This window comes from Oryzias latipes, chromosome 24 (assembly GCF_053564925.1).
Source record: "Oryzias latipes strain Hd-rR chromosome 24, Olatipes_Hd-rR_3.1".
Taxonomy (NCBI): Eukaryota; Metazoa; Chordata; class Actinopteri; order Beloniformes; family Adrianichthyidae; genus Oryzias; species Oryzias latipes.
Genome location: NC_136260.1, coordinates 3,402,337 through 3,474,425, shown reverse-complemented (window position 1 = coordinate 3,474,425; position 72,089 = coordinate 3,402,337). Strand labels below are relative to the sequence as shown.

The window sequence follows — 72,089 nt, the reverse complement described above, 5'->3', positions numbered from 1 at the left end:
AGTGGCTCTTGATTTTGATTTCACTCAGACAATGCAGTAGAGAATTATTTCTTTTCCATATTTTCTTTTAGTTTGGCATAAGGCTCCGTTCAGATACAATGAATCTCTATAAAACCTTTGGGTATTAAACTACCCCTAACAGAGCTCACAGGTGGAAGCCGGGGAGGAGGGTGGGGCCACAAACGCAGCGCTCGTGGAAATGGATGAAGAGGGCGAAGAGCGCATACCTGGTTCTTAAGTAGGACGCTGAACAGGTGAGTTAATACGGCTGAACCGCCCGCAGGGAGGAGTAAACGCACTGCTGAGCTGCCTGCCTGAAATGCTCCCAGGGTCGTTCATTTATTTTCATGTGTTGCAGCATTTTTTCCCCAAATAATTCACAGCAAGCAGATGTTAATTATCCAGCTGTAAATTATACTATATCTGAAACAAACAGTGTAATTCACCAACCTGCCACACTCACATTGACTACAACATCGATGGCTTTCATTAGCCAGCAATATTACATGTGCTTAGAATACACTGCTGAGGAGTCAATCCTGACATTTCAACTGGTTGAACTAAAAAACATGTATCAAAATATTGCAAAGCCCTTAATGTACTGTAGAGCCAGTAAAGAACAGTTCGATGGGGATTCTTGTAAAATCAGTGAAGCCCTCCTTAAGATAGAGACAAGGTGGGACAGTGAGCGTGTCCAAAACTGAATTGGAGGTTTACTCAGAAGAAACAGAGAGAGAGAAAACAAAATTTACCAGTGGATCTGGTCCCTATGGAAATGAAAGACCATCCAATGATGCCAAACCACCAACTCTCCACTCAAGAGGTGGAGGTGGCAGTTAAACCCACCAGATCAGCAGATAATTTCAGTGGCCATATGGTGCTCCTGACAAGGTTTACAAGAATGCACCAGATGTGTTGAGGTTTTTGTGGAAACACGGTAGTTATGGAGGAATCAGACCGTACCTAAGTCCCAGAGAAGAGTTTTAGTCTCAACAGTGAGATTCTGTTGTCTTCTTTTTCATTTTGAAAGTTACATTTTCTGTCCTCTGGCTGTCTGGGAATTTGTTTTATTGATACATTCATTCAAAAGCTGGAATTACTGCCTTTTCAGAATGTTATGAACTCATAAGCATGATCATCTGAAATCTGCATGTAGTTTTCAAATTTTCAGAGAATTTCATGCCATAATTATTTCATACAGATTTCTTTATTTTTTTGCTGTCTCGTTTATTTTTGTGTTTTGTTTTTGTGTGGATCATGGCCTTTATATTGCTTTCAGTTCTGTTTTCTTAGGTTATGTTCTGTTTTCAGCTTCTGGGTTTCCCCTCTGTTCCAGCAGGTTTAAGTTGCTATTTTATCCACATGAGTTCAGCCAATCATCCTCGGTGGATCTAGGTATCTAGTTTGTTTTCTCCTGCTGTTTATCACTAGTTTCCCCTTGTTTCAAAGTTTGTTCAGTTTCGTTTGTTTATGTAAGTTTTAAAGCTGGTCTCCTGAAATTTTCAATCAGTTTCTCACAGTTTTTTCCAACTGACAAAGCAGTGTTTAGGGGCTGTTTCCTTAACACTTGTAAGTTTACTTAGTAAAGGGATTTGCATTGTGGGAATACTCTAATTGATATGACTTATACATGTAACTAAATGTAATGAAAAATGAATGTAACTACTCCTTAGTGTTAAATAACTCAATTTATTTACTATGACTTTTTAAAGTGACAATTGCAGTTGCAACATATGTTTGCTTGTTACTTTAGCATAAATCCTTTAACATTTTGTCCACTTATTAAAACCCACATAACTCCATTAATGAAAGATCAAACTGTCCAAATGAATAAAGGAAAATAAAATAAAACTGAGCTGCAAAGGACATTTATCACATGTGTAATTTACAAAGAAAGGCTGCACACAGCCTTGCATCCAACTGATGGTTTGATGACAACAATTTGTCTGCATACACACATAAGACCTGAAACATTAAAGACTCACAGCAGCTACACATAAATAATATGTAATCAACTCAAAATAATTTTATTCCAAGAAATTAAATACCTTTATGTTCTTGCGGGCCACATAAAATGACATGGCGGGCCACATTTGGCCAGAGTGGCCAGTGGCCAGAGCCGTTACAATAATAAAAAACATTATCTGCGTCTCTTTATCATGTCAACAAGATACTTAAAATGAAATAAACGTTTTTAAAATGGGTTATTAAAGTGAGTAAAAATTTCAAATGTATAGCTGGAAATTGTGAAATTTGAGTAGGTGAACCCTTGTTGATGTTTAACTTGATGCCACACTGTAGTGGATTGCACGCACAGAAACCATGCATCCACGTCCATGTATACGAAGAATCCCACATAATGTAATTGAGTGCTCACCACAGTCTCTGCAGGCCTAAGTCATGGATCTTCAGCCTCAACAGATTCATTAAAAAATCCAACTGGAACTTTAAGGGTATTTTTGCGTGAGAAATAGAGATGTGCCGTGAGAGCGTGAGAAATCAATCAACTGTGTGAGAGCTGGCAGCCCTGAAGTCTGAGGAATTTCATAAATGTAAATCAATCTGGCTCACTCAAGATAGGTTCACAGTGCCCTTGGCAACGCGTGTTCAAGCGGCCTCTTCCAATGAAAAGTCCATGTAACTGCTAATAATCGCCCATATTAGGCTTCCACATTCAAACCACGCACTTTGTCTTGCTGCAAATGCCGCTTTCCGCTGCTACTTCCGTGTCTCTGTGACCCACTTTTATTCAAGAGGAGAAAAATAAAAACAAGAATCAAACTAGGGGAGCTATTTATTTATATTTATTTGTCTCAATCAAAATAAGAAAAATATCATAATATTTAGGAGGCCATTGCTTGCTGCCTCCCCGTACCGCAGCGGCCCGGAGGCGGGCAAAGCCAGCAAATGAGCTCTGCTGCCCGGCACAGTGTGCTCCGCCGCCAGAGCTCGGCTATAGTCAATGAAAACATCAATGATGCAGTGGAAAAATGTATTTTATTATTGCTTTAAACCAGTTATTTTATTTGCAATAAATATGTAACTAGATGTTTATTTCCAGTTGAAAATACAAGGTGTGTCAAAGGTCACAATTATTTAGTAGGAACGAACTATTATTGTTATTATTTTTTACCCACATCAGGTCACGGGTTTCGTAAATTTAATCTTTTATTTTATTTTAAAAAAAAACATCAAAGGAAAAATATCGGTGTCCCAGATTCTAGTGGCAGCAGGGATCTGATAACAGAGAGCAAGTCCAAATTCCTGCTTTGGTGTTGAACCTTTGTCATTAAAGACATGGCTGCAATCTATTAGCTCATCCTCTGGTTAACCCTTGTGCTATCTTAGATGACCCCACCCTTGCATTGACATGTTCTCCCTACCATGACAAAGGTGGATAAAGGTGGAAAGATTTCATGTAATCCATGGACACCAGTGAAGATCACAAATCATTGAAGAAAAAAGGTTCAGAGCACTGTCTAGTGGGTCTAGATGACCCAACTCCCAATGGTAAAGTGCCTAGAATAACACAAGGGTTAAACAGCAGCCCATTTTGACTTAGCATTTGTCTTGAGGGGCTATCATGTAAACAACAGACCACAGTGGGATCCTTACAAACCTCCATGCTAGCCTAAGGAACTGAGGCCTCTGAAGCGTTGGTTAAAAGCAGGCAGAAGCACCACTAAACTTACACATGCCACAGCCATTGCACCTTTTTATAGCTATAAAATATTGTTCCATTTTCCTGGATGTGAGTGAAAGCAAGCCTGGCAGCAGGCAGGGACAAGCAGCGTCTGTCCTGCTCAGTGCGGCGGCTGTGACTTCATGCTGGTCTGCCCGTGGCGATAAGACTTGTTTGTCACATTGCTGTCTCAGCACTGACTGCTGCAAGAGAGATGCCACTGGCTGACAGACACAACAAGAGCTGCACGTGTTCGACAAATGAGACCCTTATGACAAGTCTGTATTCTGCCAGTTATCTAAAACCTTTAACAGATGTATGCTGATGTGAGAACCAGGTTATGACAGTCATCATGGCAGTACTCTTTGCCCCACAGTCCCAGTGAATTGAAAGGCAAGGCCAAAAGCTAGAATGAATTGTTAAAATTAACCTTAAAAAGTGTGCTGAGCGTGTGAGGCTGGTTTGGAATGTCCACAACCACATTTTCTGTTCCAGCTGTCAAACTAAAGGGGAGAATTTTGGGCAGGCTTTTCCTGTAGCTGTAGCTGATGCAGCATGCAGAGAAGCAGATGCTGCTGGGAATGAGCTTTCTTGATATGACTGATATGCAGGAACTTTGGTTCAGTGTTAAACATTTAGAAATGAGAAATCTAAATGTTTATGCAGCCATCCATCCAAAACCGCAGGTTCATTTTCAGGGTCACAGACTTGCTGGAGCTGACGCAGCTACTATTGGGTGAAGGCGGGGTCAGTTTGAAAAGATCAACAGTCTGTTGTAGGGCTGCAAAATCACACATCTAGAGTCACCAATTATTCTATGAAGCATAGGTTTTTGGACTGTGGGAGGAAGCAGGAGTGCCTGGAGAAAACCCACTCATGTACGAGCAGAATTCCACACTGATAGGACCCAACTTGGATTTGCCACTGTGAAGCAAAAACGCTAACCGCTGTGCCACCATGCAACACCACCATGCAACACCACCATGCAACACCACCATGCAGCGCCACCACGCAACGCCACCATGCAGCACCAACATGCAACACCACCATGCAGCACCACCATGCAACACCACCATACAGCACCAACATGCAGCACCACCATACAGCACCACCATGCAACACCACCATGCAGCACCAACATGCAGCACCACCACGCAGCGCCACCACGCAGCGCCACCACGCAGCGCCACCACGCAACGCCACCACGCAACGCCACCACGCAGCGCCACCACGCAACGCCACCACGCAGCGCCACCACGCAGCGCCACCATACAGCACCACCATGCAACACCACCATGCAGCACCACCATGCAACACCACCATGCAGCACCAACATGCAGCGCCACCACGCAACGCCACCATGCAGCACCACCATACAGCACCACCATGCAACACCACCATGCAGCACCACCATGCAGCACCACCATGCAGCACCACCATGCAACACCACCATGCAGCACCAACATGCAGCACCACCATGCAGCACCAACATGCAGCACCACCACACAGCACCACCACGCAGCGCCACCACGCAGCGCCACCACGCAGCGCCACCACGCAGCGCCACCACGCAGCGCCACCACGCAGCGCCACCACGCAGCGCCACCACGCAGCGCCACCACGCAACGCCACCACGCAGCGCCACCACGCAGCGCCACCACGCAGCGCCACCACGCAACGCCACCACGCAGCGCCACCACGCAGCGCCACCACGCAGCGCCACCACGCAGCGCCACCACGCAGCGCACCACGCAGCGCCACCACGCAGCGCCACCACGCAGCGCCACCACGCAACGCCACCACGCAGCGCCACCATGCAGCGCCACCATGCAGCACCACATTAAATTCAAATACATTCTAATGTATTTGGATCGTAGTCTTTCTTACATGATTTCCAATGTTGTTAACTTGATTTACGGATGAGAAAAGATTTGCATTTGCATGTACAGTACAAGAAATTATGAGAAAGTGCTACAAAATTGTTTTTAAAATTGTTAAGAATACATTTGTGCAGAACACAGACAACATTGTACACCTGTTGAAGTTGTGTGAATATTTCTGAAAGAGACAAAACCTTCACTCTGAGACTGCCACAAAGGACGAATGGTTTCCATGATTTAAGTTCTCAGTTTTTTCAGGTGTAATAAAAAGTTTTTAAGACTGTCGGTGAATGTTCAAACTTGTGCAAAGCTCCACTTTGGAAAGGTATGATAAAGCAATAGAAGTTCATTTCAACAGCTGTCAAAATGACAGATGTTTAAACGTTTGTCAAGTTTAAAAATCTGTCAAAGTTAACCCTGAGATTTCTAACAGCAGTAGAGTCAGCTGTGGAGGTGTCACCAAAAAACAATCCTGTCTGCTTCTCTTGGTTCAGATAAAGACAATTCAACCACTGCTTGACACCATCAACACACTCAGAACATTTTGATCTCCTTTTTTTTCCAAACTACAAGTTCGATAAATCTGCAGGTCATCTGCATAACAAAAGAAAGAGTCGTTGTTTTGTGCAATAACAAAATAAGAAAAAAACAACAAAAAAAAAACATTTTTCCAGAGTCTATAATTAGATTTATAAAAAAAAAAAACAACCAATGTTGTAGAGTTTTTTGTTGGTTGTAAAAACAAAGAAAACTTTGTAGGCCAACGTGATTACATCAGAAGAGCAGGAGACCAAACAAAGACTAAAAATCAAGCCCACATCTGAAATCTGGAGTAAAAAAGATAGCAGTTCCTCAAATGACCACTGCAGGCTGGTTTACAAAAGGGAGCAATTTTTCAGTCATCTCCTGTTACAAAGTCAAATAAAAAATAATTTAAAAAAACACATGAATCGAGCTTTTATACAGCCTAGTTTTAAAATACCTTTAAAGTCTATTGCTTTATTTACTATTTTTGATATTTATGTTTTCTGATAAAGATCATACTTGTGTATTTTTATTTGTGTGCATATTGGCAGTGGGTGCATTCATTGGTGGACTTAAATTCAGACTTTACTGAGTTTCATAAGGACATACCCACTTGGGGATGCGATGTAGCCAAGAAAAGAAGCCAGAGGCGTCAAAGAGGTGTACAAGCGGATGCATGGAGCGGAGCAGGGAGCCTAAAGGGCCTATGTGATGCTTTTCTTAAGCCTTTCAGAGTTATTATATATCTGATAATATGTTTCCTTTGCCACACTAAAGGACACTTTTTTTTCGAAGCTCATTGCCCTGCCTGACAGAAAAACGACTCAATCTCTGAAGCCTTTCGCACTGTGTGGGTGCCGCCCATTTCATAACGTCATCCTAGAGCCGGCCCCATTGCGTGTCTGTGTTTCACCCATGAAAACAAACAACGTCACAACTTTTGCAAAGATGGATGTCCATAATGTGCATATAAAAGGAAAGCGTTTTGCCAATCACCGCTAGCTCCATGGAGAAAGTGTGTGTCAGCCTGGGGGCGGGGCTTGCTGCACAGACTCTTCCAGTGCTGCCAGATTGGGTCGTTTCCCACCCAAGTGAGCAGAGTTGGTTCTGAATTTGTGAGCAAAAATTGCTTTGGGTGGGTGGACATCATTTGGGTGGGTTTGGGGTTGGTTCGGTGGTTGTTATTCGGCATTAAAATACATTTCAACCTAACCGTCTATTTGCCTGTCAGTCAGTCTGTCTGTGGGGAAAGTGTGATTTTAGTTCTGCTTATTTTGGTTCATTTCGTTACTTCCTGTTGTTCACTTGTCCTCGCATATCAGATGTCCTCCCGAGTGTAAATTCTCCCTCATTGTGATCTCCTGCCTTCCCTGATCTGTGTACCTGGGTGTAATTGTCTAATCAACCCTTAAGAGCTACTAGCCATTTTACCTGTGTTTCCAGTGCCCCCCCCCCCCCATTAAAAACGACCTTTTTTTTTTATCCTTCTGCGTCCTGCATGTTGTGTCCACACCGAACTTGTCTGTCTGTCTGTCTGTCTGTTTCAGCAGGTAACTGAGATTTTGTTCATTTGTACCAAAAGTGAATAGAATATTTCCGCTGTTTATAAAAGACCTGTAAAAACTCCAAACTAAGGCTTTCATACTTTTCACCCACAGCCTTGTCATTATCACATGCTTTTCTTTACTATGTCTTTTACAGTATAAACAAGTTGCATCAGTTAGTGGAGAAGACAGCATCACATTAATGGGTGTGGTAGCATGATTATCAGTTCTATCTATCTATCTATCTATCTATCTATCTATCTATCTATCTATCTATCTATCTATCTATCTATCTATCTATCTATCTATCTATCTATCTATCTATCTATCTATCTATCTATCTATCTATCTATCTATCTATCTATCTATCTATCTATCTATCTATCTATCTATCTATCTATCTATCTATCTATCTATCTATCTATCTATCTATCTATCTATCTATCTATCTATCTATCTATCTATCTATCTATCTATCTATCTAAAAAATTAAACATTTAGCACCAGTCTAGCAGAAATAAATGTCTACAATTAAAATAGAATAAAAACGAATAAACAAAATCTATCACCGATTCTTGAGAAAAGGGACAAAACATATCCCACCTAGAAAAGTCGTATTTATGTAACAAAATTATTCATTTAACCCTTGTGCTATCTTAGATGACCCCCCCCCTTACATTGTCGTGTTCTCCCTAACATGACAAAGGTGGATAAAGGTGGAAAGATTTCATGTAATCCATGGACACCAGTGAAGATCACAAATCATTGAAGAAAAAAAGGTTCAGCGCACTGTCTAGTGGGTCTAGATGACCCAACTCCCAACGTTAAAGTGTCTAGGATAGCACCAGGGTTACTAGTGATTGACATGCTAGCTATGTTAGACCTAAGGGGATTGTGAATACCGGTGTTATGTTTAAGCATAGATAATTACTTTTTTTAGATATATTTGCTCAAATGTATGACTAGTTGTGATGCACTGGATGTACATTATATATAATGTTGATACCATCTTTATAATTGTCATATTTAGAAATGATTGCCTACAGATATTTAATACATTGAAATTGTCAAAAAGTTATTACTTTTTTGCATCAATTACGATTTTAACTGTAATGGATGACTTGTTTTCTTTCAACTGTTAATTCTACTGTCACACTGGGTCTAGGTGATGTAGCAGAACATCTGACCTGCAGAACAGGTTCTGTTCCCCCCTCAAGTCCTCACCTTTCCCATCTACCCTGTGGACACATCCTGTTGATGTGTCTCTCATGTAATGCCACAAACTTCATCTCCTCATTGACCGTTACCAGATGACTCTTATTGTTGCTGCCACATGCTCACACAATTCCCTGCCTTTTGCTGTTTTTTTCAGCCAAAGGTGCTGAGCTGTTTAGTCACTGCTTCTGCCCTTTTCTAGCTTGATTTACCACCCTTCAAGCTCAAGATGCTTTCAGACTATCTTGCTTTCAAGCATCTTGAACAGATGTGTGCATCTAACAGGAGAGGCGGGGTAGAAGTCACCCCGGGGTTGCCGATCATTGGACAGATCTAGGTTGTTTGGATTCAGCTTACACTGCAAATCAGCTCTGGTCATATGGAGTGATATTTATGCCACTGCGTTGCACACAAAACCTTCTAAGTTGCAAATGAAAATATAACACCCATTACAACCAAACAAACTCCTTGATCCTACCAGGAAATCACTTTACATTTAGTGGGTGGGGGTGAAACTAAGACTCCCAACTGCCAGAAGCAGGCTCGGGTAACAGCATTGACAATCAGCGTCCTTTCAGTCTGCTGCTGTAGGTTGCTTTGGGTCTGAGGGGCGGAGCCAGCACAAGGCATCCTCTGACACATTTTCTAAACCAATAACACTGAACCCTTTGGCTTCAAACTTTTCAATTCTCCGAAAAATAAGTGCAGTGAGACGAAAAATTGAAACTCATTCAGAATTCAGAGGAATTTCCAGCAGTTAAAAGTCCCAAAATAATGACTTCAAACTAAATGTGATTTCAAGGAACTCAATCTCTGCATCTCTTGATAGAATCAAGGTTCTTTAGAACAGTCCAAATGTCATCTACAAAATGCTGCTTCAGAGCTTTTGAGTGGATTCAACAGTAGCAGCTGCCTGTTTCTGTCAGAGGATGACTTTTCATACTTTTAACAGCCGGGTTGTTCCTGCTCTAGCTTTGACTTTTGTTTGATTTCATTCAAAATGGAGAACTTTGAGAGAGGCCATGTGAACCTCCATCACCACTCCACCTTTGCCTGGAGGACATTCATCTGATATGTTTTTGAAATCTCTGTTTCTGATCCAAACAAGCCTTTTTCTCCAAACCACTGTGGTAACCAAAGAAAACAGACTTCAGTAAACATAAAGAGGGCCAGAAATGCTGTGAAAACACATCCGAGGAGGGAATGCAGCAGAAACAAAGATTTAAAATGTTTTCCCAACAGTTTTTTTAAGGGGTTCAGATTATTTTAAGCCAAAAAAAATGTGGGATTTCATCACATTTAGTTCATTTTAAAGTTATTATTTACAGCAGTGTGCAGCTGCTCATCACATCCTGAAGATTGTTGTAGGAATGGAGACAGTTGGAGTTCACTTTGAGCAAATCTTAGTTAAACTGCAGAATAGTTGGTTTTGCACTTCATAAAACATGTTCAACTGTAACATGGCTCTGTTTGGAAAGAAGAGGCCTGACTGGCTGATGTTTTTTCCTGCAGTAGGTCAGGTATCATAAAAAACTGACATCTATCCACACATTGTTGACACCAGCTTCTCGCCGAGTGCAGTGACAGGGTTGCTTACAGCTGAGTTGGGGTGAAAGCAGGGTACACCCTGGACAGGTCACCAGTTCATTAGAAAGCCATGTATTTTCTGTCCCTCACTCACAAACCAATGAAAAGAAACTGCAGAGTTCAGTGAAAGAAAGTGAACATGGATTGGGCAACATGTTGTCTCATCCCCAGTTCTCAGTCCAACCCCAATCCTGTTTTGTTTTTTTGTCCGAGCCCAGCTGTTGTGCTGATGCGAGCACAGGCAAAGAGCCAAAAACATCACAATTTCCACCAAAAACCTTCCAAGGATCTACTCAGATGTCTAATCCTTTCTCATCTGTCACTGAGACTTAACTCAATTTTGATTTTTTTTAAACTATTCAACTGTCTTTCCTATAAAAGAGAGTTTTACAGATCATGCAAATTTGTTCTGCATCTTTCAAGCTTGTGTTGTTTTCCCAAAGGTGAGCTCATTGTTTGAGCTGTGATTTACTGAAACAGTGTTCTACTGCCTGATGGTACGTTTCATAAACTCTGACTTACCTCAGTGTCCCTGCTACCAAACAGCAAATGTGAGCAGCTTTTCTTGAAAAGTTCACCTTAAATGTTTACCAAACCACAATAGAGTGCTTTTTTTTTTTAGAAAAAATACTTCTTTTCACAGGCTAGGTATTTTCAGACAAGAGTATTTTGGATTGATTCTCTACCAAAAACCCCAGAAACAACCGTTTTTGGAGAATATCATAAGAAGTATTGGATGCCAAGAAAGAGAAAAGCATGGGTTATGGTACAATAATCTATAATCTTATCACCTTAATCTATTCTAGATAATTGCTGCTGTAAAGGAAAGAAGCAGAAAGCTGAAGGCCTGGATGTTAATTCAAAAGGTTCAAGGGGGCTGAATTCTTCCGTAAGGCACTGTACACAGCCTGTGTCAGATCCCATCGTAAAACAACAGTTCTCATCCAGGAGGAATACTGAGTGTTTCAACGCTGAGTTGCTGCCCTCAGAGGTTTGTTAGGAAGCCCCAGTTCAAAAACGAAAGACTGGAGTTAAAGCAAACGACAACAACACACTTTCTACACAAGGAAGAGTTAGATAGAATAAGTCATGTCATGAATGTCAAAGCAGAAAGAGGGAATGTGTCAGGTGGTGGTGGTGGTGGAGGATAATATTAATAAGGGTCTTTTTTCTTGAAATTTTTAGTCTTGCTTTTATTTTTCTCCTCTTTATTTTTCTGCCACCATTTGATAAAAATATTAAACTAAAGAATTGTTTGTTATGGAGGTCTGGCTGTTTAAGGAGGGTCTCCAGCAGTGACGTACGGTGAGGTTCATGGCTGGTGAGACACTGACGTCATCAGTCAGATTTTCAGATAAATGAACCCCACAGTGTAGATTATTCACTATTTGATTGGCAACAGTAAAGTGTGTTGTTTAAAATTTCATTTGAACATTTTTCTTCTGTTTACAAACTGTGGCATAGAAATTATTTTTTTACCAAAAAATGATTAACTTTTACTTATAAATGGACTCCGGTTTTTCTTTCTGAAGAAACAGGTGGATATCCTGTTTGTAGAAGTCTTCCTTTTCGTTCTTCAGTATAAAAGTCTCTCTGTCTCAATTGGAGATCACTGCCAGAGAAGTTTCTAAACAAATTCTTGAGTTTAGTCACAAAATCCTCAGTTTAAAAAATGACGCTAAACAATATAAAAAAAAATAACTGGAGGGCTCCACTGTATTTCTAATGCGCATTTTTAGCGGATAAAAAATACTAAATGGGGCTCTGTCAGAAGTCAGAGCTCTGTCTCCCTCTCTGGTAACTGGCGGGAGCCATCCCAAGAATTCTAGCCACACTACATCTCCCAGCAACCCCAGTGCACACTTCCTGAATGCTGCACACCTGACTCATTCACTCAATCAACCACAGCAAACGTAAGCTCTGCACTGACTTTAGCTGAGTGTGAAGTATTGTTTGTGCCACACTGCCTGCATTACCGAGCGTTGTATTAGGACCTGAGCGTCCGTCTCCTGACCCTGTTTTGTCTCTGACTCTGTTTGCCTGCCCCGACTCTCGCCTGGATCCTGACAACTCCTGTTTCTTCTCTCATGCTTGTTATTGACCCCTGCCTGCCTGACCCTGATTTAGCTTTGTGGACTTTAAGCTGAGCTGATAAACCTGCTGCATTTGGATCCAGCCGTCTGCTTGTTTTTGTGACAGTCACAAACTGGCACCAATGATTGTCACCAATCAGACAGTTGGCGAGAAATAAGCAAATGAAGTAATTAAAAATGAAGCATCTTTTATGATGATAGACCGAAACAGCAGAGCACATGTGTCAGCTGCAGCTCACTCAGTGTGTGTGGTGCAGGGGAGGCACAGGCGGCTGGTGCCTCACCTGCTGCTTTCTCTTGTATTTGAAAAGGAAATGTGTAAAATCACTTCCCTTTTTATTTCTTTTACCAAAGAATGTTGAAAACCCACATAGACAAAAGTAATCATGGAATAGACATGTCTAAAAAATATTTGATTTTGATTTTTAATTTTCAAAAAGTAAATTTATCTCATTTCATTTATGTATTTTTAAGTTTTATTTTGCCTCCCCTGACTGCCGATCACTGGTCTCCAGGATGATTTTTTTTGTCTGCCTGCACAATGAAGAGCTCTGCAGGACATTCCTCAACTGACTGCAGTTGTCTGGAATGTTTGTATTACTTTATTTGTTTCCATGTTTGTTTTTGACACCCAGAGAGTGGAGACTCATCCTAAAGCCTTGGTGACATGCACCCATATGAGTGCTGTGGGTGTTTGGGTTGTTTGGGTCTGTAGATCACAGAGAGGAGCAGCCACATCCTTACAGCAGCGTAAGTGTGTCTTGTAGCTCTCTTAAGGCTTCTGCATGCACCTTCAGGGACGTCATGAAAATGGAATTTCGGATCCGCATTGTGTCTTTGGTAAATGCCTTGAAAAGTATTTGTAAGTCTAATGTAAGTTACACACACCTATGACGTACAGGTGATGCTGTTGTACAGTCCTATGCAGCACTCTAGTCATTAGTAAGGAGTGCAGAATGCTGCACACACGGGATATGCATGTGATACGGGATTGCCTGTTGGACGCCCACACAAACTTTGCTCTGATTGTCTAATTTCCTCATTAATAACAGTCAGGCTGCAAGCGAAGGAGCATGCACGTAACTCATGAACAGCACTAACTGTGCAGTTTGCAGGATTTGGGGAGATTAAAACAATAAAAAATCTGTACGGCCTACCTGTGTCCAACTTACTTCACCCTTAGTTACCCTTGCACGTTGTATGAGTGTTCACTACGACCTGTTGCCTGCAACATGCCCGTAGAAAGAATGTGCATAAAGATTTGAGCTCTATGGGCCCACCAACTATGTTATTTTGTGTGGGATACCTGCATGCACTGAACAAGTTTGAATGTTTTATGCCTACACACAGCCCGTATCCACCCATAAGGTAATCGTGACTAAGGCTTATGATGAACATTTCCAGACTTTTGAAGTTCAAACAATATAGAGGAAGCTTCTAGTGACTAAAACAGTCTTTCACTTCTTATTGGCTCTAGTATTGCTTCATTCAGCATACCACAAAGTTTTATTTCCTTTTTGACTTGCTTGTTTTTCTCTACAGGTCATGGTAGGATAGATAAAATTGCTTCAATCAAGTCAGACTGACTGCAGATGAGGCTAATTATGTTTATCAAGAAAACATTTCAAAGCAGATTACTTCAAAAGCCTTGAGGGTGGAAACCTCCCGCCTCCTATCAGCCTGCTCGGTTGGGTTCAGTGTGGAGGCTCAGCTGAGTTATGGCATCTCTGACTGCTGCTCCAGGTTGAGAAAACAGCAGATGTCTGTAGAAGACATTGATGCTTCTCTGATGTTTCTTCACAGAGTTGAAAATCATCTCCTCCGTGCCGTGTCTCCTGTACAGAATGCTTTCAGTTTGTCGAATTTAGATATATCTTACTTACTTATGAAGAGTTTAACTTTAAGAGTTTATATAAGAGACAAATTGTGAAATGTTTGTCTGAGAAAAGTGTTCAAAGTGTGTAGTGAGGAGTTTACAGTCTACTACATCGTGCGCTATCCTAGGCACTTTAACATTGGGAGTTGGGTCATCTAGACCCACTAGACCAGAGGTGGGCACTGAGGGCCGCATTCCTGCATGTTTTCCAGCATACCCTGCTCTGGCATGTTCTAATTGGCTGGACACACCTGTACCAGGTAATCAGTCATGAGTAGGGCAAGATTATTGGCTGCACACACCTGAACCAGGTAATCAGCCATGAGTAGGGAAAGGCTATCTTGAAATCATGCAGACACACCGGCCCTCGAGGCCTGGAATTGCCCACCCCTGCACTAGACAGTGCTCTGAACCTTTTTTCTTCAATGATTTGTGATCTTCACTGGTGTCCATGGATTAGATGAAATCCTCTCCACCTTTATCCACCTTTGTCATGGTAGGAATGACACGTCAATGGTCATCTTGACCCCATAGGAAAGCACAAGGGATCCTTATTGTAGACAATAAAGCTAACTACTTTGTGTATTTAGGCTGTCCCAACCAATTTTTAAAATGCAACTCCAAGGAACGAATGTATCTCATTGTTAAAATTGTGATCAATACACTCTGAATCACTTGTGTGAACACAGCAAACACACAGTTTGTGTTTCTGCAGTTCTCAGTAAAAGTCTAATTTTAGACCTTACAGTGACATCCTGGGCTAAATAAGAAATATTAAGAGAAAACTAATGAATCTTGTTGACAAATCCCAAACCTCAGTCTCAAGTGGGTCAAGGCCTTGTCACACAGCCACTACATACATTTTGCGCATATTGCACAGACACAAATATGTGTGAAAAAGTGAGAAAAGTTGTGGTTTTTACGTAAGATCTTCGCAAATATATCAGAAATTAGCCAAGTTAAAACCACAGAAGAAGGAGGAATAAACCATGCAAAGAACAAGTAAATCTATGTGGAACATGAACCGTGCGTGATTATTGAGCTGGTTATATGCAATTCATTAGTGAATCATGCGTCAATTACGTAATTTGAACGTGAATTTGGTGCTGTATATAAGATACAAAAGTTAAAAAATTGGTGGCACATGCATGTAAAGTCCATAAGACATACAAGGAACGGTCGTGGAAAGCCACAAATATGCATATGAATTTCGCAAAATCCACGCACAGTTGTGTAAGATTTACATAACATTTGTATATAAACAATGTAAAATATGCATAAACTGAAAAAATCTCAACCAACACAAAATTTTGAACATCTCAACCAAATTCAGGTAAAGACCTGTCAGCCTAAACCCGACGGACATCTACACACATAGACAAATGAAAAACGCAAGAAACACTTAAGAATTACATATGTCACACATTTATCACAGAAGACCGAAATTTCATTTGTGGAAAATGTGCAAAATGTATATAGTGGATGTGTTACATGGCCTTAAAATCTGAGTCTGAACTCCAAATCCCCTTATCTGATACCTGCTGATGACTTCAAAACCAGCCACGTCTCATTTCATGTCAAAATATTAAAGAGCCACTTTAAGTAAAGGGATACAAATGTTCAGGGCAAAAAAAGTTATCTTACAGTTTTTTCAAATTAAGGCAACTCCCTTAATATTTGATGCATTTTTCAGAATTTTCAAACAAGTCTGTAATTTATGCTGAAACATAATTGTTGAATGTGAATAATACATATGCACATGCTCTGCCCCACGACCATTTGGGCCCCACGACGCCCAAATGGTGCCACAGGACACTGATTGCGTCTGTACATTGACTCAACATTGAAAATGGAGGCCTCTAGACATTAATTGCATTTGGTGTGAACGCAGCTTAAGAGATGGGGTGTTTCTGACAATAAAGCAGCACCCACACCACCAGTCCTCCCATTGCCGTCTATACATCAGGTCCCACATGCATAACTCTGCTCTGTTAGAATGGTTTGTTGTACTACCAAAGGGAAATACCTTGACTTTGTTGAGGCAGGGATAACAGAAATGCAGATAAAGGGACTGCAGGGGCCTGATGTTCATTTGTTAAGCTTGGTAACTGAATCTCCCAGGGTTACTCACCACAACATTGAGTACAAACCAAGTGAACTCTATGTTTACTCCAGAACTGCAGAGTCCATCAAATGGAGACAGAGAAAGCAGAAATGAGTGAGCTGTTAGGCGGAACAACAGTGCAATTTTGCTGTCCACACCAGGCCTTGGTGTCTTGAACAGGCATGAAACAGGAACTGCAAGGGAACTTCCTCTGAAGGCTGCTCTGCACTTTCACAATCTATTTCAGACCCTTTTAAATTTAGTTTCACTGTAAATGTGAGACAAACACATTTTAAACACTCAGTTTTAAAGGAAAACGCTTCTCTTTCCAACTCACCAACACTTCATTCTTTTTTATGTAGTTTTTACTTTTGAATGAATGAATGAAACTTTATTTATATGGCACTTTACAACTCCTTTAGTGCTTTACGTAAAAGAAGGACAGACGAAAGTTTAAAATTAGACAAATTAAGAGCAAAAATCAAAAACAGACCTAGAGGCAGTGATTGCTTAGTGACACCAAATCACATAGAGTTGCAATAATCTATCCAAGAGGTAATCATGACTTGGATGGCTGTTTCAAGATCACTGTAGCTCAAGGAGTGTTTCGTTTTTGCCTCAAGATACAAGTGATAAAAACTCATATTGACAACATTGTGATCTGTTTAAAAAATAATAATAATGATAATAATGGATTGGATTTATCTGCGCTTTTCCAGACGCTCAAAGCAGCATCTGGAAAATATACATAGCAATGAAAAGAGACCTCATGTCGTGAAATGACAGAACCAAGTGGCAGCAGATATAAAGAAAATGGAGCAGGACCAAGTATAGAACCTTGTGGCACCCCAAGGACAGAGGACCCACAGATGACGAGGCCTTAAACCAGTCAAGTACAGGGCCACAACTGCCGACATTATGTTCTAGACGAGACAGGAGGACTGTATGGTCCACCATATTAAAGGCTGCTGTCAGGTCCAATAACACCAGAGGAACATGCTGTTTGGCATCAACAGACAAGGCAATGTCATTGTAGACCTTTAACAGGGCAGACTCTGTGCTGTGCCAAGATCCAAAATGTGACTTAACTTCTAAAAAATTAAATTGGGAAAATAGGGAACAGGTCTAAAATTAGATAAAACAGAGGTGTCAAGTTGAGTTTTTTTTTTTTTAAAAGATGCTTCACCACAACAGGTTTAAAAGCAAATGGAACTATTCCAGAGTTTAAAGAAGTGTTCATAAAATTCAAAAGTCCAGGCCCTGCTATAGCAAAAGTTTCCTTTAAATTTTTAGCAGGAATCACATCAAGACATCAGTTTGTGGGTTTTAGTGATTTGAAAATTTGAGAAAGAGTTGGAAGAGAACTCAACTCAAAGTAATTGGAAAATGTGGCAGACAGGTTGGCTGGTTAGTCATCATTCTGGTACAGATGCAAAAATGAGTCCTTTCTTTATGTGAAATAAGATATGTGTATGCCGTTCTCAGGTTCGTCTGCATGGAAAAGTCAGTGTTTGTGCTTGAAAGACCAGTGTGTACGTGGGTGGCAGTTCTTTAGCAGAGTTTTTTCCCATCCCTTTAGGATGCTGAACAGTAGGATTAGGAGAAACTCTACAAGTGTTAAGCTGTAATTAGCCCTACATGCCCCGCCAGCTGGGGCTCTAGGTTCATTTTGGAAATATTAACAGAATTCTCCTGCATCATATTCTGCTTAATTCAGTTCAAGTCAAATCTGTACTATACTGTTGGGAAACTAGAAGTTGGAGGGCCTAAATTTGGTTTTGGAGAATCATTCGTCAATTGGATTAAAATTTTATATCAAAACCCCAATGCATCAGTCAGCCTCTAGCTGCAGCAATAAGACAGAATGAGAGCATTAGAGGAATTAAAACCAAACACAGCCATCATAAAATTAGTCTTTATGCAGATGACATATTACTGTTTTTAAATAATTCACGTTCTGTAAACGAAACAGCAACAATTATTAATTAATTCTCCCCCATATCAGACCACTCAATTAATTGGAAAAAAATCTGTTTTATTATCACTGAACAGTAATGCAGAGCACAGATTCACTATACCAGTCAGATTAGGCAATATCAAATATCTAGGTATTTATTTTTCCCCAAAATTATCAGAACTGGTGCAGTTAAACCACACCCCATTACTGAAAAACATACAGGACGATCTAACACGCTGGACCAACCTGCCTCTGTCCCTCATGGGCAAGGTAGCCACGGTTAAAATGAAAATCTTACCCAAGGTTAATTATCTATTCTCAATGATTCCCACACAACCGCCTTTAAAATGGTTCAAAACATTAGACTCATCCATATCAAGCTTTTTATGGAACAATAAACCTGCAAGAATTAGTCTAAAAACTTTAAAATCTGCAAAAAGCTGTGGAGGATTAGAATTACCTAACTTCCACAATTACTTTCTTGCAAATAGATTACAATACATCTTAAAATGGTTCAAAAATAATCCAGAAACTAACTCATGGTTAGACTTGGAACAGGCGTTATGTGGAAAGATCAACCTGTCAGATCTACCATTTATTAGCCAAACAGTTAAAAAACCTGTTGCCAGAGAACCTGTCCAGTCATATCAGCTTGGAAAAAATGTCAGCCCAAAGTTCAAGTAACTTTGAAAGAATTCAGTCTCTCTGGTCTCCCATAGCTAACTCCATGAATAAGGGGGTAGGGGCCTGGTCTTTGCTACTCCTTGTCTTTCTGCCGTGGCTTGGGGGTGGGGGTCGGGGCCTTCTGGTGTACGGTGGGGGGCGGTAGGGACTCCGTTTGTCCGGGGGTCAGGTCCGGTGACTGGGTGGGGCTGGCTGGGGTGCTGCGTGGTCTTCCGGGCTCGGGTATGGGGGTGGGGGGGTGGGGGGTGGTTTGGGGTAGAGGGTGGTCTGGGTTGACTTGGGGGCATGGTCTTTCTGCCAGTGCTGGGGAGGGTTGGCGGGGGGCCCTGCTCAGGGGGCAGTCCAGCGGCGCTAGATGGGCAACCCATCTGCACCTGGGGCTGGGATCACTCCTTCCCTGGCTCTGGGACAGGCGCGGCAACCCTCTTGGGGCCCGCGGTCGAGAGGTTGAGGGCCCACTATCGGTACTGGACCTTGGAGGTTTGACGGGTCGGGTCTTCGCTGAGGCAATCGGCGGTCGTCCCAGCTTGTTGGCCTCCTCGGTCCCTCACCAGAGCTCTCCCATGGCCGGTGCCTGGGGGCAGAGGCCATGGGGCCTAGGCTTCCACCGGGGGGGGGGCTTTCTGGGTCCTCTCTCTCTGTGTGGGGTGGGTGGTGTGGGGCCCGTGGGGTCAGCATTTCGGGAGATGGGACCCTCAGGTCCCCTCAGCCCTATGCCTGGGGGGGGGGGCTGCGGGACAGCTGTTTGACCACCGAGGGACAGTCTACCAGGTGTCCCCGACTTACCCTCTACCTCCTTTAATCTCTTTCTAGGTTGATGGGTGGGGGATCAGCCTGCGATGCACCTCTCAGTGCCTCTCAGTTTTAAATGCATCTTAGACATGTAGGACCATTAGGGGGGGTGCTTGGACATCACTGCCAGCAAGAAGCAGATGTCCTCTGGGTGCTGGCTTCCTTGGCCCGGCAGCCCTCTCTCCGTGCAGGGAGAGGGATCCCTGAGTTCTCTGGCAAGAAAAAGAGCCAGGGATCACACTACACCTGAGCCGGGGGGTTCAGTGGGGGTAAGTTAAACTTTTTAAGATTTGTATCTGAACTTTTGTTTTATTTTAATTAATAATTGTTGAAATATTAAGAGAAAATTACTGAGCCCGTGTCCTGACATTGAGATATAAAAATATATCTTGTTCCCACAGATTAATATCTTGTTCCCACAGGTTATTATGTCGTTCGCACGAAATACTATTCCGTTCCCACAAGATACTATACCGTTCCCACAAGATACTATTGCGTTCCCTCAAAATACTATTCCGTTCCCTCGACATGATTAACTCGTGCGAACGCAATAATTAATCCGTTCGAAACGCCGGCAAAACTAAGCCGCTTTCAGCGGTAACTTCAGTGTCCTTGTGACCCATATTCGTTCAAAAAAGGAACATGAAAAACAAAAATGATCACTTTATTACTGTCTCAATGAATATAAGAAAAATATCAAAAGATTTATTATAACTAGGCTGCTTTGTCATACGATAGCTCCTGCTAGGCTACTACTAGCGCCGCCGCAGAGCTCTCTGATGTATGCCGGCATTTGGGAAACTGGCTGGTCTGTTGTCAGACAGCTGATATTGTAGTTTAGGGTCGAATAGGAATAATAATATTCAGGACTTGTCTTTTATTAACTTTAGCAGTAAGTTGCTTTACATTCGAAGGCTATAAGGATACATGCTAACTGACTAGCCGATCATATCCTGTTATTAATTTACGTCATAGATTTACAGCAGATACCTTCACATTTCTGTCTGTGTGTGTCTCATTCCATTGCATTGAAGACACGTAGGATGTTTAGAGAACAGATTTATTTATTTCAAAAAGCACAAAAGCATCCATCGTATTAACCTGTGGGAACAAGATATTAATCTGTGGGAACAAGATGTATTTTTATATCTTAATGTCAGGACACGGGCTCCGTAGAAAATAGCATTTTTGATGACTAATATTTTAGAATTTTGGACAAACGCTCACAAGTTCTAAAACATGAGACACTGGTGAAAATTTACATAAAAGTTAAAAATGCCTCTTCTGATAAATGCATTGAGTCTCCTGTGGTGAGCCATCATTCTTTTGCTTATTACTGCTGTTCATCTGATCCCAAACACGTGTGCAGCATAAAATAATATGTGCTTTAAATTTTTTATTGTTTTGTTTTAACAAACAGACCTTAAAGAAAATCACACTTTTCACTAATAATTTGCTCTGCAGGATTCACAGATCAAAAAGACCTGTTGATGTAATGTCAGCAGATAAACTTTACAGTTTCAGGAGATCCTCAGCCATAAATTCACAAATCTGACTTCATAAAAATGAACGAATGCTAAAAAAAAAAAAAAAGTATGAATTATTATGAATTATTTAAAAAATGAAAACGTCTTCATCCAAAAATGAGCGTAAAATGAGCTGGTTCAGCCTCTGAGCCTCGGCAGCAGACACCATGTTGGATTCATATGGCGATTTGATTGGTTAAAATCTGGACCAATCAGCAGCTGTTTGATGGCAGCTTGTCAAGTCTAACCGAAACTTAACTTAGCAAAGATAGGAAAAAAGTGAGATGACACACAACGCATGCAAATTTCTTTTTGGCGATGCCAGTGGCAGTCATATCACGCTAAATCGCGCTCAAAGTAGTCAGCAAAATCAAAGATAAGACAAAAGCGAGACTTGACACAACGCACGTAAAAAAAAATGTGTTTTGCAAACGCAAAATACGTTTTTGAAAGCAGAAAAAAATTTGAGCAAAAAAAAAATTTTTGAGCAAAAAACTTAGAAAGTTTTTTTGTTCAACTTAGAAAGTTTTGTGTGCAACATGGTGGCAGAAATATCACTCCATAGTAGGCCTGAGCGAAAAATCGATTTAATGACTTAATTCGAATCTTTTGTTCAGGCGATTTCAAAAATAACTAAATGGAGTTTTGGTATAATGGTGCATTTTTGGCTCCCCAGAGCTTCCGTTGCACCAGTAGTACACACAGTAGTAACAAACAACAACATCATAGCACACACGAAACAGCAAGCGATAAAATGGCTACCGGTGAGAGGGGGAAGTTTGTTTCCAAGAAAGGAATAAAATCCTTTGTTGTTTGGAACTGGTATGGGTTTACTGCCAAAGATGTGGAGGAAGAGACCCCCCCCCCCCCCCCCCCCCCCACGCTGCAACATTTGACTAAAGCCCATCGCAGTCAAAGGCTCTCACTGGCGCTAGCGTGGCACACGTTCAGTCCTCTTACACACGCAGCGCCCCGACACACACACAGACATACTCAGTCTACAAAGCCTATATTGTTAGATCATTGGTTAGATACTTAGTTGGTACTGTTATTTGTTAATAAAGAATACTGCGTTGTAATTATTACTTGTACCGTTATTCATTTGCGACGCGGGCGGCGGAGGATATTTTGTTTGGTGGCGGGGCGGTGGGGGAGTGTTGCCCGCGACTCCTGCTGCTTCATCATCTTCTCCGTGGAGAAGACCGGGTTTCTTAATTTAATTAAAACGTTATTTATTATTCATCCAGAAATGGGGGTTATATTTTTCTTGCGTTAAAGAAAAGCAAAATTTGCTTCAAGTTGTCTGCCATTTTTACATATTGCTTTCCTTAAGTGGGGGGGAGGGGGAATCGGGAAAAAATCAGAAATCGAATTAAAATACTAAAATTGGAGATTTTATTTTTGGGCCATATCGCCCAGCCCTACCAACAAGTGCGTTTGTGACATTTGAGTGTGTGTGTGGACAGGCCCCGCCCTTACAGATTTGTATTAAACTTGTTGCTTTTTGCTGCTTCATGGTCCCCCCCCCCCTCCCCCTTCAATAATCACCCTCCTACCCCCCCCTCTAACATCCCTCTCTCTTCTTCCCTCCTTTCCTTTTCCGTCCGGCCCAACACCAAAGATTTTCCAATATGATTGAAATGAAGAAAGTTTGGCCTCAATTACAAAAGGGGTTTATTCAGACATACCTCTGGTTTGTCTGAAGACTAATAACCCCTGTTGTTAAAGTAAAATACGTCCAACACAAGAGGCCCTCAGCTCTCATCTGTCTGCCCAGCTGTTGGACAGGACAAGTAAGAAGAAAAGGAAAAAAAAGAAGTTGGAGGGCCTCAAGTTCACACATAAGTCATGAAGGTGGTGCAACAAAACACTGAGCTGTCACTTGGTCATGTGTGGCACAGACTGGCTTGAGAACTGACTCCTTGCAAAACCACAGACATGCAGATGAGGCTTTAAATTGGCTGACATAAGAATGCAGACCAGTGGTTCCTCGTGCTGTTGCAGGGAAGGTCACAGGATGCTCTTTGTTCTTTGAAATATTTCACTCTAAAATTTGACAAATGTGATGTGACGTTTGTGCAGACACAAAAAAAGCTTTCATTTAACAAAGACTGGTGAAACTTTGAAAGTTCTTCAATGAATAGAAATACTTTCCTTCGGTCCCGTGTTTAAATAAATTACCCCAGCTGTGATTAAAACTTATGCACAATGTCATATTTTAAATATTCTCAAATATATAGGGATTTTTCTACATTTTCATTTGACAGATGGTTAAAGGGTCACAGATCTCTTTGTTTAAGAACAAAAATCATAATCATCACTCAGAATTGGATAAACAAATCTAACTAAATAAATAAATATTTTCCCTTAACATTTTACCTTAACAGTCCATAACGGGACTATTTTATTCATTTATTGAGATTTTTACTATAAATAAAAACACTAAATTAATATTAACTCTTAAGTTTGAAGCTTGAAACTAATTTTTCCAAATTTTTCAAAACTACGTTTATTTTTGATAAAGATGCAATGAGGCAAAGAAGTACTTGAACACGCTGTGATTTAGCATGTTCTGCCACTTAGAAATCATGGAGAGGACTGACATTTTCCTCTTAGCTGCATGTCCACTGTGAGAGACATCATCTAACAAAAATTCAGGAAATCACATAGCATGAAGTTTTAAATAATTTTTGTGTATGCTACCGCTGCAAATTCATATTTAAACACCTGGGAAAACCAATGTTGATAGTTGATACAGTAGCCTTTGTTTCAAAGGTTTACTGAAGTTTTTGGCCATGTTAGTAGGTGGAGTGGTACTGATTGTATGGGGTGGACAGGTGTCTTAATCCACCTCAAACAAGTGCTTCTAATGTAGGATAAGAAGTGGAGTGGAGGTGGACTATTCAACAGTGGACTAACACGTCTTTGAGGGTCAGAATTCTAGCTGATTAGAAGTGTTCAAATACTTATATAAAGCAGTAGCATACAAGTAAATTGTTTTAAAATCCTGCAATGTGATTTCCAGATTTTTTTAGATGATGTCTCTCACAATGGACAAGCATCTAAGACGAAAATGTCAGACCCCTCCATAATTTGTTAAGTGGGAAAGCTTGCAAATGCACAGGGTGTTTAAATACTTATTTACCTCACTTTAAAGTTTAAAAATGTGTCTTTCACCATGAGGTTTCCTTTTCTCTTTCACTCAAATGGTTTGTGCATAGTTATGGTTTCTTCTGATAAAAGTCTAAAAAAAAGGTGGACAAAGATACGGAAACACTCCCATTTGAATGAAATGAAACGCTCAGAAGCCTCTCAGTTTTTGGCTCACTGAGGTGATAACAGCAGATACAACATTCCCAACACTCACGTGACAGGATTCTAAAGCTTTAATGAGAGTTCACTAAGACGGATCAGCGAAGCATGAAAACGGGTCTGCAGTCTAATGCCTAAGACGAGCAGCAACATGCAAACAGTTTGAGACATTACAGGTAAAAGAATTATGACAAGTTATGTCCATTTGGTATTGACACTAAAAATGATTACTTCTGAGTCTGTTTTCAGATGATCAATGTGATTTCAAGCTTGCCTTTAAAGAGGAAATTATTATCAGTAGCTTTTACTCCATTGTTGAAACTTTCCCACGGTCTTAAATAAGTGTGAAACGTTAGTTTTAACCAATTTCGTACATGTCTGGAAATGGGAAAAAGTGTTTTCTTGAATTTTAAGCAGATCATATGTGACTGCAGTCACTCCCCTCATCACCTTGACTATCTGAGAACACTATTTTGGCTCATTATATGATGTGCAGTGCTCAGCGCCGCCTACCTCCTGGTTGGCAGCACTCTTGGGTAAGTTTAGCGACACTTTCCCTGAGAGTGGTCTGGGACTCAGAGTCAGTTTATTTTCATAGCCATTAAACAGAGCACTCTGGTATCTGGAGTCATCCCTGTTTGGCGAGAACACTGCTGGGATTTCTGTCCTCCAGCCATTCAGGAGATATCGGAGCACTTATGTGCTTATGGCCTTTCATTGGCCTATTTGATAGAATAAATTGTTTTTTATTTGGCTGACAACCCCACTTGCCCTGTTTTGTTTCTCTCCCTCCCATTTAGGGCCGCGTGCTGGGGGCGGAGCATGTCAGGCGATGAACGTGGAAGCCTGTTTGTGTTCCCTAGTGTGGACTCCATTACCTTCACGTGTGTGCTTGTCACTAAGTGGGCTGTGCTTTGTTTTCTTTCTTATTTTTTTTCCTCCACTTGTGACCACCCAGTGCTCTGTCCGTAAGCCTCAGCCCAGCCAGGCCTTTTCCACTATTTTCCACCCCCCCTGTCTGGTTTTTACTTTTATTTTTTCATCTGAAATTAAAAAAATAATTTCAAAACGGAGCCATGTTTTGGCCTGCTGGGTAATATCTGTATGTCCTGGATAAAAAAAGACTGCCTCTGGCTTTCCCCGGCCCTCTTTCAAGAGTGTTCTCTTACTACTATCACTTGCCACTCATGTTTCCCTCATTTTATGTCTGCATTCTTACTCAGCCTGAACTTTAGTTCATCAAGCAAGGTTACTGAAAAGGAAGAAAGCTGCTGCAAAGTTAAGAAATTTCCAGTAAGAGGAAGCATCAGATAAACAACCCAATTTCAGTGACATGAAGGTCCATGTCAGTACAACGCAGTCACTTGGAGAAGAATTTTCATTCCTTAGTCAGCATGAATGAAATTACTCTAAGCTGCTCTGGGAACTCCTTTTTCCTTTGTAGTCTTGAATGAATGGCAGAGAACTTCCTCCAACCCAAAGCAAAAGCTGTAATTATTCAACCTGAGGCTGAGAGAGAGTCAAAATGAACTTTGTTTGCTGCAATAAATACATGTAGCTGTGCATGAAATCTCAGAGTAAATTTTGATGCAATGTTAGTCTATATCTTACATAACAGCAAAGACAGCTAAAAAGGCAGAATAAAAAACTTTCTCTCCATAGCACCTGCCGCAAATGTCAGAAAGCGCTTCCTTTCATTATGGTTTTGAAATCACTACTATTTGGTTTATGCTTGATTTTTTTTTTCATTTTTTTCATTTTTGCATCACTCATTTCTCGTGTCTTCCAAACCAAGATATATATCAAAAAAAATAAAAACGCCCCTCTCACCCTCTGCGGGTGGTTTCTCCTCCAAGTTCGGGTCCTCTACCAGAGGCCTGGGAGCTTGAGGGTCCTGCAGTATCTTACTGTTCCTAGCACTGTGCTTTTCTGGACTGAGAGGTCTGAGGTCTTTCCAGGTATTTGTTGTAGCCACTCCTCCAGCTTGGGGGTTACTGCCCTGAGTGGCGCTCCATGTATGCTTTCCCTGCCAGCATCTTACATCCTGCAGTTATGTGCTGGATTGTTTCAGGCGCCTCTTTGCACAGCCTACACCTTGGGTCTTGTCTGGTGTGGTAGATCTACACCTTGGGTCTTGTCTGGTGTAGTAGATCTGAGCCTGTTTGGCTCTGGTGCTCAGGGCTTGTTCCTGAGCATCTGGAGAAGATGGAGGGGGAAGACAAAGTTTATTCTTATGTTGGACTATAGTTTGTATTTTGTGGATATTTTAAACTTGTTTTGAAGTATAAATTCAGTTTCTTGGTTACAGCGTTAAATTACTAGTAATTTACTACTTTAGTTAATATTTAGGCTTTGAATTTTTTGTATTTGTGATTCCGTCCCTATTGTGTCATTGGTCTGATCAGCCAGTATAAAATCTCCCTAATGTCTCCTGTTGGTGGGTCAGTTTTGGTTCAGTTGGTTTGAGCTTTTGCTATTGATTCTCTCAGTTACATTTTTGTTAAGTTGACCTCCATTTTAATTTGGGCCCATGTTGTTTTGTGTTGGGTAAAATAAAAACCCCTGATTTAAAGATCTTTTTTGTCCTGTGGCTCAATCTCTGCCGAGCGGACACTGACATTAGTTTCAGTTAAGGGTGACAAAGCTGCCATCAAACAGCCTGCTGATTGGTCAAGGATCTAACCAATGAAATCGCCGTATTTACCTAGCATGGTGTCTGCTATCGAGGCTCAGAAACCGAACCAGTTCTTTTTATTCTCAATTTTGTCTCTCTTGGATGAAGACATTTGCTTTTTTTATCATTTTAATAATAATTCATACTTTCTTTCTTTCTTTTTTTAGCATTAATACATTTTTATTAAGTCAGATTTGTAAATTTATGGCAGAGGATCTCCAGAAACTGTAAAATGAACTGTAAAGTTTATCTGCTGACATTAATTCAACAGCACAGACTCTTCCTGGAAGGGGCTGTTCTTCACTCATCTATGTCACAATGTGAAAATCTACTGCTTTGGGGTTGTTTTTTTGTGAGGAATGAACATTATAAGTTAAAATTTAAAAAAAGTTGATTTTGCATGATATGGGGCTTTATAAATGTTCCCATAATGTAAATGTTTAATGCATGTGCTATTTGAATTTTCTTGATTTTGTCTAAGCTTGGAGCATTTAGCATATGTTAGCACATGTTAGCTAAGGTGCTATAATATTCAATCACCAGATAAATGTCATTCATTCCTTCATCAATTTTAATTGTCTGTTAAAGAGGAGACTTTTATCACACCTCTCATAAGACGTTTTATGTTTACAATAACACTGTGTGAACATACAAAGACACACAGAAAGGACAAAATGTGCTGTTGTGGTTGTGTTGGCTCTTTATAATAAAACTGCATTGTGATGCAAACTGGTGTTCCTATGATTATAAAATGAAAAATATTATTCTAATGGAAAGCCTTAACACTGAATTTCAGAATAAGAATAATCAGTATTTGTCTGTTTAAGCCCGTCACTTCTTCAGCCTTGTTATGATTGTTTGAACTGTGTAACACCAGCACTATTAGAACATTTTTATTAAAAATGTACAAAAATCCTTCAATGTTTGTTGACTTTTGTCTGAAATTTTGAGAACTATCATGTTGTCAGTGTTTTTATAATGCAATTCTTCAATTAAGTTATTATTTTCATGACAATGACAAGCAAGTTTTCACCGATTTGTTACATTTTAGTATTTAAGTCAGGAAAAATATTTTATTTAATGTCAATTTTTAGCTTGTTATGATTTAAGTAGGACAGAGGGAATCTGATTAATATCAAAGTAATGTGGTTTTTTTAGTTTAAAAATGATCATTATATTCAGAGCGCTTCCATAGTGTACATAAATACATTGAAAAAATTACTATACCATATTTAGATATAATGATTAATAATAAAAGAAACTAATGTCTAGGATGGACAATATTTTTTTTTGTTCTGATAGTGAAATACATCCCTAATGATAGCAGGAGTTCATAGAAATGGACCTCTGAGTTATGGGCGGAACTGTTGGCACAGAAGTAAGCCTCTGCTGATATCCCATCATCCCTTTGGTTACACTCTCCCGCTAGCTTACAGCCTCTCACAACCCAAAGCTAACATTATCAGTGTGACCAAAATAGGGAACAATATTGGAGCTATGCAGCCGTACAATTTTGAGCCAGATGCTTTTGGTTACCAGTGTATGCAGTGTTTACAGCAGCTTTATTTGTCTTGTCGACTTCATTCGGTTCTGAAAATGACGATGACGATGTGGTACGAAGAGCAGAACTCATTGTCTTAAGGTCATGAACCAGGAATACTTATTCTGAGTGTTCAATAAATCTGGGTAATCTATGTGTTTGTCTTTCATACATGCACAATCTACTGAAGCACTTGTAACATAATCAGATAATTAATTAAGTTAAAATGAAACATTAAATACAGAAGGTGTTTATGCAACAAAACACCCGAGGTGGCCTAAACCCCGGTCATGGAACTTGGCATATCTGTTTCCTTAGCACCCAAACAACCAAAAAACTGATGTAAAAAGAGAAAAAAGGACCAGACTTCCTGCTTCCACTTCTGCTCTTGTTCTTACGTAAAGTTTGGTTCAGCAGCTTTTCTACAAGAAAGAGGAAGCAGCGTCAGCTGATCATCAAAATGATCATTGACTCACCACTTCCTCATCTAGGTAAGATCTACCCACCGTCTTCAACAGACCAGAGAGATGATAGATGGTCTTTCACTGTTTGACAGCCTTTCTTTCAGAAAAGACACAGTCTTCAAAGCCTAAGCAAAGCAAATTGGCGCTTCCCAATTCTAACATGCTAATGTAGCACATACATGAGTAGGAAAGATTTGTTTACCATTTGCGAGAACCATGTAGTTATGACTCATTATTGCTTGAGAGTATAGACCAGGGAGATGTTAGAGCAGACTTCTACTACGTTAACACCAGGCATGTGATGCACATTCAAGAACGTGCCAAACTGTCCTTCTTGAACGTGCTTTCAGTATGGTCTTCCCACTGGAAAAACAGGGAGCTAGCATCTTCTTTTTTTTTTTTTTGCTGTTGTTTACTGGCGTACGTCTGCCACCTACAGTTGGAAGACGCTCGGTGCAAATTGTCGAAACGAGGCAAATCTCGTGAATTTTGCTCCAGGCTTTTTCTTTCACAGCTCTGTTCCAATATTTGAAAGACTTGGTGTGATACACTGTAATTTCAACCAGGCACAAACCACAATTGTTAATTCCTCCTCCGCGATCAATTTTAAAACGGTTGGCACTTCCTTGAATTAAAAGGGGTACCATCACTATCTAGACTTAGTCCCTGATTGGTCAAAGTTCAACTAGTTTAACTTTTAGCGCACGCAGCAGTTTCTACTGTCATTTGTGATGTGTACACTTCCTTCAGGTGCTGCCCCCAAAGGCTCATATGACAAATGCGAAGACATTTTTTAATGTGTCCCCTCCAGGTTACGATCGTTCACAGGTAAAACTATGGTGACCAGGGATCAAAACCCCCTTAAAGTGCTTGTTTGCATAGATCTAATTCGGGTAAGACACTCTTCTCCCTTGCACACAAATTACATGCTAGGTGAGGGGACATACAACTACCGCATCACTATGTAAGTTTGTTCACAGAAGTAGACTTCACCTTCATGGTGACGTCTTTCCAGTCACATGGTTTAAACCCCACCCGCTTTTTGATATGATTCTGGGTAAACGAAAAAAAACATGCCTGGACTTCACCTAGAGCTACCAGGTCTGTGTAGAGCTACCACTTTGATACACACCTCTGAATGAGCAAATATGCTTAGTTAACCTTTAATTATATGTTATTAGTCCTTTCATTCATAGCACCCAGTACAGCTATTTAAAAGTTGTCTTCTTGTATGTCCACAGCTTCTGACTGAGAAGTTGCATATAATCCACTTCTGTGGATATTTGTGTATTACACTGCCACTCTCTAGTCAGCAATTAAAAGTGCAAATATCTGCAATTGTTTTTGTCTTTAATTGAACAATCCTACATTTTTATTTTCTGCTAACAACTTTTAACAAACATGTACCCTGTGTTGCAACATATTTGTAGAGGTTTGTACTAAATTAACTTTACTTAAGGACTCTTCTTTTCTTGGTCATCGCAGTTGCAGAAAAATTTTAGCTTTCTCTGCTTATGCTTACAATCATTTTCCACCACGGATGAGTTTAAAAGCTGAGGTTATTTCCGCTGTTTAACAATGAGCACATGTGAACATCACATTCTGACAACAGAAATGCCTTAAGTAGCCGTGCATGTCTTTATACTCTGGCCACAGTTTCTGAAAGAGATATTTTTTTTCCTTCTAATCAGTTAACCATCTTTGTTCTTTGTGCATTTACTCTGCCTCTGGGCTGGACATGTCATTGCTCACGCATTCACTTTGCCAATTGAAAGATGAAAAGTTAATGAAATGCCTTTTTTTCCCAGTCAGGGTCCTTCTCCAACCACCGGCTGCAGACAATGACACAGCTTTGTCCTCTGGGTTTCAGCTGGGATCCAGGCAGTGTTAGAGGCTTCACACTCTGTGAATGTACTTGTGTGACTGCTTTTGACAAAGAACCACACAGCATGTCAAACAAAGCTATGCAGAATGAAAGAGCTACGTGCTGTAATGTAAAGACTGGTACCATCTGGATTCTTGTCCGGATATGGAGAGATGCCGTGGGAGCAGCCTTTGTTTGACTTGCAAGTAGTGCAATGAAGAATGAGGTCTTTAGGGAAGATTGTACTGGAGAAAAATATAACTACATAGTTCGACAGATGCATCACTTATTTTACTATTCAGGTGCAAGTCGATCATTTTTCCTTTTTTTTTTTTTTTTTTACTTGTCCTGTCCAACAGCTGGGCATGCAGATGAGAGCTGAAGGCCTCTTGTGTTGGACATATTTTACTTTTACAACAGGGTTTATGAATCTTCTGACAAACCAGAGGTGTGTCTGAGTAAACCCCTTTTGTAATCGAGGCCAGACTTTATTCATTTGAATTATTTTTGAAATTCTTTTGTGTTGGACCGGGCGGAAAAGGAAAGAAGGGAAGAAGAGAGAGGGATGTTAGAAAAGGGGGGGATAGGAAGGTGATCATAGGAGGAAGGGGGGGGGGGGGGTAAAACCATGAAGCAGCATAAAGTTACAAGCTACTGGATGTTTATCATTACGGTAAAGTACAGATAGAATACAAATCTCAAAGGGTCGGGGCCTGTCCACACACACACTCAAATGTTACAAACACACCTGTTAGCTGCAAAAAATGTCCACGTCAACATGTAAACAATACAGATAGTGTTCACACACGCATACTTATGCCTACAAGCCAAGTAGTGTGAAATATTTCATTCATTCAATCATGCAAACTATTAGTGCAAAGGTGAGCTAACACCTGTGCTCAGTTGAGTGTTTATGTTCTTCTAAAATGGATGATGGAATGTGGAAAGAAGGAGGGGGAGCAACCAGCCACCCCCACACCCAGACCCCCGCCACAGCAGCCGCGGCAGCCAGAAGCCCCCAACGCCACGCGGCAGCAGGCAGAGAACAACCGCCCCCCAGGTGCCCACGCCCGCCACCCAGGCCAGGGCCAGCAGGGCCGCCAAGGCCCCCAGAGCCGCCAAGGCCCCCAGAGCCAGAGAGCAGGGAGGCATGGGGGGAAAGAGAGCGCCGCCCCAGCCTAAACAGGAAAGCAAGCCCCCCTGGAGCGCCAGGAGGGCCCAACGCCGGGCCCCACCTGAGACGAGTGCCCACAGCCCCAGACGAGCACCCCATCACCACCCAGGGGGTCCGGGCATCCTCCCGCCCCAACCCCAGGTACGAGCCAGGACCCCCAAGGGAGACCCAGTCCGCGCTCCAGGCAGCCACCCACCAGGGCCACAGATGGTCCATAAAGGTGCAAGACAGGGGCCAGCCGCCCCCGTCTAGGAGGAGGGCAACCCAGAGAGAAGGGGGGCCCACAAGGGTTGTTGTAGACATGGCCTGACCAGGTTCGGCCACAGATAGAAATTGGCGAGGCCCAGCACCCGGCGGCAAGGACCAGAACCCACCCTGCAGGGACACAGACACCCCCGGCTCAGGTGTGATATGATGTGATGTGATAATATGAGATTATATGAGGAAGGGGGTAAGTTGGGGACAGCTGGTAAACTGTCCCCCGATGGTCAAACAGCCGTCTCCCAGCCCCCCCCCCCCCCCCCCCCGCAGCAACACGCCCAGGATCCCCAGCCCCGGGGCCCTATCCTCGAGGCGCTGATGCCCAAGGCCCAGCACCACCCATCCCGGGTCGATCATTTTTCCAACTCATACAAAGGTTTTTAATCCAAAAGCTCGCATTTTAAGTCACACTACTGAAAACATAACATGTTCTCTGAGAATGGAGCCTAAAGGTTCACAGCTGTCTAGGTTCATGGATGGGCAGGAGGCTGAAACACTGTCCTCAGTAAAATGTCACCACCTACATGCATGAGTTAGAGCTGTGCAGTTCACATCTGTCCTGTTCTGCCTGTGCGTCACAGTGCTGCAGCCTTCTGTGCTTAACTGGCCAACAAAACCATTGAATAAGAGACTTATGAAGGTCCTGTCACAGGAGGAAAACTGAAACAGGGTCTACTTTGAACCATAATCTGCACCTCCACTCTTCCAAGAAGTTCTTCGTCTCCCACTGGAGGTTTGGACACAACTCAAGCCCAACATTCCGCACTGTAACAGCTCTGACCTCTCAAACACACACATTTCAAACCCCACTGAAAATCCCCTCACTACATAAACTCCCCCAACCTGCAGGCGTTATCCTTCTGGGAGTGATTACACTGATGTTTGTCCTTCAGAATAATCCAACTAACTCTATGAACTGGTCTGAGGAAGAATCACGATGTAGTAAAGCAAGAAGGAAGGGTTTGTGTCTTTGCACCCTATCATCCATTTTTTCAGATTGTCCTTTAGGTTTTTTTCTCTTTAAAATTTAAAGAGAAGAAAACTGAACTGAAAAACTACAGAGACAGGCTGGTGCACCCTCTCCCACTCACCCAAGGGGCAATTAAATCCCGCCTGTAAGTACATGTTGCATGTAAAGCACATACTCCTTCAAAATAGGATCCATCTCTTTATTAAAATCTCCTGCTAACATTATCTGTTCATCCATTTTTCCCATTATTCTGTTGACATCATAAAAGAGGTGAAAGTCCTCCTTATAGGGAGCATAAATGTTGCAAAATATTTTCTTTAGACTCTTTCACAAAGCCTGAAAACGTGCTCTGTGTCATGATTTCCTTAGCGTGGCAGACCCAAATGCTGGAACCCAGAGAACGAAACAGGTAAGTGACAGGTAAGAAGGTTATTTATTATTTTCTCCCATGAGGTCCGAAGGTCCGAGGGTGATCCAGAGGCGGCTGTGGTTGGTGGCGTGGCTGGAGGTACGAACGCGGTCGGCGTGTTGGGATTTCTCCAGCGGTGCTCCGTGAAGCGAGTCCTGAGTTCCACTGATGTCACTCGTGGCAAAGGTTTCCTGAAGCAGGAGACCAAGGTTAGTCAAAGGCGAGATGCAAGACAGAGAGCAAAGCAAAATCTGACTTGAGACCAGGCTTAGTCACCATAAGGGGTAATGATCTGGCGGATGAGGTCTCCTTTTAACAGCAGGGTTTGATGAGGTTGAGTGACGACAGCTGGTAGTGGTTAGGAGAGGAGCAGCTGGAGGAGGGGAGGGGAACTGATCCGGGCACCATGACAGTACCCCCCCCCTCAACGACCGCCTCCAGGCGGTCCAGGACGCCGGTCCGGGTGGGCGAGAAAAAAGTCATCAAGGAGGGAACGGTCCAAAATCAGGGAGTGGGAGACCCAAGAGCACTCCTCCGGACCGTAATCCTCCCAGTCCACCAAATACTGATGACCACGGCCCCGTCGTCGAATGTCCAAAACACGACTGACCGTGTAGGCAGGAGCGCCGTCGATGAGCCGGGCGGATGGCGGGGAAGCAGAAGGCGGGCAAAGCACGCTGACCATGACAGGCTTGATCTGGGAAATGTGGAAGGCAGGATGGACCTTGAGGGCCGTTGGGAGCCGGACGCAGGTGGGATTTATGATTTTTTCAATGACATTAGGTCCAATATAACGGGGCGCCAGTTTACTCGAGGTGGCCTGAATAGGAATATTCCGCCAGGAAAGCCATACCTTCTGACCTGGTTGGTAGCTGGGACCCACCACCCTGTGGCGATTGGCGGATCGGCAGTTCCTCTCCTTGGTTTGGAGGAGCGCGGCCTTGGTTTGCTGCCAAGTGTCCTGGCACCTCCGGAGGTGTCCCTGCACGGAGGGCACAGCCAGATCCAGCTCCTGAGAAGGGAACAAGGGTGGTGGGTACCCGAGGGCAGCCTCAAACGGAGATAGGCCTCAAACTGACCGAGGCCCCCAGGGCGGAACAGAAGGACTTCCAGACTTGGGACACGAACTGAGGGCCTCGGTCGGAAATGATGTCGGACGGGATCCCATGATGACGGAAGACATACTGGACCAGGACCTCCGCAGTTTCTGAGGCAGATGGGAGCTTGGACAGGGGAATGAAGTGAACAAACTTGGTGAAACGATCAATGACCGTGAGTATAACAGAATTACCCTGAGACATGGGGAGTCCAGTGACGAAGTCGACGGCGATGTGCGACCAGGGGCGACTAGAAGTGGGAAGAGGATGGAGCAGACCTGAGGGCGGAGAACTGGACGACTTGGAGCGAGTGCAGGTGGTACAGGCAGCTACGTACTCCTTGACATATTTGCCCATAGAGGGCCAGAAGAACCGTTGGCGGAGGAGGTTGAGTGTCCTGGCGACACCCCCATGGCAGGCAATACGGGATGCGTGGGCCCAGGTTATGGCTTCGGACCTAAGGGATTCAGGAACATACAGGGTACCAACGGGAGGATCGGGATGGTTAGGTTCCTCACCTTGGGCCTGTATGACCTTGGTCTCTATGTCCCATGTTAGGTTTCCGATGAAACAGGTGCCGGGGATGATATGGGAGTCAGTGGTGTCATGGTCGTCAGAGGAGGAGTACATCCTAGAGAGGGCGTCTGGCTTAACATTGCGACTCCCTGGTCGGTATGTGATGACGAAGTTGAAACGGTCGAAGAACAGACACCAACGAGCCTGGCGAGAATTTAATCTTTTGGCAGAGCGTAGATAAGCAACATTTTTGTGGTCTGTCCAGACGACAAAAGGATGGACCGCTCCCTCCAGCCAATGGCGCCACTCCTCAATAGCTAGTTTGATAGCTAGAAGCTCCCGGTTTCCGACATCGTAGTTGCGCTCGGCTGGGGTGAGCTTCTTAGAGAAGAAGGCACAGGGTTTTAACTTGCCCGTCTTCTCCTCACGTTGCGAGAGGACGGCCCCTACGCCAGAGTCCGAAGCGTCCACTTCGACCACGAATTGTCTAGCGGGGTTGGGTTGTATGAGAATGGGAGCTGTTATAAAGAGTTTTTTGAGAGTGTCGAAGGCGTCCTGAGCAGCGTCATTCCAGACGTAGGACTTGAGGGTGGACGTGAGTTGGGTGAGTGGGGCGGCAATGGCACTGTAGTTCCTGATGAATCTACGATAAAAATTTGCGAACCCTAAAAACTGCTGGAGTTTTTTGCGTGTGGGTGGCGGTTCCCAAGACGACACAGCCTCAATCTTAGCGGGATCGGGACGGATACAACCAGACTCGAAAATATACCCGAAAAAGGGAATGACGGAGGTGTGAAATTGGCACTTCTCAGGTTTGACAAAAAGCTGGTTTTCGAAAAGCCTCTGAAGAACCCATGTTCCTGGTGTTGAACCGGATCTTTAGAGTAAATCAGGACGTCGTCGAGGTAAACAAACACAAAACGATTAATGAAATCCCGGAGAACATCATTTACTAGACGCTGGAAAACCGCAGGGGCGTTAGTAAGCCCAAAAGGCATGACGAGATACTCGTAGTGGCCTAAGGGGGTGTTAAAGGCGGTTTTCCATTCGTCACCTTCTTTTATTCTGACGAGATTACACGCATTACGTAAATCCAGTTTGGAGAAGATACGGGCCTCCTGAATAGAGTCAAAAACAGACAAAATCAATGGAACAGAGTATTTGTCCTCAATGGTGATTTGGTTCAGTTCGCGGAAATCGACGCAAGGACGTAGTGATTTATCCTTCTTTTGAACAAAAAAGAACCCAGCGCCAACAGGAGAGGACGAGGGACGAATGTGTCCCGAGGAAAGCGCCTCTTGAATGTAATTCTCCATGGCTGCTTTCTCGGGACCGGAGAGGTTAAACAAACTACCTTTGGGAAAGGCTGCCCCTTCCAGAAGATTGATGGAGCAATCATATGGTCTGTGCGGTGGCAGGGCGCTAGCTTTTGCTTTACTAAAGACCAGACGCAAGTCGTGGTAGCATTCAGGCACATTAGATAGATCAATGTTGTCGGGTTCAGAAACAGTGGTGTTAACAGAGGGCATGGCGGACTGCAGACATTTGGCGAGACAGAAACTACTCCAATTGGAGAGAGTGGAGCGACTCCAATCGAACTGGGGGTTGTGCTGCCGGAGCCAAGAGAACCCTAGTACGACGGGGTTTTGGGGGGTGTGAGTGACGAAAAACCGGAGGTGTTCTTTATGATTACCCGAGGCAATGACTAGTACAGGTTTAGTGCAATGCGTGATGATCGACAGATGTTGACCGCCCAGGCCGGCCGCTTTAACAGGGGACTGAAGGCGCTCGGTAGGTAAAGATAAACGAGTAACAATGCTATGATCGATCAGGCTGTGTTCAGCTCCAGAGTCTATTAAAGCCTGTAAATCAATAATTCCGGGACCGTGAACTAATTTGACAGGAACGTGAAGAAAAGGTTTATTAACCGAGGAAATTCCACCCACCCGTGGCCTGTCATCTAACGGGGGGCTCTGGAGTTTAACCGTGCTTGGCATTGGTTTATCTGGTGCCCAGTCTTTCCACAGTAGAAACACGCACCTTCCAAGCGACGTCTCTGTCATTCCTCTGGGGTTAGCCTGGAATGTCCGATCTGCATGGGTTCCTCCCCCGAACTGTAATGAGAGTCGGAAGGTGGGCTCGGAAGAATGTGTGGTGGATCATTGAGTGGTGATCTGGTGGGACTTTTGCGAGAAGGGGGTGGTCTTTCACGTTGTCGCTCACGTAGACGGGTATCCGAGAGAAGGGCGGCCGTGACGAGCTCCTCGAAGGTGTAGGTCTCAGGTTGTGTGCAGAGATGATCTTTAATGTTTTCATTGAGGGATTGGTAGAAAACTCCCTTGAGAGCGGGATCTGACCATCCAGCCTCCACAGCCAGGATTCTGAAATCGATAACATGATCAAAGACAGGACGTTACGTTGCTTGAGCGCCAGCAGTTTACATGCGGCTTCCTCTTGTTTCTTGGGTTGGTCAAAAACCAGCTGGAATTCCCCTAGGAAATGTTCATAAGAAAAATGGGATATGGGATGGACCGCCAAGAAAGCTTGAGCCCACTGTAAAGCTTTATTGCGAAGCGAGTTGATAATGAGCGTGATTTTGCTGTGGTCTGAAAGGTAATACCTCGGGGCTTGCTGGAAGATCAGATGACACTGGAGCAGAAAACCGCCGCAGGTCTCTACGTCGCCGAAAAACGGCTCTGGCTGTAGACGGATGTTTTCCGGAGATTCGGCGGAAGCGGAAGTGACAACGTTGTTGGGCGCCGGAAGTGTAGCCGTGGTAGCCGGGGAAGCTAACTGACCTGTAGCCTCCTTTAGCATTTGGCTAAGTCCGTCCAGCCGACGAAAAAGCTCCTGTTGGGAGGAAGCGATCTGATCCAGCGCGGCGGCTTGACGGCCCAGGGCGATGCCTTGTTGGCTGATGGTGAAGCGGAGTCCCTCTGGGTCAGCTGGGTCCGGAGTTTGGCCAGATCGTTCTGTCATGATTTCCTTAGCGTGGCAGACCCAAATGCTGGAACCCAGAGAACGAAACAGGTAAGTGACAGGTAAGAAGGTTATTTATTATTTTTCTCCCATGAGGTCCGAAGGTCCGAGGGTGATCCAGAGGCGGCTGTGGTTGGTGGCGTGGCTGGAGGTACGAACGCGGTCGGCGTGTTGGGATTTCTCCAGCGGTGCTCCGTGAAGCGAGTCCTGAGTTCCACTGATGTCACTCGTGGCAAAGGTTTCCTGAAGCAGGAGACCAAGGTTAGTCAAAGGCGAGATGCAAGACAGAGAGCAAAGCAAAATCTGACTTGAGACCAGGCTTAGTCACCATAAGGGGTAATGATCTGGCGATGAGCTGGTGGATGAGGTCTCCTTTTAACAGCAGGGTTTGATGAGGTTGAGTGACGACAGCTGGTGGTGGTTAGGAGAGGAGCAGCTGGAGGAGGGGAGGGGAACTGATCCGGGCACCATGACACTCTGCTTTCTAACTCTTCAATGTTTTTTTATTGAAGTAAAATTAATATTTTGTTTGATAAGTATAAAAAGACCATTGGGTACACTTGAATGAAATAATTGTCCTGCTCATCCCATTCTGAGTCTGGACTCTTCTCTGGGCAGGAAGTGAGTCTCCTGAAGAAATGCTGCTTCTGTTTGATGTGTTTTGAGTAGACAGTATTTTAAACCTTTCCTACAGATTGATCACTTTCATAAACACCCCAAGACATGAACTTCACACATTTACCAGTCATCAATAATAATAATAATATTGTTCTTGTCCCCAGGTAGCATGATACACCTCCAGCCCAAACTTAAATATCTAACATGAAAAACAGCAATGTAAAGTTGAACAGATAAACTGAGGCCACAACAACTGAACCTGTATTTTGAATCACTTTGCAGAGTGAAAAACCTGAACTCGAAAAAAGAAAACAAAGTAAAGAAAAAAAACTTTAATTTCAGTAATTCACTGCCCCCTATCTTACATGCAGTCCTGATGAAAGGTGATTTGATCCACCCTCCTGCCCGACAGTTGGAATGAACTTCATGTGTGGCTCGCCCCTCAACACTTTCCTCCCACTTACTATCATCGCTGATTAATTTTTCAGTTCTTGTTTTTGTCCTATCTTGACTCACAATGTTTGCTGGGTGAGCTGGTGTGTAATTTATATGACACTCCAGTAGCTTTGGCTTCACTGATATGAAGGCGTCTGCCTTCTGTCAGACAGACAGACAGACATCCTTCCCATTTAAACCGTGTCTTTCTTTAGCTGCCACAATAACTTTGTCCCTGGGTGCCTGTCTCAGGAAACAGACAAGTACAGGTCCCGGGTTGGGTGTGGGCTAGTTCAATTTAAACACGGCCACATCCCTCACCCAGGCCCCGTGACCAACACCACATTTTGAGAGTGTCCCTTCAGTCTTTTTTAACCCAATAATTCTTGACTCTTTGACTGTAGTTTTTAAGCGTTGTGATACAACCTGACATAACAATCTTCACATTCAGCAAAACATTGATCAGTTTTCCCCCTAAATTGAGGCAAAATTATTTTGGGGTATGAATAATTCACTTGGTGACTGTTGTATAACACCAAGCCCCTTATAAGCTGCCATCTTGCTTAGTTAAAGGTAATTAGCTTAACAGTCCCTACAAACCTGATAAAAGAATGTCTAGACAGCTATTTAAAAAAAAATCACAGAACAAAAAGCAGCGCAATTTTGTTCTAAAGTCTCTTTCACTGTATGGACAGAGGTGTTGGGCTCCAAAGAAGTGTTATAGGTTTGTGATGCATGGTCAGTCATCCTAAATAATTCTTTACATGCATGTAAGAGAGGGGGGGGGGGGGGGGGGGGCAATGACCACATCCCATCAGAATGTGAAAGCCACAGCAGTTGAGCTCAGAACACTTCCTGCGGATCAGCCTCTTGTCATGCACCACTGAACAGGGACGGTGGACAGCTCTGAACTGGGTTCCTGTTTTTGTTCTTCAAATGGAAGGGAATTTCAAGCCATTTCTGTTTACTGTTCAACTCCCTACCCAGAGCAATACTCAAGAAGAGAAACAAAGAATTGAAAGTGAGACAGAGACTTGGAAATCCCGTGAGCTTTAAGACTTTCTTATAGATCAGAGAAAAACTCTATTAAGGAGAAGAAACTGTTTATAATCAGCAGACAGATGAAACTTGTGGGTACTTTATTTCATGCTTTTGGTTTTTGAGCAAGAATACATTATGTGTTCATATTTAGAATTACATGACCAAGTTTCTATATTTCAGCATGTTTTAGGTAAATTTGAAGTTATTGTGTCGAAATAAAAGTAAACAGAGAGCACTGGCCATGATACAAAGGGTCAGAAACATGATCAAAACAAGAAGTTATCACTATTAAATCTATGATTATCCTGTTAAACTTCAGTCTTTTAAACTCTCTCAAATGCAGCATGTTTAAGTCTCTGTTTCAGCTGAAATGAAATTTTTCACATGTTTTGGTCTGAATGAATGAGTATGTATGTGTGAACATCAGTTGTATTGTGTACATGTTGTCATGTTTTGTATGTTTACATTTTTGGAGCCCACAGGTATGTTTGTGACATTTGAGTGTATGTGTGGACAGGCCCCGCCCCTTCTAGATTTGTATTACATCTAAATGCGACCGTAATGAGGTTTTCAGTTCTCATCTGTTTGCTCAGCTGTTGGACAGGACAAGAAAAAAAATAAAAAGAAAAAAGAAATCCTTCAGAATAAAATAATGGGAGAGTTTAGTTAGTTTATTTAAGAAAAAGACAAAGAGAGGACAATAACTCCAGATGCCATGACCCGACTTCCTTTTACTCTTTCATTACTTCATTTTCCTACTGACTTGTGTCTCTACCCTGAGTTATATTGCCTTATCAGTGTTCATTTCATGAAGCTCACAGGTCTTTACCACAGTCAGGTAAGAACTTTGTCACAACTAACTGATAAATTTGTTGGTGATTGCCACAGACGTACACTATATTACCAATAGTATTGGCTCACCTGCCATGACTCACATGTGAACTGAATTGCCATTCCATTCCTAACCCATAGAGTTCAATATAATGTGGGTCTACCTTTTGATGCTATTACAGTTTCAACTCCTCTGGGAAGGCTGTCCACAAGGTTGAGCGTTTCTACATGTTCCTTTCACTGGAACCAAGGGGCCAAGTCCAGAAAACAAGCCCACACCACAATTCCTCCTCCACCAAATTTCTCACTCGGCACAGTGCAGTCCAAAATGGACCGTTGTCCTAGCAACCTCCAAACCCAGACTCCTCAATCAGATTAACAGATGGAAAAGCGTGATTCGTCACTCCACAGAAGGCGTCTCCACTGCTCTAGAGTCCAGTGGCGGTGTGCTTTCCACCACTGTATCAACGCTTTGCATTCCACTTGGTGATGTGTGTTTGGATGCAGCTGCTCGGCCATAGAAACCGTTCCATGAATCTCTCTGCATGCTGGACTTGGACAAATCTGAAGGTCTGTTTGGAGCTCTGTAGCAATTGACTGCAGAAAGTCCTCGACCTCTTTATGCTTCAGCATCCGCTGACCCCTCTCCATCAGTTTACGTGGTCTACCACTTGGTGGCTGAGTTGCTGTTGTTCCCAAACTCTTCCATGTTGTTCTGATAGAACTGACAGTTGACTGTGAAATATTTAAGAGCGAAGAAAAGCATTGAGTGAATGAAAAATGGAAGTCCTGCGCTTTGTAATAATTGGTGGGATATTCAACTTGTTCAAACTATATATTTCCCTGACCAATTTTGAACGCCTGTATCCATGGCAGGTACAATACTTTTTACTACTACTTTGGTATGGTGGAGGCATGATGTAAGACGGTTACCGAGAAGACGACAGCTAAAAAGGTACTGACATGGTGCCTCTGTCAATTACCTACCTCCTCCCCCTTCCTGCTCTGCTCTGGACGCGACCAGCTGGTTCCACTCACCTCATCTCCATCTCCGCCTACTTAAGGAGATCCAGGACCTGTTTTCGACGCCAGTCCGTTTTTCCTCCCACGGTGCTTATGTCTGGCCAGCTCATGCTTTGTCTAGTTCCAGCCTCGCTAACTGTTCCTCTCTGCTCCGCTCTCAGGAATCATCCTCACCACGAGTGAACCCCGGGTCGCAGTCCTCCTCTGTCGCTCCCCTCCTTGGATTCAGCCGAAGCCACGCACTCTGGATCGTCCTGCCACAAACCTCCAGTCAGCCGCCACGCCACATCAAGAATCCTGCTATATACTCACCACCTGTGAATTAAACTCTCTTAACTCACCTTACGTCTCCAAGTGTCCTTCTGGGTTCCAGCGTTTGGGTCGGTCAGAAAATTCCGCCAGACCATGACAGGTACACTGGTAAGTATAAATGGCATGTAGATTGTCAGGGAAACATTTGTGCACCACATTTAGCAGTTGTTTTAATGAGACTGTATTCATTCAACCACATTTTTATGAGTTGCTATGTCTCAGCGTAGCTCCACGTTTGTCCGCAAAAAGTGGGTATGCAGCATATGCGTCGCATAGTGGCGCCGGCCAAAGCGGTCGCCAAACTGAAGTTGTGAAAATTATTTATAGTCCGTATTTTATTTTTTTTCACAGCTGTTTGAACACATATATTTACATGATATGATCATTAACAGAAGCACATCGTAACTGATTGGGCACCCCCCCCCCCCCCCCGCAGCCGCTCTTCCCTCCCTCCCTCAGGTCTTGTACAGAGAGCGCAATCCAACGTGCTGGAGCACGCTCTCGCGGAGCCTCGCTCGCGTCTGATTGTTTTTATTTAAATTGTGTGATCATCTGATGACAGAGTGCTTTAAATGGAAAGGCGAAAGAACAAAACAATGTGAGGCTCAAAACAGAAGATGCAAAAGGGACAAAGATGTGGTGTGAATGAAGAAAAGCTTCTCTAAATGGTTGAGAGACAGCTTCAGGTTTCAGGTTAAACCTACCAGTAAAATGGTAACAAGTGTCTTGCAGCTGTACTCATCAGGATCTACAGCATCAATAATCATAAAGAGAAAATAAAGGAGCTTGTTTGTGCTGATTTTGTCATGATCCGAGGATGAGACAGATCCAGATGCTGAAACCCGGAAGGAGGACACAGGTAAGATGTAAGGTAAGTAATTGGGTTTATTTTGATCCGGCGTGGTTGGGGGTTTTGGCGTGGCTGGAGGTTCTGGCGAAGTTGACGATCGTGGCGAGACTTGAGGTCCGGATGTAGTTTAGGTTCGTGGCGTGGCTGGAGATCTTGGCGAGCTCGGGACTCGTCGCGTGGCTGAAGCCTAGGACGAGGTAGGTTCCTTCAGGAGATTCAGGAATGGAGCGGCTGCTCCTGGAAGCGTCTGACTCAGGTGACTCTCGTGGCATGAAGTCCATCAGGGGCAACGAACTGGCGAAGAATGCTGGAGCTGGGTCTCCTTAAGTATAGCAGAGTCTTGATGAGGTGAGCAGTCACAGCTGGTGGAGTCAGGAGCAAAGCAGAGCTGGGAGGGGGAGAAGAACTGATAGAGGCACCATGACATATTTTGTTCTAAATAATTTCTTTCACTAGATTTACCAAAACACTGAAAACGTTTTTATCCTTTGAATGAAACAACACTAAATGATGATAAAAGCTGCTCCTATGGGCAGAAGGGAGAAATGTGTGCGATGGTGGATTAGATGGTGTTTTTGTTTATTTTTATGTGAAAAGTTTGGATAATTATTATGATTTTTTTAGTGACTTTAGTTTACAGCCTTTTGCTTTTTTTTTTTACTTGTCCTGTCCAACAGCTGGGCAAACAGATGAGAGCTGAAGGCCTCTTATGTTGAACATATTTTACTTTAACAACAGGTGTTATGAATCTTCTGACAAACCAGAGGTATGTCTGAATAAACCCCTTTTGTAATCGAGGCCAAACATAATTTGTTTTAATCAAAATCTTTTGTGTTGGACCGGATGGAAATGGAAAAGAGGTAAGAAGAGAGAGGGATGTTAGAGAGGGGGTGGAGGGGTGGAAGGGTGAACATAGAAAGGGGGGGTAAAACCATGAAGCAGCATAAAGCAACAAGTTTCTGGATGGTTATAATCATTACGGTGAGGTTCAGATGAAATACAAGTCTATAGGGGCGGGGCCTGTTCACACACACACTCAATTGTTATAAGCACACCTGTTGGCTCCAAAAATGTTCACATGTCAACATGTACACAATACAAATATTGTTCACACACACATACTTGTGCCTTCAAACCAACTAATGTGAAATATTTCATTCGATCATGCAAAATAAATAAAGGTGAGCTAACACCTGTGCCCAAGTGAGTGTTTATGTTCTTCTAAAATGGATGATGGAATTTAAAAAGAAGGAGGTAGAGTGTCCAGCCATCCCCACACCAAGACCCCCGCCGCAGCAGCAGCTAGAACCCCCCAACACCCGCACGGTATCAGATAGAGAACAAAAAGCCCCCGGGCGATAACATCCGCCACCCTGGCCAAGGCCAGCAGGACCACCGCGGGGTCAGAGCCAGAGAGCAGGGAGGCATGCGGGGACCGAGAGTGCAGCTCCAGCCAAACCAGAGGAGCAGTGCCCCCGCTGCGCCGGCAGGGCCCAACACAGGGCCCCGCCCCAGACAAGCACCCCACCACCACCCAGACTTCTGGGCATCCCTTCCGCCCCAACCCCAGGTACAAGCCAGGATCCCCAAAGGGAGACCCGCCCCACACTCCAGGCAGCCACCCAGGAGCAAGGCAGGGGCTAGCCATCCCCGCCCAGCAGGAGGGCACCCAGGAGAAGAGGGGGTCCACAAGAAGTGTTGTAAACGTGGCCCGACCAGGCTCACCCACAGTTGATGTAAACGTGGCCCGACCAGGCTCACCCACAGTTGAAGATTTGGTATGTATGGGTGTTTTTCTTGTTGGAGTGTATACTTTGAAGAGTAAAGGGTGTGTGTACTAAGGGGGTGCGGTTAAAATTGGCAGGTAGGGCACTGAGAGGACATATCCTGATTACTCACAGTCCAATTACCCTCCCCACCAAGGGGCCCTAAATGTCTACGGTGCAGTTAAAATTGGCGGGTAGGGCACTAAGAGGACATCTGCTGCTTGCTGGCAGTGATGTCCAAGCACCCCCCCTACCAAGGGCCCTACATATTTAGCCTTTAGACTTTTGCTTTTAATATCACTTTGGCTAAAAGACATTTGGAGATGTTTGAAAACAATAAAGAAATCTATTCTATTCTATCTAGAATCAGGACAGATGGAGGAAAGAAACAGGCTGGTCTGATGGTGGACATTCAGGGCAAAGCCAGTTCAGATCAAGTCAGTCATTTTTAAATAGTATTCTTAGTTTTAAAAAAAACATGCATTAGCAAGATGTTTAATTTATTTTAAACATGAAATAATTGTTGCTTGACCGTATGATTTAGTGGATAAAAACACAGAAAAGGTGAAGGAGACAGACATAAAGTTGGTGATGCATCTGATAGAAAAGAGAGCAGAGATGAGGGAGGAATCATTAAACTATTAAAGTCACAAAAACCGAGATGCTCACTCTGGTTTAAACTTCTGCTGAACACCTGTTCACCTATTCTGGGAAAACAAGTGCAGACATACATGACAATCAGTCCCAACAGAGAAGAATGAGGAGAGAGGTTCAGATGAAGATAATGATGATAGAGAGAAAGAGAGACGACCAGCTGATGATGAAGAGGGAGAAGAACAGAGACGACCAGCTGATGATGAAGAGGGAGAAGAACAGAGACGACCAGCTGATGATGAAGAGGGAGAAGAACAGAGATGTACAGAGGAGAGGGCATTACTCAGAAGATTCTTCTGAATGGCCTTCAACACACAAATTTGGGGAATCATTGAGGCAAAACACGGTTGAAAAAGGTTCACAAAAATTTTCTGTTTCCATATCTATGATCAGATAAGTAATGAGTTCTATACATTTAAACAATAAAGGTGTTGTGTGGATGTTTAGATACCTTTAGGAGGGGTGGAAGGGGCGTTTTAATATGTGCATTTATGTCTGTGTGTGTGTGTGTGGGGGGGGGGGGGGGGTTACGTGGCCGCATACCCCTATGAAATTAGGTAGTGGCGCCCCTGTCCATGGCTTAGGGTTGCTACCTTCCTACTCTGTTTACATCTGCAATCCCTGGCTACGTTGGAATTTTCGGTCCAGTTGTTCCACCTTTAGCCACACGCTGAGCACAGAACCTATTCAGACTTAGGTCCAGCACCAGGGTCCACTTGGGTGCATTCAGACTGCAAATATGTTTCAGATTATTAGAGGAAATTAACTCGTGTTCACGTTAAGCAAACCAGATTGGTCCAGTCTCAATACACCCTAAACCTCCTCATATTAGACTGAGTGAAGTGGAAGAGATTTTGGGATCCACACAGCTCATCTATCCTCTGCAGATCACACTACAGCCTTACCAAACTGTGAGTGAAATACAGCTCTCTGAAGTCCTTTTCGCAAAATGACAATCATCATGCATGTGCTGCCCAGCTCTGTCATTAGTAGCAGCACTTAGAAATGGCGTGACATACTAATTACTGGAGCCACGGCTTGAGTCTTGACTTTGTTCTTTGTTAACATTTAGAGCAGGATGGCTGATGACCGGCCCTAATGGACTAATGAACATATAGAGAGGATCTTATTGAGGCCTTTAGTTTGATGCTTGACACATTGTGGTTCCAGCATCAATGTCTATTAAAGGATCATACCTTTTTTTTCAAATGCTAATAGTTGATCTACTTATCTATTTGTACAATAAGTATTGTATATGTACATGTGCTTTTTTTACATTATGGCCAGATGAAAACTAGCCTTTGACTAATTCTGGCTTTTTTATTAATATGTAAGCATGTGTTTGTTTGTTTGTGTGTTTTTTGAATTGCACAGCCCCTTTCAAACAAGCTATTGCATTATTATTATTATTATTATTATTATTACGTTTCTAAAAAGCCTGTTTTGTGCCTTTTTGGAACAATTACTGCAATGAGAATCCAGCCATCTCACACTGATGCTATCGCACTGTTGTGGGAAAACTAGTGTCAAGCTCATGAGCTGTACTTCTGGGTTCTCTTTCACATCTGCAACAATCTATCTTCTTGTCATGGGTCGTGTATTACATTCAAGGCGTCTTGTTCATGGAAGTCTGCAGGACGAATGTCTTCCATTGTGGTAATAAGGTCACATGAATGTCTGGTCCACATTCTGCAGCAGCCCTGAGGGTCTTGTCACTGCGTGAGATTTCCCTGTGCACCCAGTTCCCAAACCTGGCTGCAGCAAAGAGGAGCTCTCATGGGAACATAAAGGCAACATTGTCATGTCTTGAGCAGGATTTTTAAATCATTTTGTCATTAGAAATTCTGTCTCTGACATTTGTGTCTCCACCTTAAAAATATCTGTTAAAGTTTGAGGCCTTCTAATGGTGTAAAGAACAGCAGTCAGGTTTTGTCATTTGGAAAATGTCAGCAGCAAAGAAAATAAAGTTACAGTGGTTTGAATTGAATTTTCAACATTTTGTTTCTCCTTCAAGGAACTTGAGACAGTGATCTCGTGTTTTGGGCTCACATTACCTGGACAGGCCAGAGCACCAGCTTAAAAATAGATCTCTGCAGCTGCTTTTGTCATCAAATGGAACTCCTGGAAGCATTTTTAAATCAAGAGTTTCAAAATGTGCTTTTTTCATGTGTTTTTTTAGAATCCACGTCCTTAAGGGAGCTGCCAAACTGAAAAACCAGAAGAAGAAAGCTGCAGCTCTTGAGTACTTTCAAAGAAGGAAAACGTAGCAGTGAACTGAAATTTACTATTCTCTGCATCCCCACTTGCCAAGTTCTGTGCCCCCAACTCAGTGTGAGGACTGAACTACAGAACTTTGTCCTAAATCCATTTGAATTTCTATATGATCTAGTTCACCTGTTGGTTCAAATTAAACCCAGACCCCCATGCATGACCTGTGGCAACTGGTAAGAGGAATGAACCGGTCTTGGACAGGGGAGTGAAGAGAGGAACAGAACAAATTGTGAGGAAGAATGTGCAACTGAAACACTGATGGTGTGTGTACCACCTCAGAGGATTGCTACAGCTAAAAAAGGGCCAGTAGATGGTTCAGCTTATGGCTGAGCGATAAAACTCGAATTAAATATATCCCGATAGAATTTAAAAGAAAGAGTCTGTCGCGATTGATTTTATTTTGAAAGGCCTGAAATGAATACTTGCCAGTTGCTAACATTTTCTCCTCTTTTGTGAGGGTTAGTCACCACGTGGCTGGCCGCCAGCTCGCCTCCTTGGGAGCCGACAGTGATCGGGATCGCTCCAGCTCCATTGGCCCTGTGAGAAAGACTGCCCAGGGTGTACCCGCCTAACCAACAGTAGCCAGGATGGGTACTGATAAATGATTTGGTTCAGATGGTGTCCCCTCAGTGGCCTACCCGCCAATTGTAATTGCACCCCATTAGTACACACACCCTTTACCTCTCAAAAATTCACACTCCAACACACACACACATACGTGCACATACATACGCTCACAAACACACTCATCATAAACAAGAAAGGTGGGACCTCTGATTTTCTGTCCCCTACCCCATCCCTTGCAGGGGGAACCAGACTCTCTGCAACAGCAGCCGTGTTCCCTGGGTGCTGACGTCCTAGGCCTGGCGGTGCTCTCTTCACGCAGGGAGAGGGATCCCTGAGTTATCTGGCAAGACCAAGAGCTGGGGATCCGATCACATCTGAGCCGGGGGTTGTCGATGTCTCTGTGTTGTGGGTTCTGGTCCTTGCCCTCGTGAGCCAGCCTTCTCCAAAATTCCAACTATGGGCAAGCCTGGTCGGGCCATGTTTACAACACTCCTTGTGGACCCCCTCTTCCCCTGGGTGTCCTCCTCCTGGACGTGGATGGCTGGCCCCTGTTTTGCTTTGTCCTGGACTAACCGTGGTTGGGTGGGTGGCAGCCGGGAGTGGGGCGGATCGTCCTTGGGGGGCCTTGCCCGTGCCTGGGGTCACGGTGGGGGGATGCTCAGATCTCCTGAGTGGTGGTGAGTGGCTCTTCTAGTGCTGAGGGTGCTCATCAGGGGCCGGGCCCCGCGTTGGGCCCTCCTGGAGCGGCAGGGGGCTGCTCCTCTGGTTGGGCTGGAGCTTGCTTGCACTCTCTGTCCCACGGTGCCTCCCTGCTCTCTGGCTTTGGGGGCCCCAGTGGCGGTCCTGCTGGTCCTGCTGGCCCTGGGCTGGGCTGAGGGCAGGTGTGATCGCCCGGTGGGCGGTTGTTCTCTATCTGCTACCCTGCGGGTGTTAGGGGGGTCCTGGCTGCTGCTGCTACTGCGGCGGGGGTCATAGTGTGGAGATAACTGGGTACTCTCCCTCCTTCTTTTTACATTCCATCATCCATTTTAGAAGATCAGAAACACTCACTAGAGCAAAGGTGCTATCTCACCGTTGCCCAGTTTGCGTGACTGAACAAAAGGTTTCACGTGTTGGTCTGAATGCGTATGTATGTGTGAACATTAGTGGTATTGTGTACATTTTGACATGTTTGTATTTGAACATTTCTAGAGCCAACAGGTATGTTTGTAACATTTTAGTGTGTATGTCGACAGGCCCCACCCCCTTCTAAACTTGTATTAAATATGAACCTAACCGTAAGGATTATAATCATCCAACTTGTTTCTTTATGATGATTTATGATAACCCCCTCCCTTTATAATCACCCTCCTATCCCCCCCCTCTCTAACATCCCTCACTCTTCTTCCCTTCTTTTCTTTTCCGTCAGATCCAACACAAAATTGTTACAAATATGATTAATATGAATAAAGTTTGACCTAGATTACAAAAGGGGTTCATTCAGACATGTGTTAGAAGATTTATAACCCCTATTGTAGAAGTAAAATATGTCAAACACAAGACGCCTTCAGCTCAAAGAAAGGAATTAAAGACTATATCCGAACTCCCACCATATTCCCTAACTGCTAAAAAACTATACACTGCAGGACTATTTAGAGCCCTGGATTTGAAAAGTTATTCGGACACCATACTTTTCTTCTTCAGGTGTAGTTCATATGGTGGTTGACAAACAACAGAATGGTGCATTACCGCCACCACCTGGTCTGGAGGCTAACTACTTTTTTCTTTTTTAACGCTGATTATGATGTTACAATTTTGCAGAAGTAAATAACTATTAAATTTAAACATTTTGCTAAACCTATTTATGAATCTACTGTGTTCTGATAAAGAAAAACGTTGCTGGTTTACAGAGAATAAGACATTTTTACAATGTTTTTGTTCAGAAATAAACCAACAAGTTCCTAGTCCATGGCAATGTTTATTATTATTTTTTCCCTGCTGAACCATTTATGGGCTTGTGCGAGTAGGCATTTTTTCTTCTTGTATCTTACTGAAAATCCCTTTGAACATTAATTTTTCTGTGTGTCTGTTGGCAATAATTCAACAGTTTTTCATGACATCAAACCGAAAACGAGCTGAAATGAAGCACAAGAGGGCAAGGAGGAGAAAGAGACATTTTAGAAGATTTACTCTGACTGCAATTGCTAGACATGAACAACTTGTGAGTTAAACTTTAGCAATTGTCCATAATTGTGCTCAGGGTTACGCCATCTGCTGGGCAAGAGTGTAACATTCTTTTTCAACACTGGATTAAGGGTTGTATAGTCTGAACATTTATAACACTTTTGTGAGTGTCATGGGTACAGTGTTATCAGAAAAAGTGTTGTGTTTGTTCTTTATTGTTAAATCAGATTAGCCTTCAACACAAAATGTTATTTATCAGTTTATTTAGAAAAAAATTACAGCACAATTGTTTTTAGTGAAAATACTTTTGTATTTAAAATGTATAGGAAAATTTTAAAAAACCCAGCCAAAAGAAAGACCATGAGACTTTCCAGCATTCATTAATACTTTATAAAATAAAATGTTAATGTATAAACAGAAACATTCCTTTGATTATGTTGGATTTTTTTTCAAAACTAAAGTGCAACTGTGTCCCTTCTGACTTACATGAATGAGCAGATAAACATAAATATGTCAATGTTTCATGTTTATACATGGTTTTCTTGTCATTACTGTTGTGTAAATCATTGATTAGAATTGTGGAAAATAATTACTATTGTCGTGTGAGTAAAAAAAACCTACAACTAATTATTATCATCATCACTATGACTATACTGGTCTGTGGTTTGTTTGTTTTTTTGGAAATTTGCAGTAAACAGGTCCTGTGTAGCCCTCATCTGCAAAAAGGTTGGTGATCCCTGCTTTAAAGTGCACAAAGAACACATCGCAAACATTTCATAAAAGGAAATGCATAACAATGAGTGAGATAAAAGAATAGGGAAAAGATAGCAAAGGAAATAATGCTTATTATTGCAGGGCCACAATAAGGGTGGAACAACCTGTGCCACAAAAAAACAAACAAAGAAAGCACTAAAATAACAACTCTTTCTAAGCTTAAACTGAGGCAGTTATTGGATGTACTTGTCAGGTTTTTGTCTGGAAGAAAAACAAAGCTGACAACATAATCACAGTGTAAAAATATTTAAAGGATCTAAACAATATTCTGAGGTCACATTGCGGGCCCTGTTCGTGTTCTCACAGCATGTTTACACTGGGAAAATAAAGAAACTTCTGCACGGTCTCAGTCAAAGAATGTGTGTTGATTGCTATCTTGAACTTCTCATATTCAGTCTGAGGAAAGAATGTTGGTGGTTTCTTTCCAGCTAAATGGTAACAGCTGTTCCAGAGTGATGTGTCTAGTGGAGGTGCAGAGCTCTGCTGCTGTTTACTCTGGCCAGAGTCTCGCTGGGGGAACACTACAAGTGGATGCAGTCAGCCATCAGATGCCCATACTGTTCAAACATTCTTTGGTTTCATGAGGCAAAGCAAGGATTTTTACTCTGGGAGTTTGCTTCCAATGAGAAGGACAAAATATACCTTTCTTCTGTATTGGTTGTTGTCAATGGCTCCTTTATTAAGCACACCTGTTCAATGGCTCTTCAACGCAAAATTCCAATCAGCAAATCACATTGCAGCAACTCAATACATTTACGCATGTAGACATGGTCAATAAACTCAACTCAACTCAACTCAACTTTATTTATAAAGCACTTTAAACAGAACAAGGTTCACCAAAGTGCTGAACAATACAAAAATTAATAAAAGCACATAAAAATATAAAGCATAAAACACATAAAATAGGTCCGGATCCCAACTCAGTTAAAAGCCAAAGTGAAAAAATATGTTTTAAGAGCAGATTTAAAAATACTGAGTGAGTTTATCTGTCTGAGGTACAGGGGCAATTCGTCCCAGATTTTTGGTCCGAAGACTGAGAAGGCTCGGTCACCTCTCAGTTTTCTCCTGGTCTTCGAGACGACCAGCTGTGTCTGATTTGTTGACCTAAGGGAGCGGGGGGGATTGTACACCTGAATCAGGTCAGACAAATATTTTGGGGCGAGTCCATGGAGACATTTAAAAACAAATAGGAGAATTTTAAAATCAATGCGTAATAATAAAATCGGCTGCAGCTCAAACTGAGCATCAGAACAGGGAAGAAAGGTTAATGAAGTGTCTTTGAACATGGCATGGTTGCAGGCTGGTCTGATTATTTCAGAAACTGCTCATACACTTGGATTTTTACCCACAACCATCTCCAGATGAATGGTTCAGAAAGGAGAAAATATCCAGTGGACAGCAGTTCTGGGTGGAAATGGCCTTGTTTATGCCAGAGGTCAGAGGAGAATGACCAGACTGGTTCCAGCTGACAGAAAGGCAACAGAAACTCAAAGAACCAGTGGTTACAACCGAGGTCTGCAGAAGAGTATCTCTGAACGGACAACATGTCCAATCTTAAAGCAGAAGGGCTGCAGCAGAAGAAAACCACACTGGATGCCACTCCTGTCAGCTATAAGAACAGGAAACTGAGACAGACTCAGCAAAATTGGACAATTGGATCTGAAAATTGTTGCCTGATCTGATGAGTATTGATTTCTGCTGCCACATTCAGATGGTAGGGTCCGAAATTGGCATCAACAAAATGAAAGCATGGATCCATCCTGCCTGGTGTCAGTGGTTCAGGCTGATGGTTGTGGTGTAATGTTATGGGAGATATTTGGGACCCTTAGTGACAATTGAGCATTGTTCAAACACAACAGCCTATTGTTGCTGACCATATCCGTCACTTTTTGACCACAGTGTACCATCTTCTGATGACTACTTGAAGCAGGATAAGGCGCCATGTCATAAAGCTGGAATGGCCAGCAAGTGTATGATTCTGCATTGGTAAGCGCCTGCCCAACTTTAGGTTTAGTGAGGAGCAACAATGGAAGCTTCGGCCACATTGCTCTATGTATAAGAGCAACTACAATTAGAGACTGCAAAGCCTTGTTTCAAAGAACACCTTCTGCTCAGAATACTTTTTTAGTGAAAGTGTCATGGTTTGGGTTTCTTTGTATTGGCTTTTGCTTTCCGTTTTGTTTCTGTCATGTTTGAGTTCTGTTTCCTGTTTTATTGTGAAGGTTTCCAGCATGTCATGTTTTTGAGTTTTACTTCCCTGGTTCCAATCTCTCCTGGTCGTTGTCACCTGTGTCTTGTCAGTCCTGTCTGTATATAAGTCTTGTCTCTGCCTTCCTCTTGTGCTGGTCCATAGCGTCTCTTCCCTGCTGTCTTCTGCCATGTGTTCATGTTTTGCCCAAAGTAAGTTTAGTTTTGTGGGGATGGGAATAGAAGCCCCATGAAGCCTCATTGGGGTTCATGTAATTGTGCCGGAAAAATGAACCACCCATTCAGGGCTTCGAAACCACACAGAACAGCGGCATCTGGTGGCGGACTGGATGTATATCGACACAAAGTTCCTTCTAACACTTCAATGTGGAAATAATGATGGAAAAACGTAAAACAGAAGATAAAAAAAAAAACAACGAAATATGTGACGCTTTCTGTGAGAAGTGCTTGACACAGCAAAATACATATCACGTGAAGAAAAAAAAACACGCAAAAAGAAAATGTATGGTGCCAGACTCGAACCTAGAACATCTGGATGCATATGCCATTGGCTATTCCACTGAACTATCACTTATCAAAAGAAATTGGCGTGCCACCATACATTGATTGCAGTCTTTTCTTTTGTTTTTTTTGATACACAACGTTCATGATGTAGTGTCTTATTAGGAAAAACCGAGTTGATATGATCCTGAGCCACAGAACGTTTTTAATAGGAGCCATGGTAAAGTACAATGAACTGACGCTGATGCCAATTTCGGGGAAACAATGGAACTGGTCGGGAAATGTTCAGGATTCATTTCGCATTTCTAGAGAAAAGCGCGCCCAACTGTTCAAAACACAAGTGACATCTGAAGCGTGGTTCAACCAAACGAAACATTTGGCGCGTCATATGTCATCAACCACCTGATCTGCTCTAGTTGACACACGCCCCGAAACATTGTGCCGAAACACTCTGTTTCATGAAGGTGAACCGCGCGCCGAAGCACCGTGTCAAACGGGCATCCCTAGGGATGGGAATAGAAGCCCCATGAAGCTTTCCCATGGGTTCATGTAATTGTGCGGGAAACATGAACCAACCATTCAGGGCTTTGAAACCACACAGAACAGCGGCATCTGGTGGCGGACTGGACGTATATCACATAAATTAACTAAGCTCCTTGTAACACCTTATTGTGAAAATAATGAAAAAACTTAAAAAACAATAATGTTGTTAATGATAACTTAAAAAAAACGTAAAATGACACAACTTTGATTTTTAGTACGATTCTACAGTCAGGACCCTAAATATTTGTACAACTCAGATGCCATTGAAGTGCAGACTGTCAGCTTTTATTCCATGGGTTGAACAAAAAGATTGCATAAAAATGTGAAAAAACTAAAGCATTTTTAAACACAATCCCTTCATTTCATGAGCTGGTAAGTAATTGGACAATTGACTTCCATGCTTTTGCATGGGCAGGTGTGGGCAATTCCCTTGTTATGTCATTATGAGTGAAGCAGATAAAAGGCCTGGAGTTGATTAGAGGACTCGTGCTTGCATTTTGAAGATTTTGCTGTGAACAGACAACATGCGGTCAAAGGAGCTCTCCATGCAGGTGAAAGGAGCCATCATTAGGCTGAGAAAACAGAAAAAAACATGCCAGAAACTGCTACAGTATTAGGAGTGGCAAAATCAATAATCAAAAAACAATTTTGTACGCAATTTTGCACACAAATTTCGGACATTCTTCATTTCAGTTTATATTTGTACATTAGTATATACTGATTATTTAATATTATATATCGTTATTGGGCAGCGTTTCATAATCCAGATGGACAACGACCCAAAACATACAGCCAAAGCAACTCAGGAGTTTATTAAAGCAAACAAGTGGAATATTCTTGAATGGCCAAGTCAGTCACCTGATCTTAACCCAATTGAGCAGCATTTCACTTGTTGAAGACTAAACTTCAGACAGAAAGGCCCACAAACAAACAGCAACTGAAAGCTGCTGCAGTAAAGGCCTGGCAGAGCATTCAGAAGGAGAAAACTCAGCATCTGGTGATGACCATGAGTTCAAGACTACAGGCTGTCATTGCCAACAAAGAGTTTATTAACCACATATTAGTAATGACCATTTTGTTTTCAGTTATTTCATTTGTCCCAATTACTTACGAGCCCATGAAATGAAGGGATTGTGTTTAAAAATGCTTTAGTTTTTCACATTTTTATGCAATCTTTTTGTTCAACCCATGGAATAAAAGCTGAAAGTCTGCACTTCAATGGCATCTGAGTTGTTTTATTTAAAATTCACTGTGGTAATGTACAGAAACTAAATTAGAAAGAATGTGTCTCTGTCCAAATATTTCTGGCCCTGACTGTACATTCAGACCTCCATAGGCTAATAAATGTATTTTACGTTAATCATTTTTTGTTTGTTGTCAGCAAATGCAACTATGAAAACAATAAAGTATTTAAAAAGAATATTTAATTTGTTCAGGTACAGGATGTGTTTTTGTAGTATTTCCTTTATTTTTCAGCAGTGCATGTCTGTGAACTAAGCCCAGTCACTTTTTTATCAGTCTCAAACAACCCAATCATTGTAAAGTTACTGCACCCAGTAAACTGCTGTGGAGAGCTGTGGTTAAACTTAGGGATCTCTGGCAGCCAGTTTTTTCCTTTGACAATGTTTTGATGTCACTCCCACTAAGATACAAAAGATGGGATTTGATGTTGCCCAGCCATTGCCAGTTCAGACCAGTGGGTGGAGTCTGCTGTAGAGACCATGAAACAAAAGGGGATCTGCAACCTGCTGGCTCTTTAGCATCAGTGCAGACAGAAAAATCAAAGTTTACATCTGGCCCAATTCTTGAAACAAACCCAAGGTACATGCAATTAGCTTATAACCCAAAATTAACCTGAAGAGATGTGTTGTCTGGTATCTGCCATTACCACAGTTAAAATTAGAAAGACTTCTAAAAATCTAATACCAGTTTGTTATGAACAGTGGAAGAATGAGCATTATGGTAATATAACCTGCATATATTACGGTGTGTACATGTTAATCCATTAATTTAAATACACAAACAGATATCCGAGCAGAGATCCCCTCCAACCTTGAGGTCTGGGGTGTTATTTATATGTGTAGATCCACTTTTGTCAGGAGAACATGACTGTGTACAGAGAGTACAGTGCTCTTAGGAAAATTTGATTGATGAAAAAGGCTTTCCTTTTTATCTGAGCCCACTCCGCACTCCCCCTAAGAATGAAGACGTTCATATCAACCCAAAAGCATAGAGGTCATGCAGTGCAGACAGTGGGATGAATACTGGGGTTAAGGTGAGGATTGCCAGGGGGGATGGTCAGTCAGACTCATCTCACAATTATAGGAAATGTTAATGAGCATTGCCAACAATGTGTTCACTCTATTTCTTTTCTTTTTTCTCTTCTCAAGTTCATCAGAACAAATTTGCCCACAGCAGCAACAACGTTTGAGCCTCTGCTCAGCAGTCATTTTAAAGGGATGGCATTCATGGAACTTTTTTAAATCACTGCCATCTGCCAGGGCTCCCTTTCTTAGGAGCTGCATAGTATTTAGGTTACCATAGAAACGTCGCAAGCAAAACTAAAATAGAGCTGTGTTTGGTGATGAGGAAAGACTTTGTGGGAAAGAGGAACATCAAAGACAGGCTCATCTGTATTCAGGCACAGGGCCAACTCCACAGATCCAGAGATCCAGAATGGCTGTTACCTGGGACTGCTTAGAATCAGGTGGCGTCTGAAGTTTCCTTCTGTTTTATTTGAAACTTTAACAGTTCATTTGAAATGTTTACCCAGTATGGAGATTTAAAAAGCTTTGGAAGACATTCTGCATTCTGTATTCTCACTATCATTAGGACCACGATTAGGTAAATACTCTACTTTAAATGGCTGACTCATTATTTTGGGGTTTCCGGATTGATGCAAACGCTGCAACCAAATTTAGTTCAAGTATTACCAGTTATGCTAAAAGTAAAATCTAAAAATTAAAAAAATGTTTACCCAAAAAATGCCGTGGCCGATAAATCTAACCACAAAGTATTTTTTCTTAAACTTGTGGCTGTTTTGTATGGTAAACAAGTAGTTTGGCTTTCTATGGAACCAAGCATTTTGAGCTTTTCTTATATAAAATGTTTAGTAAATATGGTAGATTTTAACAGAATGTGAATCATAGTTTGAATTATTATTTTGGAAAAGGGTGAATATGTGTTTTATAAAAAATGCACAAGGTCTGACAGACTGAAACTGACACTCTTAACCTGTTAGAACCTGAGTCTCACCATTGGAGTCCTTTGAGCCCATAGGGTGAGAGTCATGCATTCCTGGTGGTTAGCACTCTTTACTCATATTGAGAAGGCCCTGGTTCAAATCCCAACTGAGGTGTTTCTGTGTGGAGTTTTTATTATCTTCTCAGACATTTGTGTGTTTTCTCAGGAACTCCAACTTCCCCCCACAGTCCATAAACATGCTCCTGAAGTGGAGAATTGTTCAATTCTCCCATAGACATGTTTATGGTTGTCTGCTTTTGTGTGGCCATGTGATGGACTGGTAAACCATCCAGGGTGACAGGGTAGGTTCCTGTATCCCTGTGAAGATGGACATTAACTAAATGCACAAATTAACAATCTCCCATTCCTTTGGCCCTGGGGACTACCGTAATTTCCGGATTACAGAGCACACCTGATTACAAGCCGCACCCATTACATTTTAAAAGGATAAAACCTTTTGTACATACATAAGCCACACCTGTCCATAAGTCGCATGTGCCCACATTGAAACATGTGTTGTAGAATGAGGATGTATACGTGCTGAAACCACACGCGTGTGTGAGAAAGAGGAAGGAGCGCCTGCAGCGCAAGAGGGAGACTCTCACTCTCTCTTGCGCTCATGCTCCTTCCTCTTACACAGACATACTCATTCTACAACACCTCTGTAGTTAGTTCATTAGTTAGTAGTTAGTTGTTACTGTTATTTGTTAATAAAGACTACTGCGTTGCAGTAACCTGCAGTGAGGTTGATAGCTGGTGAGGCACCGACTCCTCTGGAGTCAGATTTACAATGAAAGACTTACATATTTCAGCATTCATCCAACAGCAGCTAACAGAATATAAAATACACACAAGAACATATTTGTCCTCCAGAAAATATGTCTTTTAGAGATGGATAGAACACTCTTCTTGTGTATAAATTATTCATATGTGCTGTAAACAAATGAAAGTATACAGATGTGTTCAGCACACATTTGACCCTCAGTAACTATTTCTAGTGGTTTTCCAACTTCAAATTCTGGTGCTTTAATCAGTTATCAAATGTTGTCTGTGAAAATTGATTGAAAATGATCATAAATAAAATAAATTATTTTACTTACATTTTTCCACATACTCCCATGTTATTTTTAAAAACAAATCATTGAAAAACATGTTTGGCCTTACTTTTTGAGTCCACGTGCCAATCGTCCACAAAAAGCTCTATGATCTGTTGGAAAAGTCTTCCTTATTTTCCTTTAATTTATATGAGTTTCTTCCTCTCAATGGAGAAAGACATCCTAAGTCTGTTTCTACAGCACCAGTGTAGCTACAAAGCAGCTGTCAGCTCACGTCTGCCCCCTGCTGGTGAGGCATGCCTCACCTAAAGCCTTTTCTGTGGGCCTATATAAGTGTTTCCAGAGCACGTCTCTGTTAACATTGAGGCCTGCCGTCACACATGAGGCACAGCGTTTCAGAGCCTGACCTGGAGTTTCCACTCCATCTGTGATCACACAACACTCAAATTCTGCGATTTTAATCTCAGAAACTGTGGAAAACGTCTTGAGTTGACTTAAAATGTATCTTAAACACAGATCAGTGGAAAATAATATTTACTTAATTTACCTTTTTCTATTTCATCACGATTATGACATTTTAAGTCAACTCACATGCCTCACCTGACCACACATCACTGGTGCGTAGTAATTATTATTTGTTCATTTGTTCATTGTTCATTTGTGACGGGGCCGCCGGGGGATTTTGTGTTGGGGGGGGGGGGGGGGTAAACCCGCCACCGCAACTCCTGCTGCTTCTCAAAAGTCCCACACTGTCACAGCTCAATTCCAAACAGTGCCTGTGACGCGGCAGTAACACTGCAGCAATATGGTAGTAACAGCACTAACAGGGCTGGTTAAAAAAACTCTACAAGTCACTGAGAGCAGCAGTAACTTATAGGCGTGCGCCTCTGCCCGATACGTGCCTTCTGTGCACTGAAACCATGGACGTCTTCCTCCTCAGCGTCAGATACTCTTCATCACACTCTCAGTCCCTCCTTCGTTGTAGCTGTCAGTGTCACTCTCATCCTGAGGCAAATTCACTCCTGAGCTTGCGCTGTCCTCTCCGTCGTGCAGCAGACCGTTGTTGATGGAGGATTTTTTTCACACTGCTTTTAACGATTGCTTTAAACTTGAATGCTGCGTCCAGTGATGTGCGGTCAGGTGAGGAAAGTGTCATAATCGTGATAAAATAGAAAAAAGTAAATTAAGTAAATATTATTTCCCACTGATCTGTGCTAAATATACATTTTTAGTCAACTCAGCTTGTTTTCCACAGTTTCGGAGGTTAAAATCACTGAATTTGAGTGTTGTGAGATCACAAATGGAGCAGAAACTCCAGGTGAGGCTCTGAAGCGCTGTGCCTGCCTGACTGCAGGCCTCAATGTTAACAGATACATACGCTGAAAACACTGCTATAGGCCTGCAGAAAAGTTTTTTTTTGTAGAGAAGGATCAGCGCATGGACCCAACAAGTGAGGCCAAACATGTTTTTTTTTAATCACATGGGAGTAAGTGGAAAAAAAATGTAAGTAAGAAAATGTAAGTAAAATCATTTCTTTTATTTTTACAATCATTTTCACAGACAACATTTGATAACTGATTAAAGCACCAGAATTTGAAGTTGGAAAAATACCAGAAATAGTTACTGAGGGTCAAATGTGTGCTGAACACATCTGTATACTTTCATTTGTTTACAGCACATATGAATAATTTATACACTAGTAGAGTGTTCTATCCATCTCTAAAAGACATATTTTCTGGAGGACAAATATGTTCTTGTGTGTATTTTATAAGCTGATAGCTGCTGTTGGATGAATGCTGAAATATTTAGTTCTTTCATTGTAAATCTGACTCCAGAGGAGTCTGTGCCTCACCAGCCATCAACCTCACATGTCACTGGCTGCGTCATATGCATTTCTTCTTGCATTTTCCATGATGAGGGTCTGTTTGTGCTATTCAGTCACAAAGCAAGAATTTATATTAAACTTGCATCTTCCTCAGCACATATACAGTATTGCCCCCGAGTCTTTCATTTTTTATCTTTTTGACTTGTCCTGTCCAACAGCGGAGCAGACAGAGAGGAGCTAAAGGTCTCTTGTGTTGGACATATAGACATATATAACTGTTACAACAGGGGGTTCTGGATCTTCTGACACACAAGATGTGTGTTTTTGTATAAACCTCTCTTGTAATTTACCGTAGGCTAAACTCTATTTATATTGATTACATTTGTATCCTTTCTTTTCTTTTTCTTTTGTTAGACAGGATGGAAAAGAAGAAGAGGAAAGAAGGGAGGGATGTTGGAGACGGGGGGTAAGGGCACAGAACAAAGGGGGGAAAGGGGAGTTAAGGAACGCTGGAGGATGATTACAGAAGTTGTGTGTGGGGGGGGGGGGGGGGGGGGGGGTAGACTTTACTATCAGACACTCTCTGAGACAGCTGGAGTTCATTGACCAGTTTAGGAATTAACCAGTTAACAGCTGCCACCCAGCTGTGCAGAGAAATTTGGGCTTTCTCAGCACAGCTGGGGGCTGTAAAGCTCTAAGCAGAATGGAGGTGGGTTCTAAATGTTAAACAACTTCATGCGGCTCCACACATTACTGCAGAGCAGCTGAAGAGATTTTTTGGAGTTTACTTGGTCTTCCTTGCGGTTTACCCATAGGGGGTAAATGGGTGAGCCCTCTGCTTTTCAAGAGACAATGGCCTTTTAGAAACACACCAGGGGGAAAGAGGGAGACTGGGGAAAGCTTCACACTGAGCTTGATCCTATACAGACTGGATGCTGCTGTAATGTTTAAATCCAGAGGTTTCTGGTGATAGGTAAAATACTTTGGGTTGGTGACAGTGTACTAAGACTCCAGATTGTTGAGCACCACGCCGTCCTCCCAGAGAGCAACCTCAAAGCCTCCCCCCACCACACACAAAGATGGAATTCTCTTTGTTTTTGAATAAAATATGGAACCATCTGGGGGTAGAGTCAGGGCAATTTTAGGAGGATGACAAAAGGGAGGGGTTTGTGAGAGCAGAACAGACAGGAACAGCTCAGTGTTCAATACGCTTGAAAACTAAAGGTTGGCAGAAGATTGCTCCTGGTTCTCCTCAGTTTTCACCTCTTCTCCTCTCTATAATCATTGATTGCTGTGTGAATATCATCCATTCACGCCTTTTTCTAAACCCACTTATTTGCCGTCATGCAGTTGCTGGAGCCTATGTTGGACAAGGATGAAGTACACCTAGGACGGTGCATGCATACCACCAACACATGCAATTCATTTCTAAATGTTTCCTATGTGACTAGTGGACGTGTGAGGGATGGGTGGTTTAGGTGTCATCCAGCTCTCAGAGTCTGTGTCATGACATGGACTGGATCTGAAAAGAGAAGGTTCAAGGCTGCCCTCTTCAGATAGACACAGTGAAAAACATTTCATTTTGCCCCTCACTGGTATTGAGTGAAAGACACGTCAGACAGAAAATCAACATTGTCTTAAAAAAAGGACTTGACGTCTGTTAGAGTTCTTTGTCATTCTTCTCCATGCTGAAATGACTTAGTGTTATTATGTGTGTTCCTGGTAAAAGGATGAACACAAAACTAAATGCGGTGTGTTGCTGCACTTGTAACAGTAAAACTGTATTTCAGGCATTTTAATTTATGAAGTATGGAAACAAATAACTTCTATCAAACTTCTTTGGTCCAAGCATCATCTTTCACCGATCTTCTCACCTGGCGTGTAGGTGACACAGGTTCTCCTTAAAAGGTGAGATGGAAGAGTCCTCCCTTTTATACATTTTCTTTTTTGAGCTGAGAAAAATGGAATTAGGTTGAAAGCAAAGGCAAAGGATGTTTCTAAGCTCAGAGACGTCATCATCTGCTCAGAAGTATCCCACTTTCAGGCTCTTATCGCTTTAACAGGCTGTTTCTCTTAGATCAAAGTTATACATTTGAGGAGTCAAGTCACATGACTTCGCCGGGTCACAGTCACAATGCTTTGATAGCAGCTTGCCTTCATACCCTGTGATGCTTACAATTTTGTCTTTGAGGGGGTTGGTGTGGGGGGAGGACTGATGGCACAATGGCTGGTGATGGATGATGATCAGTCTAACAACCAGAAAAAAAGGAAAATAGGAATTGATTGTGTTAAAGGAGCAGGATTTTCCTAAGGAATGCTTGAGCCTCACCCTGTGGGCTCAAAGGACCGGTGCTGGTAGCAGGGGATTCATAGGATTAACAGGTCAAGAGTGTCAGTTACAGTCTCTCAGACCTTATGCCTTTTTAAAAACACAAGTGTCCACCCTGTTCCCCTTAAAATAAGTCTGCAAACACAATCATTGACGAAATGTTTTTATCTACATTAACTTAAAATTAATTAAACACTGTTTAGCGCTGTGGTGGTCAAACCCATGGGTGTCAGTGAATTAGACCGACAACAATTGATTTAGCTGGCACCACTTCTGCAAAAGATTACCTGTTGTACTTCTGGCGCTTTGCTCCTGAACATAATTAAGTGATCTTATTAAAACAGACAAACACAGGAGTTAGCATGAATTTAACAAAACATCTGTTTTACCAAGTACTCAGCTTTGAGTGAACTAAGGTCCGCTAACACTAATGGCGTGACTTCAGATGAAAGCATGAAACCAGAACCACTTCTGGTGTTGACTCCAGGGTCACATGTATGGAGAATGTGTGCATTTTTTGGGTTATTAGTAAATCACTATTTTTTTTCTTTCCAATCAGTTCCAGTCACAGGTTATCAGATAAATAAATATTTTTGGTTTATTCCTTGTATTTTGACACTGTGCAGTCTATCAGAGCTTCATTCGTCACTCTGTAATCTTTCCATCCAACATTGTGGCATGCCAGGGATCACCCCCCACCCCCCCACCCCCCTAGTCTTCATCTATAAAGCCCCTGAAGGCAGGCAAAGAACCAGATTTATGACAGATTATCGTCAAATATGTTCCAAACTCAATTTGACACGTGTGCTGTTTCTGCAGACAGTTCCAATAAAGCTCACGACACAGACGGGACATGTTTGTAATCATCAACAGCAGCTCCTCTGTGCATGGCTCTCAATTTATTAAGCCACATTTCAAAGCTCCACATGGTCTCATGGAAGGCTTCCATCACCCTGAGGTCTAACGGCTCACACGAGAACAGATGTGGCAGAAAAATATGGGCAACACACAGTAGCTGCAGAATGGAGGCTCTGCTGGAAGCTTGAGGGGCACAGAGAAAGCTCTCCAAGCAGACGTGGGACGGTGAAGCTGCTGGGCTTCATGTCACAGAGCAGGTGTGCTGTGGTGGGAATCAGTCGGAGCATTCCTTACTCTACATCGGAAAAGCCTTCTTTGACTGAATGAGTTTACTGAAAACACATGTAGGTGTTCCAGGCTTTATTTTCAAATTACATTAAGCTTTTTTTTTTTACTGTGCCTTGTTTCATCTGCTGAGCGGAGTTCCTGCAGGGCTGCTTTCATCTGCAGGACACTTGAGCATGGAAAGTTGTTCTTTTCTGTGCATGGCGCTTCCAAACGTTGCTTCAGGCTTTTGTCAGGAAGTTCTTTTCAGCGTTTGAAAGCTCTCTGATACAAAACCTGCTCTTTGCTTTTGTTCTGCACTTGAAAGAAGCTCAAATTGCAAAGAACCTCAAATCATTTTCTTCCTGCCATTTGTCGGGATTCTTTTATTTTTTAAAAATGCATGAAAAAGCTTAAAGGCCTCGTGTCAGCTCCCAGTGGAGCATTTTCACCACTTTGTCTGTCTATAGAATGGAACTAAATTTTCACATTCATCACTTTCCAGTTTGTTCTTTCAGGGATTAAGGCAGAGGAAGCTCCCACTCCTGTTTTTTTTCCTCCAGAAGAAGGATTCCCTGTCCCCCCACCCCCCGGCCTGCTGTTGTACTGCGATGCATTGCACTCAGTGCCTTGCAGGTCAGTCTCATGGCTTCTCCATTTCTTTCAACCCTTCACCAAACTGCTGTTGGAACAAGCTGCCTCATGGTAGAGCTGCTAGCTACACTGCAGGCAGCTGGCTTGTGTCTCAGCTGATGATGGTCAGCCAGAAAGATGCCCCGTCTTTGTTCCCTCTGCTGATGTAATATCTCCTCTTTGAAACAATGTCTGCAGCCATTCTGTGTAAAGCGTCTCCCTCTCCGATGAGCAAAAAAGAACCAACCAAAGGCAAACACAGAATATTTAGGAAGTGAAAATGTATTCCTGTATTTAACTGTATTTCCAGATGGTGTTTGACCGAATTCATAGTCTGTTTTCTGCACGAGCAGTGCCATAGATGGGTGTGTTTTACAGGATGTGATGCTGGACTGTTATCCACCTGGGCTCTTGGCTCAAACCCCCTTGAAGGCTGCTTTGTGACTGGCTGCTGACTGTGACCCGCTTTAAGTATCCAGACCACACCAGGAACAATACATGAACTGACTCTGGAAGAGTTTTTCTCCCACTCAGGGAATCTCCAGGCACACAGCTGTGACAACAGCAGGGCTCAAGCACAGGGTTTAGCCAAAGGTAAACGGGACAAACGAGCTGCAGCCGAGAGGTTGACAAAACACCCATCTCTCATCCGGTGTTTCTTTAAATGTTTCATCCTCTTTAAAATCACTTTCCCTGTTGTGAGATAAGCATCAGCTGGGTGTGATTTATCACACTGAAGCTCGTAAATGACCAAAAACTCCACTGCAGCTCGTGGTGCTGGATCCTCCTGTAGTCCTGCAGGACACAGAGGTGGTGAGCCTCTCATCAATCACACACTAAAAAAAGAAATGCTCCTTATTTCACTTCTCAGAGTTCACAATATGCCTCCATTTTACTTGAAATATTTTTTGGAAATTTCTTCAGCCACCAAATGTTCATGGTTACTGCTCAGGTTGGAACTTTACAAGTTTCTCAGATTTCTTAGTTCCCCAAAATTAACAGAAATTGGCAGGTGTGTCTTAAAGACGGTAAGAGAGTAGAGTTGATCTGTTTTGATCGTTTAATGCATGTTGAGTTTTGATAAGCTTTGAGTAACACTTTGATCTATTTTCAAAGTGTTCGCAGTGGTCTTTTATGCGGTTTTTAGCCAAATTCAAAAAATCGGTGTCGTTTTCTAGGACATAGTTTCTGCAGAGCGGCATGAGTTCATTTGGAATGCACCTCTAACTTGTGGACCCCTCTTCCCGTTCCCATTGCTAAGAACTTGGAACAGGGATCTTACAGCCCACTCGTTGTATTTTCTGTCACAAATACGCTCTTTCTCAAACAGCATTTGTCATCTGCTCTTGATTCACGATGATTTGAATAAAGGAAGACGATCAAGATTAAGATGAGCTTTTTGAATAGGGCCATAATGTGTGCCACTTTGAATACTCCTTCACAGTAATTCATGGTTTCATGGTATTGTTTTCTCCTTGATTTGTTTGACTTCTTTCAGTTGACAATTGCAAACTGACCTCTGTTTGCTGATTCTTGTTCCAGGACTCACACAGCTCATCTCCAGGGGGACAGGAAGGTGGTTCATAAAGTGCCTCTTCATCTGTCAATAAAGAACGCTTCTGTCTTTGCAACATGGGATGTGGCCTGATAGAAGACAGAGTGCTGTGCTAGCTGTCCTTAGGATCAGCTCTACGTGTTTTTGAATCCTTGGTGGAAGTGAGATTCTGCGTGGAGCCAAATCTTTTGTTCTGTTTTCTTCAAAAGGATTGGGATCCTCCTCACCCGCATCACGTGACAGCATGGAGCTGATTGAGACCAGGTGCTGCTTTGCTGCATCAGGCACACATTAGTCTGTCAATGATTTATGGAAACATTTCCACTCTGCAGGAGGACACAAACCCAGGGAATCCTTCTGGACCCTGAAGAACTGGAGAAGGTGATGGAGCCTCTCTGGTTCCGCCTCTCAAGCTGGGTTTCCCCTTAAAACAAAGAAAGTGGCCATTTTTTCTGGACCTGGCTGCCTCCACTGTAATGAATCGTTCAGGATTTGTTCTCCTGGCTCTCCAGCTGTGAAAATATTTAGCCTGTCAAACATCTGTTGGAGGAATGTGGGGAGGGAGCAAGGGTCCACTTCCTGTTAGAAAAGCAGCATAGCGGTGCCACCCCCTCCCCTCACAAACACTCCCCACTCCTCCTAACGTCAGAAGGAGGTCCTGCATCTCCTTGCTGCTCTTCAGAAAAAAAAACCCAGAGAAATGCATCTCATCAGTGAGTCAAAAGTAACCGAATAAAACCGTTTCCGTCATACCTGACGTCATGTTCCAGACAGATGACACCACTGCCCCCCACCCCCTACCCCCCTGTGTGCTCAGGATTTTATTTGCAGATAAGAAATCTGCAGGGAAACAGTTCAGCAATTCAATGAATAAACTGACAACGAAAATGTTATATAGTGCTTTTTCAAAAAATATCTACTTACAACAAATCTCTTAAGCTGAAATAATATTCTGATTCTTAAAAGATCAGCCTGCAGTGTTTTGAGCTAAAACTAGGAACTTTAAGATTTTATTTTACAACCATATTCTAACCAGCTTCCTGTTAACAGAGCTCTCCTGTTGTGTGTTTAAATCTGTTTTGCATCCTACACCTGTAGCAAAGGATGCAAAACAGATTTATTTTTGCATATCTTTGCATTACTTAAATCCAAATGCTTCTGAAAAGGTTACCTGCAGTAATTCAGCAGACATTTTTCATACATGCCATGACCTCTGGATACAGCAGGTTAAGAATATACATGGATGGATATTTATACATTACTGATTATTAACTCAAGAAGAAATAGTTCAAACATGCCAACGGACTACGTTTGATACAATTCTTTTTTATTTATATAGCCAAATATTACAACAATAGTTGTCTAAATGGACTTCATACCAGTAATTGTATAAGAACATGAAATCAGTCATAAAATAAAATGAACGGCAGGCAACTTGAGCTGTGTGTTTACCTGGTTACTCCTCCCTGCTGGCGGTTCAGTCTAATTAACTCACCTGTTCGGTCCTACTTAAGTCCAGGTGCGGTCCAATCCTCTTCTTCCATTTCCGCGAGCTCTGCGTTCATCACCCCACCCTCCTCCCTGGCTTCCACCTGTGAGCTCCATTAGGGGTAGTTTAATACCCAAAGCTTTCTATGGAGATCTTTGTTTTATGTGTCTGAACGGAGCCTTATGCCAAACTAAAAGAAATATGGAACAAATCTTCCTTACTGCATGAGTTGTCTGACTAAAATAGGTATTTGCTAAACTAGACTAAACAGACTAAACTAAAATCTTTTGGGTACAAAATTTAATGTTTGTCAAAGTTTAAAAAGAGAGGTTTATGTCTTTTCTGTGAGTGCAGGGCAGCAGAGTTTATCACTCACGCAGAGGTTATCCTCCTTGAGCCCCCGGCCTCATCACTGACCTGTTAATCTTTCGTTGCGTGACCCATGAGGTCAGGAAACAGATGGAAGGGCCCGTGTTATCACCTTGCTGTTGTGTGACTGGACAGTGCTGGACTCTGATTACTGACCACAGCTGCACAAGGTTCCCATTATAATGTGGGGATCTTCCTGCCCACTGCTGAGCTGTTAGAGCTGCAGAAGCTGCCACAAACAGCACCTCTGTGGAAAGACATGGTCCAAGGAGAAGACTGTAGGGTTGGGGTTGCCCTCCCTGTCATTTATCCTGGAGGAGAACCACGGGAGGCTAAAAATCCAAGTATTCTGCATTCCACCTTTTAACTTGATGTTAAGCCTCAAGACTGTTCTTTCATCTGGTTTAGCAGTAAATCTAAAGTCCTCTCATGATCAAGATTTTTATGAGATTTAATATTAATTATTAATCAACACTTGATTAATAACTAATAACACTTCAGAGTCAGATCCACCTTTTGAGCACCTTTGTGCAGATTTCTCCTGTCCACGTTTCCTGTTCAGTGAACACATTATATAATCAGAAAAACCATAAAAGACATAAAAACAGAGATTGAGACCAACATAATAAAAAAGCAGCTAGGCAGCGCGATAGTGAAGGAACAGCTTGGCTTTAAAGGTCTCCATCATAACCGGTGGCAGTTGGCTCCAGAATTTAGGAGCCAGCACAGCAAACCCACAATCCCCCCGGAACTTACATTTGGTTCTCGTAACCAGTAACACACACCAGTGTGCAGAGCAAAAAGACTTTAATGTTTTAAAAGCAGACTAGAGAGGTAAGAAGGTGCAGTACCTGCCAATGACAAAAAAAAAAAAACTAGAATATTTATGAAAATCAAGTTTTGCACAGGCATGTCTAAGGAGATATGTAAAGGGGGGAGGTGTCAGTGGTGCAGACAGTAGAAATATACTTGTTTACAGAACTAAAATTCATAAATCAAATTACATAACATTACCTAAATTTATCTGTGAAGAAACATATTCTACCAGGATGGGTCAATAGCAGAAAAACTATCTTTAAAACGTCAGCTGGACTTAGTTATTTTTAAACAAAAAAAGACTTTTGAAAAGTTTTTCTGCCTGACTTTCTTAGACAAAGGTTAAAAACATCTAATCATCTGTTTTACATGTTTGTACACAGTGGACAAAAACTGTGGATAAGAAAGTGCAGTAAACCAAATGCCCAGAGCTCAGTGTGGAAGCTGCTGCCAAACTGCACTAATACCTAACTCGACACCTTATTGGGATGTTGGTGGAGAGGAGGCAATTTTCAATGCACCTTGGGAGTTTGGGTACTCTGCAGTGGGCCCTCCCTTCTTGGTTGATCAGCTCTGCAGTATTAGACATGAAGGTTCCTTTGTTGGGAGGGGACTTGGACATCACTAAGAACAGGAGGTGTTGCCACAGTGTTCTACCCACCAATTTCAACTGCACACACACTACACACACTCTCCACATGAACACATTATACATACACACACAATACATAAGGAGGTTGGTGGTTACTGATCTTCTGTTCCCTTCCTACTCCATCCCTTGAGGGGGAGCCAGCCACTCAGCCATGATGGTTTTGTGTCCTTGGGCCAATCTCATCAGAGCCTGGGGTGTCTGTGTCCCTGTGATGCTCGTTCTGTTCCAAGCCTACCTATGTTTTCCAAAATTAAGGAAGCCTATTCAGTCCATGGTTACAGTTCTTGTCAGAGACGCACATCTCTGGCTTGCACCTTCCAACTGAGTAGGATGGATCTGTCCTGTCTTTGCTCTCTGCTCTCCACAGGGCGGGCAGGCGGTTGTCTTGACCGTGATGCTTGTGGCGTTTTTTTGTGGGGTGGACAGTTCCTTTCCCAGATCAGGGAGATACTCAGGACTTCTGGGTGGTGGTTGGGGCATTCTCAGGTAAGTAGGGCCTTGTGCTGGACCCCATGCACAGAGGCGGGACTGTTCTCTGGCTAGACTGGGGCTTCTACTCAGCCTGTCCGTGCAAGGGAGGCAGGGCAGGCTCCAAACAGAGGGAGGCAGCCAGAATCTGAACAATCAGACCACCTTACAGTACAGCTCTTCAGAATGAGTCATATTGCATAAAGCAGAACTCAACATGAGGATTGTCAGACAGATAGAGTTTTTTTATGCATTCTTTTTTTTTTCAAAATTGTTTTTATTGGATTTTAGAGCAGCAATATTAAACTGTTTGTGCATTCTGACCACAACAGCAGAGTAACTGTCTATCTGACAGGATGTCTAAACTGATGGCAGAGTGATCATTCACTCCATGATGTTTGATGCTCCCCACTGGCATGTAGATTATAATGGAGTGGTATTGAAGGATGCATTTGTCTAAACATGACTGAACCTGAAAACCCAGCAGCCACTCAGATCACCCACTTGGTGTGGAGTCAGTCAGTGGAGGAACACACCAGGATTGACTGATCCCACCCCGTGGAACATTAAGAAGTTGTATGTCTCTCCAGTTTCATTCCAAACCTAAGTTGTGTTATCTTGATAAGGAGAAAAAGTGTTGACATTTATAATAATTACAATTCAGAAACAGCCAGAACTCTGAAGTCAGGGAGACAGCCAGCTGTCTATTTTCTATATAGCAGAGCCGTGACTGACAGGAGACAAATTGTTGAAACAAAAAGAAAACATCAATCATGCTGGGAGTTTGTGAGAACAGATGCTGTATTTGGCTCACTCTGTGGACAACCCTGCCTCCTAGAGGATCAGCTGCCAAGCTGCAGCAGCCGTAGGTAAACTCGATTTCAGAACTCAGAAGTTTTCTGATTAAAACCCTTGTGCTATCCTATCGGTTCCAGATGACCCCACCCTTACTTTGACGTGTTCTCCCTATCATGACAAAGGTGGATAAAGGTGGACAGATTTCATGTAATCCATGGACACCAGTGAAGATCACAAATCATTGAAGAAAAAAGGTTCAGAGCGCTGTCTAGTGGGTCTAGATGACCCAACTCCCAATGGTAAAGTGCGTAGGATAGCACAAGGGTTACGTGCAGATCCAGAGTAGAAAAGCAATAATAGTAACCTGTTTAGCGATGGTCTCAGTTCACAGCCTTTAGGTTTTGACAGAACAGTTAATTTTGGAGAACTAACTGTAAAAAAAAATTTTAGATT

General features: G+C 42.6%; 1 protein-coding gene and 2 long non-coding RNA genes across 4 annotated transcripts; 2 read left to right on the top strand and 1 right to left on the bottom strand.

Moving 5' to 3' along the window:
• Nucleotides 1-34,136: 34,136 nt before the first annotated feature.
• On the bottom strand, nt 34,137-59,885 carry LOC144990015 (uncharacterized). Its single transcript, XM_078942372.1, has 4 exons — nt 59,690-59,885; nt 43,015-43,090; nt 42,848-42,927; nt 34,137-38,968 (listed from the first exon to the last, which is right to left on the bottom strand). Exon 4 carries the CDS (start codon nt 38,723-38,725, stop codon nt 37,820-37,822), a length of 906 nt encoding a protein of 301 aa, XP_078798498.1. The 5' UTR covers nt 38,726-38,968; nt 42,848-42,927; nt 43,015-43,090; nt 59,690-59,885; the 3' UTR covers nt 34,137-37,819.
• Nucleotides 40,577-43,014, top strand: LOC110017682 (uncharacterized). The gene is made up of 2 exons (XR_002293154.3): nt 40,577-42,760; nt 42,835-43,014. It is a non-coding gene; the product is annotated as an uncharacterized LOC110017682 (long non-coding RNA).
• A 426-nt stretch (nt 59,886-60,311) lies between the features above and the next one.
• Nucleotides 60,312-68,483, top strand: LOC144990014 (uncharacterized). Of its 2 annotated transcripts, XR_013653938.1 has the most exons (4): nt 60,312-60,720; nt 60,836-60,898; nt 61,824-61,871; nt 67,032-68,483. It is a non-coding gene; the product is annotated as an uncharacterized LOC144990014 (long non-coding RNA). The 2 variants fall into 2 exon arrangements; XR_013653937.1 differs by having other exon boundaries at nt 60,312-61,871.
• Nucleotides 68,484-72,089: the final 3,606 nt, after the last annotated feature.

Coding starts and splice junctions, on each gene's coding strand:
- LOC144990015 (XM_078942372.1), bottom strand. CDS start 38,725: ATGACAGAACGATCTGGCCAAACTCCGGACCCAGCTGACCCAGAGGGA.